The sequence below is a fragment of the Callorhinchus milii genome, unplaced genomic scaffold, assembly GCF_018977255.1.
Source record: "Callorhinchus milii isolate IMCB2004 unplaced genomic scaffold, IMCB_Cmil_1.0 Scaffold3, whole genome shotgun sequence".
NCBI classification, from domain to species: domain Eukaryota; kingdom Metazoa; phylum Chordata; class Chondrichthyes; order Chimaeriformes; family Callorhinchidae; genus Callorhinchus; species Callorhinchus milii.
The window spans coordinates 21,172,153-21,244,241 of record NW_024704744.1 but is presented as its reverse complement, the minus strand read 5'-3'; the positions used below and the strand labels follow the sequence as shown (position 1 = coordinate 21,244,241).

General features: G+C 40.2%; 2 protein-coding genes across 2 annotated transcripts; one reads left to right on the top strand and one right to left on the bottom strand.

Moving 5' to 3' along the window:
• Window positions 1-34,987: 34,987 nt before the first annotated feature.
• kcns3a (potassium voltage-gated channel, delayed-rectifier, subfamily S, member 3a) lies at window positions 34,988-43,137 on the bottom strand. The gene is given in 3 exon segments (XM_007900402.2): window positions 34,988-35,681; window positions 35,683-36,926; window positions 43,020-43,137. Coding segments are annotated over 2 exon segments (1,485 nt in total). The 5' UTR covers window positions 36,865-36,926; window positions 43,020-43,137; the 3' UTR covers window positions 34,988-35,378.
• Window positions 43,138-47,924: 4,787 nt separating this feature from the next.
• LOC103183151 lies at window positions 47,925-68,726 on the top strand. Its single transcript, XM_042332797.1, has 17 exons — window positions 47,925-48,020; window positions 48,809-48,902; window positions 54,939-55,066; window positions 57,266-57,412; window positions 58,628-58,699; window positions 58,782-58,949; window positions 59,035-59,131; window positions 62,624-62,847; window positions 62,968-63,121; window positions 63,203-63,411; window positions 64,707-64,824; window positions 64,900-65,105; window positions 65,182-65,299; window positions 65,391-65,557; window positions 65,694-65,791; window positions 65,880-65,998; window positions 68,472-68,726. The coding sequence occupies exons 1-17, from the start codon at window positions 47,925-47,927 to the stop codon at window positions 68,672-68,674; spliced, it is 2,418 nt and encodes an 805-aa protein (XP_042188731.1). The 3' UTR covers window positions 68,675-68,726.
• The last annotated feature ends 3,363 nt before the right edge of the window (window positions 68,727-72,089 follow it).

Here is a 72,089-nt window from a genome sequence, read left to right as displayed (position 1 = left end):
GTCCCAGTTAGATGAGCAGCGGGAAGCTTGCCAAAGTTTGCAATAATGAAAACCTGTAACTCAGCCCTCTTTTAGCCAAGGTCAGATAACCAAGGCTGCACTAGGTAGAGCAAGGTCTAGAATTGACTGGATGAATGCACCCAAAAAAAAAAGCCAAGCCACACACATGTTTGTAACTGACTCAAATAGGATACCTCAGAAGAGTGGAGAAAATCTTATGCTGCACATACCAATTGAATGCCCTCTTAACAGATTTAATTGAGTGTAATACCCCCAGATCATGATCAGGCTTTTCCAGTTTATAATAATAATAATAATCATAATAATAATCCTTGCATTTGATACAGCACTTTTCACGTCTTCAAGACGTCTCAGAGCGGTTCACAGAATAGACTGTAATATGAATTGACTGTATATTTGTGGGCGAAATGCGGCAGCCAATTGCACACAGCAGTGTCCCACAAACAGTCGTGGTTTAAAGTGACCAATTTATTATTGTTTTATTTTCTTGAGGGATTATTATCAGGCATGTGGAGTAAGGAAACTTGCCCAAGGTTTCACCCTGCTGGGAATCGAACCCAGGTCTCTCGCTTGCAAAGTGAGTACTCTAACCACTGAGCTACAGAACTCCACAGTTTACACTGAAAGTTCACATTTCTAAAGAGAAGACAAGAATAGTTAATGGCAAAAAGCCCAGATCTAATTAACTACATATAATCAAAACCCTTCCACAAAGTGGGCAGTACTAAACCCACTCACTTCCCTATATCTCATCACGCTAATAGAGCAAATATATTCACACTGGATAAAAGACAGGTAGGGGAATCCAGAGCAAGGGGGCATAATCGTAAAATTAGCACTAGGACATTTTTCCGTGCAGAGAGTAGAGGAAAGATGAAACTCTCTCCTTCAAAAGGCTGTAGATAATAATAATAATAATAAGAAGAAGAAGAAGAAGAAGAAGAATAGTAATAATAATAATAATCCTTGCATTTGGTATAGCGCTTTTCACATCTTCTAGAAGTCTCAAAGCTCTTCACAGAATATGCTGTAAAGTGAATTGACTGTATATTTTTGAGCGAAAAGTGGCAGCCAATTGCTGGATCCATTCAAATTTTCAAGACTGAGATGGATAGATTTTTGTTAGGTAAGGATATCGAGGGATATGGGGGAAAGGTGGGTAATTGGAGTTGAGGTACAGATTACATGACCTAATAGAATGGCAGAACAGGCTCGAAGGGCTGAATGACCTACTCCTGTTTCTATATTGCTATGTTTAAACCCACGTGAGCAAATCTACTCCAACAGTTACTTTGGAGGCTGTAACTGTATCATAGTCTAACAATTCCTCCTATCTTTATTTAATATCCACTTTCTGTAGTTCTTTAAAAAAAAGAGCTTTCAAGTAAAAGAAATTGGGAGTGGGTGGGGGAGGTCAGCTGGGTATCTGACACATAGGGAATTTCATCACCATGCGTAAGAGTATCCATACCAACCTGAGAATTCCTTGCATCCCACCTACACATGGAAATTCCAGAGATAGATTGTTGGAATGGAATGTGCACTCTATCCTGGAGGGACACATCCTGCTTACCTAATTCTGGAAAGTATTAGGCACAGGTTGCCAGGAGCTGGGGTATTGCTGGAGTCTAACCAGCTAAAACCATTGGTTATTTTGCCAGCATTTTAGCCACTGGCAAAATAACCAGCATTGTCTGGCAAGCTTTTCCGCTACTTGTCCAGCTAGGACCACCGTACCTGTTAGGTTTTTCGCTTGCAGGGTTAACAGCAGCTGAGTGGGATTATTCCCTGACCCCAATGACTGGTCTGCTCTTCCAATTCCTGATAATGAGCCAGTCATCAGAAATACTGCAGACCTACCTGGCTCAGAAACCGGACTAACAAGACCATCACTAACAAGTGAGCTTGGCACCCATATTTCATTGCCAAATATGTTACTCTGGAGCCAGATCAGCTCCAAAGAGCTCCTTGCTTACCTCCCACCCCCCCGGTTTAAATCATAAATTAATTAAAAATGTTTTCAGAAACACAATCTTGAATCTTAAGGCAAAATGAACTTACAGGCTAAGACTACCTGGAATTTCAGGACTCAGAGAAGGAAGCAATAGTAATGGAGTCAATACCTTCTCAGCTTGGATATGCTTATCAATAAACTACAAAGTCTTACTCATGCACTCTGTGGCTGAATTTTATCAATTGAACATTGATTCTGTGCTGTCATGTTGCAGTGACCAGAACTGTATGCAGCATTGTAGGTGTGACATGACCAGAGCATGATCCAACCTGAGAATGATGTCTGGAGATCTAAACTCATGTGATTTAGCAATATAGCACAGCATCGTATTTGTCTTGTTTTGACACAGTGAGTCATGCGCCAACTGACACCCCTGGATCTCTAATTGTTGTTTATAGATCATTCCTCTAACACAAGGAATCATCCTCATTGCTCTACTTTGCACTGTCTCCAGAGGCCCCCTATATTGTGGTGAAAAAACATGGATGCAGTACTTTAGGTGCGGCCTATCTGGAGCACTATATAGTTTGAGTATGAAATATGGAGCTTGAGTATGACTTTGAACCATAAGGATAGGGAGTCTGATGCAACCTCATATTTCTTTTATATGTGATTTTCGAATGCACACATGATAATGGCTGTGAGATTGGGAGCGCTGATCCTGAATAAATGTCTGTTACAAGCATCAAGTGGCAGGTTGGTTACAGATATTCATTTCTTGAGAATTGTAATGAATTCATAGTGAATTGTAAAGTAACTGCCTATCTGAAAGAGCAGGTGAATTGTTCCCCATGGGTTTCACATCACGTAATTTGTTCTGTGAATAAGCTGATAAATCAATAGACACCTGGATAATTCAAGAACTATTTACAATACAATGCAATTACAAAAATTTACATTTACAGAATATAGTGTTTCATGTCATGTCAGGAAGACAACCCGAGGCACTGAACGGTACAGAGTTTTCACCTGAGCTGGGGTGGTGGGGCTTGTGGATGAGGAGGCTGACACATCTGTTGGATGACTGGACCTTAGAGAAAATATGCTGTTATATTGTAATGCACGCAGACTGCTGAAGGGAGGACAGATATTGGATGCACATGGAGACAGACTTTATTTACAGATCAAACACGTTATTAATACAGAGAAAATGAATCAGACTTTCTCTAAGCAACCCTGAGCCTGCTATGCAAATAGCTCTCAGACCTATTCTATTTTCCTCATTCCTGGACTCCTAGAGATAAGCGAATCCCCCAAGCTTTGAGTCACAGTTTATACATGGCACCTCTCAGATGCATTCCCAAATCTCCTCTGGAGTGACCTCATGGCTCACTCAGTCACCACATTGCTGGTCAATCTGTCACGATACCTTGTACATCCCAGCACCTTGGGACATCCTCCCAACGTGAAAGGCACTATGCAAATGTAATTTTGTATTGTATTTATACATCACCTTTTGCAAGGGATGAACATCCCAAATCACTTCATGAAAACAATGAAATTTACTGAGCAAGGTATTTGCAAATGTTGACCAAAGAAACAATCAAAGGGATATACAGTATATGTATATATATATTTTGAAGAAGGTCTTTAACATGGAGAGAGAAGTCAAAAAGTAAAAGAATTTTGGCAGAGTTCCTAAAGTGTTGGTGATATCAAGGGAGTGAGGAACAAGGAAACCAGAGGAGGGCATGAGCAAAGAATGGGGCTGGAAGAAATAATAAAGAGATCTGAAGGTCAGGGTGAGGTTACTGAAGTCAATTCACTGGGTTACTGAAAGCCAGCAGAGCCCAGCAATCATGGGGATGTGTGGAGAGAATACTGGCTTCAGAGTATTAGACAAATTGAAGCTTGTGGAGGATGCAACTAGGGAGGTCATCAGGAGAAATTTTGCCCTGCCTGAACATTGCAGTTCACCATTGTTAGAAGTTATTCCTGTATCCATTCTTAATTCAAGCTCTCATAAATCAAAGGACACCTTGTAGAGTTGAGAAAGCTGAAACATATGTGTTAATAAATACATTTCTCCTTCAGCTATTGAATTATCCAACTGGTGTAGGTATGGATTGTACTTTTTGAGTTCTGAAAAGGTTATTTAAGACAAAATTATTCAGGAAAGTTCCTTTAATTTGGAACCAGTTAAATGATCATCGATCAACTGCTGACAACATATTATTGTGCTGTCGCAGTGATTTTAGTTGTGTGAAATATCAATGTTTTTAACCTTGCTGGAAAGTAAAAAGGTTCATTGTTGAAATAAAAAAAAGTGCAGAATTAGACAGAACATGTTCTAAATGTGTAGCAAGTCAATTAACATCTGCAAGAGAAAAGCAGTATTTCCTATAAGCAATAATTCTAATTATTCTTGCATTTAATATCACTGCTGTAATTTTGAAATGCCTCAAAACACTTCACAAGAAATTTCTTTAAAGTGTAGTAACTGTATTTCTAGGCAAACACAGCAGCCAATTTGGATACAACAACAACAAAATTACATTTATAGAGCGCCTTTCACGTCGGGAGGACGTCCCAAAGCGCTGAATAGTCAGTTATTGGGGTCCAAGCATGGGGGAGGGGTAGTGTAGGGGTGAGGGAAGGTAGAGAGGTGGGAGGGAGACCAAAGGCACAGTCGAAGAGAAGGGTCTTGAGATCGGCCTTGAAGGAGGCAAGGGAGGAAGCGAGGCGAAGGGACCGTGGGATGGAGTTCCAGAGTGTGGGGGCAGAGAGGCTGAAATCCCGGCCACCGATGGTAGGGCGGGTCGGACGGGAGACATGGAGCAGGTCGGAGCCCGATGAACGGAGGGAGCAGGCAGGTTGGTAGGGAGTCAGCAGGTCAGAGAGGTAGGAGGGGGCAAGTCCATGGATGGCCTTAAAGGTGAGGACGAGGATATTGAACTCGATCCTCTGGGGATGGGAAGCCAGTGGAGTCGGTGAGGGTGGAATTGATGGGGTCGCACAGCCTGTTGCGTGAGAGTACACAAGCTGCAGAGTTATGGATGATCTGCAGCTTGTGAAGGGAAGAGTTGGGAAGGCCGATGAGGAGGGAGTTCCCGTAATCAAGCCTTGAGTTGCCAAATGAGTTTGTGAGGGTTTCGACACCCTGAGGGGCGAGGCAGTGGCGGAATCTGGTAATGTTGCGGAGGTGGTGGTAGGCAGTGCTGGTCATGGCGCGGATACAGATAATATCCCGCAAACAAGTGAAGGTCAATTTATGCGGATGATATTTTGCCAGGATTCTGGGGAAAATGCTTTCCTCTTTGAATAGTGTCACAGAATTTTTAATGTCCACCTGAACAAGCACATGGGCTTGGGTTTAAAGAGTCATGTGTCATACAGCCCTTCCCAGCATTAAATTGGAGTGCCAGCCTAGAGAATGAGCTCAAAGTCCCAACATGACGGAAAAGGGAATTGAGGGTTATGGGAGATGGGATTAGGATGGGTGGAGGCTCATGTGGAGTATAAACACCAGCACAGACTAGTTAGGCCAAATATAATACTTATTAGCTCGTATCACTAAAACAGTTGGCACATTTACCAACCAGCAGAGAATTGCCATCCACTGTTCTGTCCCAGTTGCTGTAACATTACGTGAACAGAAGAGGGTTGCATACAAGTCAAGAACAGAAAACATGAAAGAATATTATTCCACCACTAACACTGACTCCTCATATTTTATGTGATAATAATAATTCTTGAATTTGTTATAGCGCCTTTCACGTTGGGAAGAAATCCGAAAACATTTCACAGAATATACTATTAAAGTGCAGTCACTGTGTGTTTCGTGGGCAAAGCTCAGATTTTATATAGCTAAATTTCACCATTTTAAATCTTACCACCACTCTGGGCTGAATCTTCCAGGTGTTAGTGAGTTTCCATCTGACACCCACCTGGTACTAAATTGGATTTTGGATGTAAATCTGTTTTGTTTTGATTTTCTGCCAGTTCAAATTCTTCAGCCTTCGGGGAGGAATTTCTTTCAGATTATTACATAAATATGTATTATTTGGGTGGAATATGTCAGCAGTGATGAAAATTGTCAATTTAGGCAATTGTTAGAGGGTAAAATCAATCAACTTTAGAAATCAAGCTCTCCACTTTCTGCCACATAAAGAGATTGCATGTACTTAGACTGTTGAAAACCCACACCACATATAAAACAGAAGGGAAAACATTTTGTCTTGAAATTGAATGCGACATTAGCATTATATGTGGAAAAATGTTACCAGGGTTTAGATTTACCTTATTTATGTGGCATTTTAAGTGTGTGAAAATCTGCAAATTCTTTCAAGAAACTACAGATAACCGACTTCAAAGTTGGGACTGAATTGCTAAATTCTGGGTACTCTGAAAAACCACATGCATAGAGTAAATCTAGACCCAGGTGGAGTTTCAACCCAATAATCTGCAGAACAGCTTTCTTTTATTATAAATGATAGCAGTAAACCAGTAACTTAATGAGGTGCAAAATGAAATATTTCAAAACTATAATTATCACAATGACTCGGTGATGAAACGTTACATTTCCACCCATTGAGTGCTTAAATTTTTTAACTTGTCACAATTATATAAAGCAAGCTCTGAATATTTAATGATAAATAGCCCAAATGGGATCAGCTTTTGATTTCTGACAAACAATAGTTTATTTTTGGCTGCTATACATGTAGAGTTGGTGGATCTGAGATCACTAAAATGAACTAACATTAAGAACGTAGAAACAATAATAATAATAAATAATAGCTCCTTGACAACACAAAAACTTGCCTCTATACAATGCCCTTCATGCAGGATAGCATCTCACAATGGTGGTGTTGGATGCAGGGCAAGGAATAAGGGAAGATGGCCAGAGGTGTGGTCAAAGAAATAGGTCTTAAAGTGGGATTTAAAAATAAAGTGGGTGGTGGAGGGATTGAGGCAAGGAATTCCAAAGTTTGGGGCATAGTGGGACATAGCAACTGAAGGTAGCACAGAGGTGCTAACGCAGCAGGAGTGTGTTAGCTGAAATGTCTGTTCAGGAGCTGGAAGGGGTGTGGGAAGGAAAAGGACGGATGAAAAATATTGAATATTCTGGGGCGCAATCCATTGTCTAAGTTATTGTGACCATTCAATCCACTTCAGAATAAATTTTTCTAAAGCATTTTAGGCGGCTGAGTTATTTCGATGTGATGAACCACTATATTAAATGCAAGAGTTGTTTATTTATTCCAGTTTATCACCCACTTTTTACGAATTAGTCATTAAACTCAGCTCCTATTTGTCTTGTGATTCATTTGTTGTCAGATCTATCATTCATATCTTTTGCAAATTTTCCAGCTGCAATGTTAATTCCATTTTCCAGAGTATATCATCCATTTTCCAGTGTACTTTTGCACAGTGTTCTGGGGTATAAATTCCACGGCTGTCTCATTTGCATTTTGGTGACAAAGCACTGCTGGCATTGGCAGCTTCTGCATTCCCAGTATCAATATCATTACAGTATCAATTTGGATCTGGCAGTGAAGACTCTGGTGATCACTTATACTTTTGGAAAACTTCTCTTTGCTTATGGCCTATCTTGTGCTCTATTGATTACTGACTTGTGAAATTGCTGCTACCAAAGGATATCAGGAACATCATATGCATTAAATACCTTCCAGCTCAGGAAATCCCAGAGACTCTTCTGCACTTTCTATTTGAAAAACTGCAATTGCAAAAGCACCAAAGCATAGGGCCATTGTGCAAACAAATGTTGATGTGAAAAAGTGATATTGTATGGGGTGATGGAGTGAGTGGGGGGAATCTTTGGAAGCAACAGGCTTGATGAGGAAATGGCATTTCCTTGTTTCAGAGAAGTAGCAAGATCAGGCAGGACTGGCAGAGAGATCAAATAAACCTGAGAGTGGGATTGGTAGATTTTACACATATATTATTCTATTCCTGTTGTATTGAATGTCAGGCTACAGTTCCTTGCAACCTATTGGAATCTAAAGTTTGGAAGCTGGAATCCGGATATTAGTTCTCAATTGAAGGACATAGCCATGATGTTGAAGTCAGTTCACATAAGAATAAGAACATTCCTTGCATTTGATATTGCGCCTTATCATGTATTTAAGACAACTCAAAGCACTTCACAGGATATACTGTAAAGTGAATTGACTATATTTTGTGGGTGAAACGTGGCAGCCAATTGTGCACAACAGTATCCCAAAAAACAGTTGTGAATTAAGTGACCACATTATTATTTTTTTGAATAGATTATTACCCCAGGAAAAGTGATCCGCCAACCAACTAACAAACAGTAAACAGAGGCATGTGGAGTAAGGAAACCTGGCTAACGTTTTTCCCTGCCCGGGAATCAAACTCAGGTCCTCTCACATGCGAGCACAGTGCTCTAGCCAATACATTCCAGGACTCCACAAAGGTACCCTCTTGGGGATTTGGAGCTTATCGTCTGGTCCGACCCTCCAGTGCACTACATTGCCAGATGCGTCATCTTTTATGATAAATTAAACTGAAGCCCTGTTCACCTGTTCTCAGGTGCATGTTAAAGATTTACGTCACAATTTGAAAAGCAAAGGGAGTTTCTCACTGTGTCCTGGCCAACAATCCTCAAAATAAATGAATCATTCATTTCATGACTGTTTGCGTGACACTGCATTCACAAACTGGCTGTGGCATTTGGCTACAGTCACAACGCATGAGAGTACATGTAAAGCACTTTGAGACAACAACAACAACTTACATTTATATAGAGCCCTTCACACAGGGTAGCATCTGGGGCGCTTAAGACATTTTGACGTGATAATACCCTATATTAAATCCAAGCTTTATTTTAATTTGATAGATTGCAGTACTTTTTGCTGTAATCCACCAACATCAGAAAACATTGAAGATCATCCCAATAGCACACCAAAGGTGACACTTTCCTCTAGTAACACTGAAGATCAGAGGGGGCATTTGAGAAGACATACCAGGGTAAGTACGGGGTAAAACTAATTTGAACAGTTGTGCGCAAATGTACAATTAATTTTAAGAAATAAACCACACATTTTGTGCACGGAACACTTCACTGACTCTCGCATGGACAGAACTGAATAAGTATTTGAAGGCGAACATTTTAAAAGGATAAAGAGAAAGGAAGGAGAATTGGGATTATAATATAGTAGTGAAAACATGCCATTTTATAACATATTTAATGTGATATTTATTTTGTGTGCTGTAATTCTGCGACTGAGCTATTTTTACTTGGGTGATGACCTAGCTCTGTCTTTGAGTCATGAACATTTTGAGTTCAAGACCCACATCAGGACTTTGAACTCAAATGGTCTAAGATGACACTTCAATGTTTTGTTGGAGATTTGTTGTTCAGATAAGATATTAAAACAGGGTCCTCTCATCAGCTTGTACAGGTGGACATTTAAAGATCTCATTTACTCTTCGAAAAGGGAAAGGAGTTTCTATCACTATCCTGAACCACAATCCTCCAAGTAAATCGATCTTTTACCTCCTGGCTGTTTGTGAGAAATTGATGTGTGCAAATTAGCTGTAGACTTTGCCAACAAATAGAAACTCTTAACAGTAATTACTTTTAGCAATTACAGTTCGTGTTAATTAATAGTAACACTTAACAGTAATTAGTGTGAAGCGCTTCGAAACGTCCTCCTGACATGAAAGATGTTATATCAAATGCAAGGATTATTATTTTCATTCAATATTCAACCTCTGTGGAGGCAATTAGGATCTGTTATCAGAAACACTGCCATCCATATTTGCAACAAAAACAATCATTACACCTAACAATAATTACCCGTGCAGCACTTTGAGCTATTTCAAAATGACAAAGTGCAATAAAAATGCAATTTATTTTCTTTATGTACAAGACTGAGAGGTTGCTGCAACTCTAAGTGTTCTGAATCATGCTTTTAATCGATTCTTTTTGCAAATGTTGAAGTTTATTCGTATGCTGCTCTCACAATTAAAGTTTATTCTTCTGAAGCAGTCCTGGCAGAGTAATAAACTCACTTGGAATAAATGTTAAATAGTTCTTTATTAAATACCCTCTCATTTCAGAGACATTTATTATTGGCTTTGCTACTTTTGAAAAGCTTCAATATTTTCTTGACCGAGTTAAAGACTACACACAACCAGTATATGACACTAAGACATGAAGGCTAGAAAAGTCAAGTGTTATTTTTCCTCACAAGAGAGGTTCCAATGAAGAAGGCTCTTTGGCCCATTTGATTTCATCATTTCCAAGACTCTTGTGACCATGTGATGAGATCAAATCAGCCGAAGGGCTTTCTTGATTGAAACTTCTCTTGTAAATTATTCAACCATAGACCGAAAAAGGTGATACTTTCCTTTTCTAGGTTACCTGCCATAAATGTGTTGGTGGTTCAATCCTTTTAGGTAATCTCAGATTAAAATCTCATGTGAGGATTAAACCATCACTCCATTCCTTGCAATACTTGAGTCACAATTGCCTAGAAGACGCTGTGGATCTATTTAAACATTTTTTTATTGTGTTTATGGTGACGTATACTCTATAGCCAATTTTGACTTGAGCTTTAGTAGGGCCATTAGCAATGAAATCGCTTCAAATTGGTACACCGATGATTAGCCTAAATCTATTGTTAAAATTCACAGATTATGGAGTCCTATAGCATATTGGTTAGAGCACTTGTCTCGCAAGCGAAAGGACCCAAAGTTGATTCCCAAGCAGGGCAAAACTTTAGGCAAGTTTCCTTACTCCACACGCCTCTGTTTACCTAACAGTAAATAGGAACCCCGTTGTTAGTTGATTGGCGATTGCTTTCTGAGGGTAATAATTCCTTAAAAAAACAATTATTTAGTCACTCAATCCACGACTGTTTGTGGGACACAGCTGTGCGCAGTTGAATGAACGGGGTACTTTGAGGACCGGGATCTAAGCAGGTCAGAGAGATAGGGAGGTACCAGGGCGTGAAGTGATTTCAATATGCATATGAGGATCTTGATATCCGTTCTACAATAGGGAGCCAGTGGAGCCTGGCGAGGACGGGGTGCGGGCTAAGTATTCTGGAGACTAAAGCCTCAGATGCAACTAGGATACACAACGCATACATAGGACGATATTACTACTAATAAAATGAATTGTAAGATCTGATACTCAGCAGTTAAGCAGGGTTATGAAATTACTTTAATTTTTTAAACCTCACCTATATATATATTCCACTGTGGGATCATCACAGTTAAGTCTAATTCTAAAATGATGTTCACATTTATGCACTTTACACCAGCATCTGTGGACAGCAATTGAAGTAGGAAGCGCGGACTGTATTTCTCTTGATGGACCCTGGTACTCATATTCTTCACGATGTGACTGCAAAATGTTTTATGTTTCATTTTCACTTGTTACTGCCAAAACAAATAAAAGTCTGACGCATTAACAAAGTTCAAGTGGTTCATTCTTGTGGAGAAACTTCTCAAGTGAAAAAACTATTATTAAAAGAAACAGAGGGGAGGTGAGGAGAAATTTTTTCACACAGCAAGTTGTTTGGATCTGGAAAACATTGCCTGAAAGGGTGGTGGAAGCCGATTCAATAATAACTTTTAAGAGAGAAGTAGATAATTATTTGGGGAGGACAAGTTTGCAGGGCTATGAGAGAGCAGGGGAGTGGGATTGAATTGAATAGTTCTTTTCAAAGAGCTGGTACAGACACGATGGGCCAAATGGCCTCCTTCTGTTCTGTATAATTCTATGATTCTGTGGGATCTAATGGTTAGTTGGAGGTTTTTATTTTTGTCATCTTATTTTATTTAAACAAAAACATTATTGACTCTTAGAAACACGCCTCTGAGCAGGTCCACCTCTTATGAAGCACTTTTTCTGCATCCTGACCCACTTATTTGTTCTTTTTTGCCATCTTCATTTATTTTCTTTCAATGACATGATTGCAACACTGATTTTTAAAGGTCAAGTGCCTCATTAGCGTATAATTTGCATGTTGAGGATGTTTAATTGTATATTCCTTGTGACTGGATCACACAAACTGCCACTGACAGCAAAATTGCCTATATCTCTGCTCTGTGAACTAACAAAGAGCCATTAGATCGACTTAACACCAAATTATTGTTGCCACAAAACAGGGAGAAAATCTGTCCGACTCTTTTTTTCTTGGTGGGGGGGATGTGCCAGGGAGCTAAAGGATGCAATTTGATATAATGGACAATATTTGAGATATCAGCCTGGCTTAGTTGATACCATTCTCACCTCTGAGTCAGAATGTTGTGGGTTCCAGCCCCACATTGGGCCTTTGAACTCACACTTTAGGCTGACACTCCAATCCAGTACTGCAGGGAGTGCTGCAATATCAGAAGTGCCATCCTTCAGATGAGATATTAAACAGAGGACCGGTCTGTGTCTGCTCAGGTGGACATTAAAGATCCCATGTTAATATTCAAAAAGAGAAGGAAGTTTCTCTTGGTGTCCAACCACCAACATAAAATTGGTTATTCACTTCATGGCTGTTTGTGGGGCATGTGCGCAAAATGGTTACAAAAGTCTTCTTGTACCTTACCGCACTCTTCTGTACTTATAACGACCCACAGTAGCAACAGTTTGTTTGGGGAGTATCTTTTGTGTATTTTAATGAATAACTGGCAGTGTACATTTCAATTAATATGCTCTTTTACTGCTACTATATGCACCACTGAGCTGATTCACCTTACAATATTGCTAGCAAAGCAGTTTCCTTTTCTTCAAGCAGTCGGTAATAAAATGATACGCTGAATGTGAAAATACTCTCATGTTTATTATCAAAATGGTGTTTTCAACTATTTCACAGCTTGGTAGCTGGGCCACATTATTCACTGGTTCATGAAATAACAAACACTGGGGTTGAAATTCCAGGGAGGAAACATAAATAATGTTGGCATATATTATCACAATTTTTAATGAAGAATATTGTACAGGGAACAATTCCAGATTATTAGGAGGGTGAGAAAAGAAGTAAGCTGGAGAGTTAATCGTAAGGCAACTTTCAAAAGACACCTCAACTACCCCTGTGCCCCAGAAACTGGCACAGGGAGAGAGGCTTCTAAAGCCTTATTGTCAGAAATATTGAACCCCTCTATCCATAGTCACTTTAGGATGTCACAGGAATACTTAGTTAAGGAAATAAAGCATCGCTGGCCATTTTCTCCTTTCCCCTGCAGCATGAGTCATTCTGTGTGCTCTATACCATGATGTCCACATACTGAAGAACAAACAAGAATCTTCCACCTCTCCCAATCTCGGAATGAGGAAGACAAGTTAAGGTTAGTAAAATATGAGAAACGTTTATAGTGTGATCACATCTCAAAACATAGCAGGATGCTTTGTCTCCACCCTATTCAGATTACATGCAGTCAGCTACTTCCAAACATTAAACTTTCATCTCGCTATTATGATAAGTTAAAGACATGAACACACTGCAATATAATAAACAGTCAGCATTTACACATGCTTTACTCATATTATTACATTATTCATTAAAATTCAAAACTTTTTTTTAACTTCAATGCAACCAACTTTTGTTACTTTCAATGTCAACTATTTATTATTGTAATAATAATAATAAACCTTGCATTTGATATAGCGCTTTTCACATCTCCTCGACGTCTCAAAGCGCTTCACAGAATATGCTGTAAAGTGAATTGACTGTATATTTGTGGGCGAAACGCGGCAGCCAATTGCGTACAGCAATGTTCCGCAAACAATCGTGGATTGAAGTGACCAATTGATTATTGTTTTGTTTTGGAGGGATTATTATCAGGCGTGTGGAGTAAGGAAACTTGCCCAAGGTTTCGCCCTGTCTGGAATTGAACCCAGGTGTCTCGCTTGCAAGGCGAGTGCTCTCAAGTCACAAGAGAAACAAAAATTGCATAAAGAACTCATATGAGTAGAAATATTGCAAGATTTCAACATACCAAAGTGTAACAATCAATTTCCATTAATGAATTTTCTTGTGTTCATTTAAATACTAATTCATGGCCATCTCTCAATATCATGTAACAAATGTGAGTTGGAAGGCTGGTAGGTCCAAGTCCGACTTTCAGTGGTTTAAAAAAATATCACCTCTACTTTCATCAATGTCATCTGGTGCTTTATTCAGGTGTATCAGCCTAGTTCAGTTGGAAGCATTCTTGCCTCTGAATCAAAGGTTGTGGTTTCAAGCCCCATGTCGGAACTTGAACTCATATACTTTGACCTGATACTCTAATGCAGTGCTGGAGGTGTGATACACTGTTGGAGGTGCCATTCTTCAGATGAGACTGAGGTCCTGTCTACTGTTCAGGTGAACATTAAAGATCCCACAGCAGTATTCGAAAACAGAAGGAAGTTTCTCCAGATGTCTTGGCCAACCATCACCCAAATAAAACTGGTCATTTGTTTCATGATGGTTTGTGAGACATCACTGTGTGTAATTCAACTGCCATACTCACCTACAAATATAGAGTGATTCACAGTAAATCTTGTGAAGTGCTCTCAGATATCCTCCGGATGTGAAAGATGCTATACTAAATAAGGATTATTATCTGTAGTAATATTCATCATTATAATCAATTACCTCAATTACCTATGCTGAGGAATGGAATTCAAAACTAATAATTCAAAAGCAAGCAAAATTTAGGGAAGCAGAGACGTCCATGAAAATCTAGAAGTGTATGTAAACTAACAAATGGTCATGAAAAGAATTCATACAAGAAATAAGATGTTTCAAAAATTGAAACATACCAAAATATACCAGCATGTGACAGAAGCAAAGGCCTGAAGGGCATACATGGTTGACTTATAGAGTGAACACAAGTAGATAAGAGGCTTTCAAGTCCAGGTATTTTGCTAAGTCAGGCATTCACATGTTTGACATATAGAGTTATAAAGACCGTTAAAGTTATAGAGACCGTTTACATTATATCTATCGAAGTTTTCATTTAATTTTGAATTAAAGTAGTTACCTATGTAGCCATCTACAACTCAGCATCAGAAGGATACCTTGAGAGCTTCTTCTTACTGGATATATCTGTTTGACTCTCTTCTTACTGGGAACATGTCTTTGACTGTGCTTTGGGGTATCTCCTCCCTGGTCAATGATCTCCCAAGTGGAACTGGTTGCTCCCTCCATGGCTGTTTGTGGAACATTGCTATGTGTAGCTGGCTGCCATGTTCCACCCACAAAGTACCTAGTTGATCCGCTGTGCAGTGTGTCCTATGAAGATCTTTGAGACATCTCAATGATGTTATAAGGTGCTGCATCAAATGCAAGGATTATATATGCAAAGTTACTTGTCAACTCTTTATGGTTCATTGCTCTGATTTCTTCTTTGTACTTCTAATAATGCTCTGACATATTCCATTGCTCCCTTGGCAATTGATTCAAACCATGTCCATTGTAGTGACTCCTTTGAAGAAGAGCATCTGGCCATACTAGTTTCTATGTCGAGATGTCTGCTCCAGTAGAGAATGGCATGGAATACTAGAGGGACTACACTGACCATCTGCCTTGTGAAGGTTGTGGTGCTTGTAGGATCTACAAAAAATAAAGTGTGTTCCTGGAAAGTGGGCATTTACAAGACAAAATCTTTAAAAAGCCCAAAAGGTACTGAATGAAGGTTGCACATTTATTGGAATCCTATCAATACTAGCTGGTGTTTAAGAAAACTTCTCCAGCTATGCTTTATATCACAGGTTTGAATCCTCATATGGGATAGTAGCTTCTTTCCCAAAGAACTAAAGGCCAACTACAGGAGCAGATAAGAAGTCACAACTGGGTTTTCAGTAGTTGCAGACAGATGAATTTATAGTTATGAACCACATTGAGTATTTGAAGTAATTTCTTTCCAAGTTTCATCCACAAAATATACAGTCAATTAACTTTACAGTATATTCTGTGAAGTGCTTTGAGATTTCTCAAAGACGTGATGAGGTGCTATATCAAATGTTAGGATTATTATTATTAAAAGATGGCATGTACGTCATACATAATCTTTTGTCTATGCTTATGGTTAAGCTACAAGCTTATAAACAATGGTGTTAAAGTTGGTTGGAAGCACGGAAATAAGTGAGGAAAATAATAGTAATAATATCCTTGCATTTGATTTAGTGCTTTTCACATCTTCAAGACATAATGTTCAGCCATTGCCAGTCATTTATTATGGTCTGATAATTAATGGTATTACAAGAATGATTTGCTTATTTTGATCCATCTTCTTTCTTAATAACCATAAACCATTGCTTCATATTCATCTTTAATTGGTTAAAGATGGTTTCAATGTTTATTTTGCTCACCCAAACAAGAGAGCGATTGCTGAAAATTGTCTTGATTACAACATCATTTTAAAAATCTATATGTCCTCCCGACGTAAAAGGCTCTATCTAAATGTAAATAGTATTGTGTCTGAGCAAAGGTCAAATATATTGCTTGATATGCAGCTGATTCCATGAAAGGTACAGAACATCATGATTCATTGATGATTCAGGTAGCAAAGCTCTCCAAAGAGCAGTATTTTGGTGGTTAGCAGAGAAGCGTACAGAGGAAAAATTAACAAAACAATGAGCAGAGGAATAGCAAATCATTGGGTGACGCATACAAATTACTAAATATGATTCAAGAAGGAAGTAGTCAGGCATATGAAAGAGAGGGGCTTGAAGGGATATAGGATAAGGACTGACGGTAGGACTGAAGCGATCTCCTTGCTCTGTGAGTTGTTGCAGATTCAATGGGCCAAAATCGCCTTCTTCCGCTCTGTAGATTTCTATGTTTCTATATTTTAGATTTTAAACTTGAGAAAGAAAGCCTTCTCTTCCAATTCAGGCAGCATTGGGTGAAGCATACAAATTATGCAAGTGCACATCAATGTTTTTTGACATCCGGGCATCATTTTAATTCATATCTATACACTGTCTGTTACTAATTCCATCCCCATTCTTTGTTCTGTGTTTATTAATCATTTTAAAATCAAACAAGCTGACTATGCAGCAATGAATCAAACCGACATGTACAGGCATTATTTCCCTGTTGTGAATGCCTGAACAACACTTCTGACCAAAGAATACATGTGTGGCTGTTGAAACCAAGGATACAGGTTTCAATTTGAGAGATTCATCAAAGTATTTGTAAATAGTGGATTTTGTCAAAACTGCGTTTGGATGCTGATTGACACTGATCTCCTGCCAAGGACAAGAAATCTCTTTTGGGCACAATCTGGCTTCACAGAAGTAGAAACGGTCCAAGCAGAGTTCTGGCAGGTCAGTCCAGACATATCTGGGTATGAGCAGGATTTGCAATTTATTTATTTGTTTGTGACGATCGCAAACTAAATCTCCCCCAACACCATTTAAAATTGAATTTAAATTCCCCAGATGCTAATAATCTAGAATTGCTGCTTAAAAATTACAACATAATAGTGTGTAAAACATGGAATGTTCTTTATTATGAGGCATGGGTGATCCTTGTCATAGATGGTCGAACTAGGAGGTGATGTTTGTTGTAGCACTGCTACAACTCTATCCACTTGCCACTGGAAGCAGGCCTAGTTAGAAGGAAATTACAAGTCAAATGAACATTATCTTTATCCACAGAAGGCTATAGCAGGAGAACTGAAAAACATTCATTATTGATATTGTAAACACGTAAAGCTAATATTCAACTGACTGGCCAAGAGAAACAGTACAGAAGTTCCACAGCCAAAGCAAACAGAGTTGCTGTGCCTCCTATCCCCGAAAACCAGGAAAGCTATGATCGGGTTATTCAATCTCGAGTATGTGGCACAAGTCAATATGTGCCTGTGTGTGTTCAGTGAAATAATCCTCTGCCACTGAATACAGCAAGTATCTCCCCTTCTATGTGGTGTTATTCACCACCTCTTGACCATCATAGAGTAGTTGGAATATTATCCAAATAATACCTACAATATTAGTTGGAAAATAAGCTATTCGCTGTGATTGTTTATTTTTCCAGCGCCTTGCGATGTCCTCCCGACTCAGAAGGCGCTATATGAATGCAATTTGTTGTTGTTGTTTGTTGTTTTTTCTACAATATTTTCATCTTTCAGTACTTTTGCTTTAATACAATGTTTTTTTTAAAAAAAACAGTGGTTTATAGGAATTCTTTTCTCTCCAGAGGCACGCATACACAATTACACACACACACACTCACAGTATAACTGGTACCAATATAGGTACCAGGGCCAACTGGATTTCAAAAAAGTTCATAAAACCCCAGGCCATGAGAGTTCATTAACCTTGGAAGATGTAGTGTACGTTTGGAGTATGTTGGAAAAGCTAATGACGGAGTCCTCTAATTTAGTAGTTAGAGCACTCGATCTCACAAGCGAGAACGCCTGGGTTCAATTTCCGGACAGGGAGAAATTTTGGGCAAGTCTCCTTACTCCATACGGCTCTGTTTAGCTCGCAGTAAGTAAGAACCCACTTGTTAATCGATTGGCAGATCGCTTTTCCGGGGGAAATAATCCCTTTAAAAAAATAATAATTTAGTTACGACTGTTTGTGGGACACTGCTTTGCGCAATTGACTTCCGTGTTTCACCCACAAAGTATACAACCCATTCATTTTATAGTATATTCTGTGAAGCGCTTTGAGACGTCTCAAAGAAGTGATAAGGCACTATATCAAATGCAAGGATTATTATTATCATAAATAAATAAACAATATGAACTGTGACGCATAATAGAAGAATTAGAAAGTCGAATGATGGGAACAGCTCAGAGTCATTTAAAGGAGAAACTCTAAAAATCCCCCAAAATAACAGAGAGTAATGCAGTACAAAATTGATATTGCATTTGTACTGATAATTTACCACTTAATGCCTTTTCAGAACAAGAGTGCCCAGGCAGGCACTTGCAGCATCAGAGGAGCACTACATACATAAGCATGATGATCATCACTAATACTTGAAGCAAGGGTCCTTCAGACAAGATTTTAAACCAAGTCTGTTTAAATGAATGTTAAAGATCCCGTGACGCCATTCAAAAAGAGAAGAGGGTTTCTCCCAGTGTCCTTACCAACAATGATTATTTACTACATAGCTGTTTGTAGGACTGTGTGTGTAAATGGCTGCCATGTTTGCTTACAAATACACTGAACCACATTTCACAATAAATCCTGTGAAGCACTTTGAGATATTAACAGCTGGTAATGGCTCAGCATAACGTACTCAGTAAAGTTTTTTTTTTGACGGTCGGGTGTCTAACACATGTGGAAACTCATTACCATGCTTAAGAATACCCAAACCAACCTGAGATTTCCATACATCCCACCTACATATGGAAATCCCAGAGATAGATTGTTGGAATGGAATGCACACTCTCAGCTTTAATACCGGTATTTGTGGCTCTTAGATTTGCTCTAGGCATAGATACAAGATGATGTAGAAGTGCCAGACATGTTGCTTTGGAAAGAAATTACAATTGTGAATATTTTCCTTTAACTCAAACATCTGTGGAGTCCTGTAGCTCAGTGGTTAGAGCACTCACCTCGCAAGCGAAAGACCTGGGTTTGATTCCCGGCAGGGCGAGACACTGGGCAAGGCATACCCAGAATTGAGAAAACAACTTCTTCACACTGTGCTTGAATAAAATTCATTAATTTGCTCTTCATAAATACCTTGGTTGTATAAGTCAATATGCTTCAGGCTTCTCATCAACAAGTATGGAATCATTTGACAGCTAATCATTATATTGTCCTTCCAGTATCGATAGCCTTCTCCATGATATGCTAGGCTTGTGGAGTTAGCATGAATATAGCTGAACACCTGCTGGCTGATCAATATTCTGTGTCTGTAAATGTCCACTTTCATCCAGGAAGACTTTTGCACAAAGCAGATTGTGGTTGACACAGCTTCTTTCTCACCTAATTCATCCATGCAATCCATTCCCTACTGAAGTAAACATTTCAACTTATGAAAAGCAACATGGCGTGAGAAATTCCGGCTCTGATTGTCTCTCCAGATTATAATTTTTCTCACCGCTCTTCTGTAGTTCTGATATCATTTGTCATATTTCCCTCCTGTCTGGATTACAAGCATTTTCATAGCTACAGTATTTTCTAACAGGAACTCTATGATTTTCTTTTGCAGGTAATGATCTGTTAAGCCCTGTTGCTGACTCTGAAGATAGGTACATGACTGCATATTCCAGCAGGATTCAACAGCAACAATGGATATGATGAGCCAAGCACTGTACAAATAAATGATTTCTGACTTTAGAAATAGTGGGGTCTATAAGACACTGATTGCTTTCTATGGCTTAATTATAAAGGGAAATCTCATAATAAACAAGTAATGGAAGTATTTGTAGGACTTGGCACATAAATATTCTTATTAATTTCTTCCGTTAGCCGCATTGTTGTGGACAATATCCAATTCTGTTTTTCCTCTTTGCTACATCCATATTACTGACATCATAAATTAATCATGTCCACCGCAGTGCCAAGACTTTTATGGCATGTGCAGTTATATGAATGGATATGTGAACTGCGATCCTTGTGTTCTTCTGGCTTTCTTTCAAAAGGCTGACGACACTTTGGCACCAGAGGGTAGTGCATGAGAGAATGGATGGACATACAACCTACTTAACAGATAGTTAAATGGGACCATTAACTCCTCCATAAAGAGCAGTTTACACCTTGGAAATTTCCCTGCAATCCATCACCATGTGGGATCTACAAAATGGTTTTCTTTGATTCTGCTGGCTACAACAGTGACTGGCATCGTAGGTTAATTTGAGTGTTTTACATATGCCAGCAGGCAAATACCCCTGTGTGAAAAATTGATAGAATAGTTGAGCCAATTTTGCAGTAATTCTTCATGGAATTTCTTAATGAAGAAAAACATTCAATTAAAAAAACAACAAGCATCTTACACATGTCACATCAACTTGAGGGAACCCAGCTCTGAAAATAAATCAAACTGGTCTTGGCTTCACAGACTTCTGGATTTCTTAATTAGGAAATCCCATTAAGAAATATTATAAATTCAGTTACTACTGTAGTAGGTCAAAATTCTGGTTCATAACCGGTCTGGGATAAAGGAGTCTGGACGGTGTTTGCAACAACAACAACAAGAAGTTTACATTAATTTAGAGCCTTTAACCCCTCTTGAGTATTTTTTTGTGTATCAAAGTGTTAAAAGTGCCATATTCCTGTTATAGTAACATAGGAACAAAAGTAAATCATTCAGCCCATTGAGTCTGTTCCGCCATTCTATTGAGATCACGGTTGATCTATACGTCGACTCCAAATACCCGTCTTTGTCCCATATCCCTTGATACCCTGACCTAACAAATATCTAGCCATCTGAGTCTTGAAAATTTGAGTGGATCCAGTATCCACAGCCATTTGGGGGAGAGAGTTCCAGATTTCCACTACCCTTTGTTCAGTGTTCAAGTTTGTAACTCTGGAAGGGTCAAAATCTAATAGCGGGATTATTCAAATGTAAGAATTACAGTCACGTATAGTGATTCTCGAAAGCTGAGGGTTCATTGCACTAACAGTTGATAGGCATATCACAACTGTTTTGAGGCTCATCGTAGTAACTGAATTTTTGTTGCTAACAAGTTGTTCTCTGCTCTTATTTAACCAATTCAAAACATTTGTTATCATTAGAATACCTCACTTGTTCAAAAGCCCATTTTGAATTTATTTTTACCAGCTATTATAATAATAATAAAAATAATCCTTGCATTTGGTGTAGTACCTTTCACATCCGGAGAACTTCACAAATCGCTTCAAGGATATATTGTAAAGTGGATTCTAAGGTAGGTTTCTAAAGGATAGAGGGATTAAGGGATATGGGGATAAGGTAAGCATATGGAGTTAGGTTAGGAGATCAGCCATGATCTTATTGAATGGCGGGGCAGGCTTGAGGGGCCGAATGGCCTACTCCTGCTCCTAATTCCTATGTTCCTCTGATTGACTGTGTTTTGTGGGCAAAATGCGGCAGCCAATTTGTGCACAGCAATGTCCCACAAACAGCCATGGAACAAGTGACCAAATCCTTTTTTTTGGGGGGGGGTATCGTTGCAAGAGAGAAATTCCCTTCTTTTTTTGATTAGTACCATGGGATCTTTAAAGTCTACCTGAAAAGGCAGATGGGACCCCAGTTTAATGTGTCATCCGAAGGATGGCACCTCCAACAATGTAACACTCCCACAGCACTGCATTGGAATGTCAGTTTAGACTATGTGAGTTCAAAACAACCACAACAAGTTACATTTGTCTAGCGCCTTTCACTTTGGGAGGATGTCTCAGGGTGCTGGACAGTCAGGGATTTGGACCCAAGGAGTGGGTTGGGATCAGGATGGGTGGAAGGCAGGAAGTGTAGGGGTAGGAAGGGTGGCCGAATGCACGGTTAAGGAGGAGGGTCTCGAGACTTGCCTTGAAGGAGGTTTGAAAAAGTATTTCTAAGAAAAAAGCTCTCCGTTGCAAAAGTACATGGCAACATCCCAAGAAATGACACTGATGTAAATCACAATGACTCACAAGATCTCATCTCTGATGCAATCTCTTAGAATAATACATGGTTTGATGGAAATAAATGCATTGTTTCCTTGTAATTTGTCAGTGCTAATTTCAGCAGATAGGAAACTCAAGACATTGCCCAATTACGGAATGAATTGTATATGGCCTTGGCAAGGACCTTGACTCACTTTTTACGGTCATCAATGTAGAATTTCCATCATGTCTTGTTGAAGGAATGCTGTGCTAATCAAATATATTGTATCTTTTCCAATTCCAGCATGAAAACAATGAATAGATTTCTTTACTTGGCTTGAAGTCAATTGTCATTAAACTTAAAATGAGCTGAACAGGTAAGACAATAATGGGTTCTGGGTTTTTTTTCTATTTGCTGCTCTTTATATAATTTTTTACTTTTACATTTTAGGCCATCAATTTCCACAATGTCCCTCCAAAACATTAAAATAAGAATCATCACTGTTTCCAATAGCAACACGGTCCTACACAGAGATTTTAAAGTATTATTTAAGCTTTGACACTATTTAGAAATAACTGAAAATGCAATAAAAGAAAACATCAATTATACTTGACTTACCCTTAGCGTGGTCTTCTCATCAATTATTCACCTAAAGGGGCAGCTTTAGGTCAGGACTTCAAATTCATAGTCTAGGATTTCGAATTCATGGCTGACATTCCATAGCAGCGGTAGGGGTGTGCACACGCTGCACTGTTGAAGGTGCCATCCTTTCGATGAAATGTTAATCCGAGCTCCCGTCTACCTGTTAAGATGGACATTAACAATCCCATGGTACTATCGAAGAGGAAGTTTCTCCCGCTGTCCTAGTCAACATTCCCCCAAATAAACTGGTTATTCACTTCATGGCTGTTTGTGGGACATTGCTGTGTGCAAATTGGCTTATGCATTCACCTACAATTACACAGCCACTAGACTGCACATTAAAATCCTGTGAAGAACTGCGAGATGTCTCGATTATGTGAAAATGCAAGGGATTATTATTAACTCTGTGAAAAGATGTTTGGCTTCGGGAAAGGATGAGGGTGCCAACATAAAAATTGATCAGAGCATTTTGTTGAAGATAATGGGGTAGAAACTAGAAATAGCACAACATAGCAAACATGATTTTAAATTGGTCACTAAGTTTCATTAAGACAGGCTGGTTAAATTTATTGTTACATTTACATGCAAAATTTCTCTAATAATAATGATAATCCTTGCGTTTGATATAGCACTTTTCACATCTTCTAGACGTCTAAAAGCACTTCACAGAATATGCTGCAAAGTGAATTGACTGTGAGCGAAACGCAGCAGCCAATTGCGCACAGCAGTGTCCCACAAACAGTCGTGGATTGAAAATGACCAATTTTTTTTTTGTTTTTTTGGAGGGATTATTATTTGGCGTGTGGAGTAAGGAAACTTGCCCAAGGTTTCGCCTGCCTGAAATTGAACCCAGGTGTCTCGCTCGCAAGGCAAGTGCTCTAACCACTGAGCTACAGGACTCTAACCTGTTTGCAGGGGATTTTGGAAATAGTTTGCATGGACAGACACTAGAAATAGTTTCATATTATCATTTACTCTGGGCTGATTTTCTTAATGGAAGAAATTGATGATTTTGAGAGTGACCTAAAAACTGTATCTATACTGTTCTATACTACATTGTAAAACATTGGTTCTGTTACTGGAGGAATCCACAGGACTTGGTATGAAGATATCAGTAGAAGGAACAAAAGGTAAAACACAGAAAAATGTTCAAGTACTAGAGGTTTATGATCAAAACATCTATTCACCTATGGGATGTCCTCCCGACGTGAAAGGCGCTCTATAAATGTAATTTTGTTGTTGTTGTATGTCCTTTAAAACACTTAACATATTTACAAAAGGATCAATTGTACCCACCATCAGTTTGCAAGTATAGTTTTTGTAATCTTTTTTCCATAATCTCCCTCCCTTCGCTTCCTGTCCTCTCTCACCTTTCTCCTCTCTCTCATTCTCTACCCCTCTCTAAGTTATTTATTGAGTTGAGCTCTTGTCTAACCTAGTAAATAAGCTATGGATGCCATCCCTTCTTTCTCCCCCTGTGGTGGCTTAGATAGATAATCTAGATAACACCATCTGCTCACCGCAGCATTTTTTAATACCAAAATTTAAGAACTATCCAATATAAGCATTAATAACATTATCATAGCCAATGAGGACATCTTCAAAGATAAATATTTTGCAGTGTTAAAGTGCTTTGATGATCCAATTTAGGTTTATAAATGTAAAAAGTCATTAATTCAGGTTCTGGAGTGTGAAATTGTGAAATGGTCTACGGAAGAGTGATTAAATTGCAAAACATGGATTTCAGTGTGCAGATCCAGTCTGTGCTAAATGACACTAGTACATTGATAGTGCCAAAGGTAAGCACCCCAACCTGCAGAGGAGGAAATATGAACCTTAGAATATCATGCAGGAGGATTCCAAACAATCTGCACCACTCGAACTTAGGTTCAGGTTTAATATTAGTGCACAATAACACATCAGAACTGATCTAACATCTATAATGGGTTCGGGAAACATTGATAGTGTTCCATCCGTGAGAGTAGAGGCAATAAGGAATAGTCAGCATGAGTTTAAAAGCAGTAGCTTTACAAATTTGACTGCAGTTCTTGGAGATGAGAAATTCGCTTAGCTATTTAGAAAGCATTTAAAAAATGTCAATGCGTTGGGATTTTAAAGGCGATTGAGGATCAGGGAATTGAAGTCAAATTAGCTGAAAGAGATGAAAATGGCTTGTATATATCAAAAACTTATGATAAAATGAAAACGTCCTAATGGAGAAGGCAGTAGCTAATGGTGACTCGTTCTAGGTCACCTACTATACAGAATATTCACAATATTATAGAAGCGAGTACATCTTGTAATATTGAGGTCTAACTTGCAAAATTTGTTCATAATTTGTTCCACGCATTCATCACATCTAGGCTCAACTATGCCAACTCCCTACTTGTTGGTCTTCCCAACTCTTCCCTCCACAAGCTGCAGATCATCAAGAACTCTGCAGCTTGTGTTCTCTCCCACACTAGGCTCCATGGCCCCATCACCCCCAGCCTCACCCAGCTCCACTGGCTCCCCATTCCCCCCCCCCCAGAGTATATTCAAAATCCTGGTCCTCGCCTTCAAAACCCTCCACAGCCTTGCTCCTTCCTACCTCTGTGACCTGCTGACCCCATATCTACCTGTACTCTCCCTCTGCTCAGTAAGCTGTGGCATGCTCCACATTCCCCCGCCTGGCCCGCCCCACCATCGGCGGTCAGGACTTCAGCATTTCTACCCCCACCCTTTGGAACTCCATCCTACATTCCCTTTGCCTTGTTCCTTCCCTTGCCTCCTTCATGGTGCATCTCAAAACTCCTTTTCGACCACGCTTTGAACTCCACTTCACTCCAGCAGGTACCAGAACCTTCTATGATTGACAATCTTGCTTTATGGAGGTCAAAAATTGGATGAGCATCAAAGCAGAGTTCCACAAGGTCACAAGATTGTTCTGGATGAAGAAGATCTGTTCCAGTCATTGATTACTCTACATTAAAGAAAATAAGCTTGTGAAACTATTGTACATGATCTGATTTTATGAACTGTCCTCCTTAATGGGAGGTAATGGGATCGAATTCAAGATCTTCATCCTCACCTACAAGGCCATTCACGGCCTTGCTCCCTCCTACCTCTCCGACCTACTATCCCCCTACTTACCTGCCCATAAGTAGGGGGCTCTGGAACTCTATCCCCCAGTGCCTTTGCCTTGCCTCCTCCCTTTCCTCCTTCAAGGCCGGTCTCAAGACCTTTCTCTTTGACCGTGCCTTCAGCTCCCCTCTCGACTCTCTACCCCCTCCTCGCTTCCTCCCTTCTCTCCCCTCACCCTGACCATTTCCCCCCTGCTCGGGTCCTGACCCAACTGTACAGCGCCTTGGGACGTCCTCCCGACGTGAAAGGCGCTCTATAAATGGAATCTTGTTGTTGTTGTTGTACCCTCCATTCCTCTGGCACCGGTCTGCTCCACATCCCCCGCCCTAACCTCCCTACCATCGGTGGCCGGGCCTTCAGCCTCTCAGCCCCTAGGCTCTGGAACACCATCCCCCAGTGCCTTCGCCTTGCCTCCTCCCTTTCCTCCTTCAAGGCCGGACTCAAGACCTTTCTCTTCGACCGTGCCTTCAGCTCCCCTCTCGACTCTCTACCCCCTCCTCACTCCCTCCTTTCCCTCCCCTCACCCTGACCATTTCCCCCCTGCTCGGGTCTTGACCCAACTGTCCAGCGCCTTGGGACGTCCTCTCGACGTGAAAGGCGCTCTATAAATGAAATCTTGTTGTTGTTGTTGTTGTAAGCAGGAACGTGCACTGTTCCTGCTTACAACAACAACAAGAAACTGAACTGTTGATCACAGCCCAACTAACTTGTCTCATCATTAGTATTTAGATGGGTAGACCAGCCACTGGGGGCAAAGATTCTTCCTACTCAGTTCCTGTTAACCCTGCAAGCCAAAGCCCTCGTGGATAGGATGGTCCTAGCTGGACACAAAGTGGAAAGTTTATCAGACAGTGCTTTCATTGGCAAGCTATGCTGGTTAGCTAGTTAAAATCTAGCAGAATCCTAATGTACACTCTGGGGTCCCCAAGTCTTGGCTGTGCCAACCTAACTGAATACTATCTAAAATTAGGTAAACAAAATGCATCCCTACATGGAGAGTGAGCATTCCATTCCAATATATAGGAATACATTCAGTTTGGATACTCTTAACTCGTAAATATGGTGATGGGTTTTCATCACATGAGTCAGATATCCAGCTGACCAAAAAAAAATGAATTCTGAAAGGAATGGTTATTGGAGTAGACAGGTCATTTAACTCTGACCATCAGCACAAAATTAGAATATGTGAAAGTAAAATGAACAAACCTCAAGCAAGACATGATTGGAAAGAAAACATTTTTCCCCCATTATAGCAGATATGTGAAATAGACATCTAGTAAAAAGCATTTCTTTTTATGTCAATTTATACCTTTAGAAGGAAGCTAATAGATATCTTATGTAATATATGTTCACATAAAACAATATACATTTTACATATGACATAAACTAACTTTGCAGTGCTCCTCTTGTGTAAATGAAAGGCTAAGATTTAATTGGTCTGTATCTTGGGTGTATTTGATAGCTTCTGTATAGCGTTGAATAGACACAAATCCACCTTTCCTCCTCTTGTCATGACCCCACGCATCAAGGTCTGATTGTGGGCATTTTACTGCAGTTGAACATAGACAAAATGGAAGCCATCCTCCTTAGTTTAAATCAACATCTTCTTACTTGTAGTTCTGACTTCTTTAACCTTCCCAGCCTATCCTTCAGACTCACCGAACCTGTTTACAACCTAGGGGTTCAGTTCAATCCCCAGTTGTCCTCCCTGCCCCATATCCAGTCTCTGACGAAGACCCCTTTCCTCCACACCTCCAACACATTGCCTGCCTCCGACTATACCTTGCATCTAAAACTGCTTAAACCTTTATATATAATTTCATCACCTCAATTCTCAATTTCTCCAATGCCCCCCTCCCTGGTCTTCCCAGCACCACCATTCACAAAGTCCTACTGATTTAGAATTCTGCCTCCCATATTCCCACCTGTACTAAACTCCACGTCCCAATTACTCCAGTCCTGCCAGGCTTTTACGGTCCTACCAATCCAGCCTGCTTACACCTCAGTCGTCTACCACCCCACTACTCTTGTGCATGTCCCCAAACCGCTGGGACTCACTCGAACATTGGAAGTCATGCCTTCAGTCACTGCCTCTGGAATTTCCTGCTTCAATCCCTCCATCATTCGTCCTCTTTACCCATTTTCAAATTTCATCTATCTACCAAATTACACTTTCCTCTTCAACCATGACTTCAGTCATCTCTGCGTTCTCCCTGGCTCAGTCTCAAACTCTGCCATTGTTCACACTCCAAATTGCTACCCACGTGAAGGGTGCTAAATAAAAGTTTATTGGTGCCTGTAGAAACAGGGCAGAGCTGTTTATTCCTAGAAGGGAGTTTCTCCAAGTTTCCTGACCACTCATTCCATGGCTGTTTGTGGGACATTGCTGTGTGCAAGCTATCTGCCACATTCGCCTACAAATTACACACTGTCACATCCCTTTACAGTACACTGTATATTCTGTAAAGCTTTCTGAGATTTCTCAATAGCATGCTAAGGCACTGGATCAAATCTAAGGATTATTAGTATAAGTATTCTACCAGCATGGCATGCTCAGTCCTTTAGGTTGCCTATTTCTTCTATTGCCAGGCAGTATTATCTACACTTAACCTTTAATCAGGAGATAAATAGATATTTAGGAAGTAAGTATATTAAAGGATATGGAAAAAAAAGTGGGGAAAAGGATTAAAAGATCTGCCATGATCTAACGGGATTTAGGGATTTTCCATGATCCAATAAAAAGGTGAAACAAGCTTCTGAACCTAAATGGATCTTCCTGTTTCTATGTTCCACGATTTATCTAAGAAAGGAAGCTTCATTGAACCTTACAAATAATAAGTGTAAAAGATAATAAGTTTAATAAGTTGCACTGTCCAATCCGACTGTCATTTTGATCTTCTGGTCTCCTGCTCCTTGTCTTGGCATGTGCATTTTGGCTGCTGCCTTGACTTGGACTCCTAGAAGACCATGTAATATCCTCCCGATGTGAAACACACTTTATAAATTTAATTTGTATTGTATTTTCAAACTCCACAAAATTTGAAGAATTATGGAATACTTTTAGAAATCCTTTGTTCTCACTTTTCTAAATCTCTCTTTATTTTAATAAAAAAATAATTTTTCTCACAACATTGAGTACAGTTATTTAAACTTTCCAGATAGAAACACAGTGTTTTCTGATTTATTCACTTAGCAGCAACTTTAATTTATTTAAAAGCAATGACTAATTCAATAAGTTTGAATTCCGCCACATTGCCGGTCTCCGACAATACCTCACCCCAAAAGCTGCCGAAATCCTTGTCCATGCCTTTGTCATCTCTTGGCTCGACTACTCTAACACCCTCCTCGCCGTTCTCCCCTCCTCCACTATTCACAAAATTCAGCTCATTCAAAACTCTGCCGCCTGCATTCTCATCTGCACCAAACTTCGTACCCCAATTACTCCAGTTTTTGCCAAACTCCACTGGCTCCCTGTCACAGAGCAGATCAACCTCAAGATCCTCATTCCATTCCTTGGCACCCCCTTATCTCTCTAACCTCCTCTCTCCCCACAGCAGTACCCGCTGCCTCCACTCTACTGGGTCCAGCCTCCTCGACATCCCCGAAACCTCCACTATCGACGGCCGTTCCTTCAGCTACTATGCCCCGAAACTTTGGAACTTCCTCTCTCAACCCCTTCAACTTTCCCCCTCCTTCCCCATCTTCAGGTCGCACCTGAAGACCTTCTTTCTGACCACGCCTACGGTCATCTTCCCCCGCCCCTGGCTCGGCCTTGGGCTCTACCATTGTTAAGCACTCTTGAGACACCGCCCAGCATGGAGGGCTCTATATAAGTCCAAGTTGTTGTTGAAGTTGCAACTCAGTAATTTGGGAGTTTCCAACCACAATGTTCTAATAAACCTTCAATCGGGAGAATATCTTAAAGCACTTCACACAATTTTTATATAAAGTGTAGTGAACGTGGCAGATGGCAGACACAGCAATGTCCCACAAATAGTCATGAAGTGAATGATCAATTGTATCTGGGGGATTAAACACAAAGTACTGCAGATTCTGGAAATCTGAAAACAAAAATAGAAGTCGGTGGGAACACTCAGCAGGTCAGGCAGCATCTATGGAGAAAGGAAAGTGAGTCAAAGTTTCAGGGCCACAACCCATCATCAGAACTGGGGCATTTTGGGAGAGAGAGGCTTTTAAGGGCTAACAGAGAGGGGGAAAGCAGGGCAAGAAAGACAAAGGAGAAAATGAGGTAGAGAACAGGGGATGATGGGTTAAAGAGGTGTTAATGATATTAATGAGTGTTCCCAGCAACTTCTGTTTTTGTTATCTGGGGGATTGTTGGGCAGGACTAAGGGAGAAAATTTCTTCTCTTTTTGAATTGTGCTTTGAAGCTTTAATATGCACCTCAACAAACGGGACCTCCCTTTAATGTCTCATCCAAAGGATGGCACCTTTGTCAATGCAGTTCTCCCGAACACTGCAATGGAGTATCAACTTAGACTGTGAGTTCAAAGTGCCAACATGGGGCCCAAACTACAATCTTCTGATTCCGGAGGCAAGAATGCTGCCAACTGAGCCAGGCTTTTTTTTAAGTCAGCTGGGTGTCTGACACATGAAGAAATCCATTACAATGCTTAAGTGTACCTAAACTGAGAGTTCCATGCATCCTACCTATAACTTCTTGTGTATTAGAAAGGAAGTGTCCCACTTACCGCATCTTGACACCTAAATTCTTGGAACTGAGATTTTAGTGAAATCTAATCAGTCGACATCTATCCCTCTAATCCCATTCTCAACCAGATTTGTGACCAAATGCAGTGAACAATTTGATATCAAATTTTAACATTCTGAAATAGTATATTAATAAGAATTCTAGAAATCCTAGGAAACCATAAAGTATATCTTCTCTCAGATTGCGTCCTAAAATATGACCGAAATACTCACTTTAAGGCTTTAATCTTTGAAAGACTTTGGTGCTAAATAAAATCTTTACTCAGTTTGTTCTGATGCTGAGCATTTTGATTGCCTGAGCACATTCTCAAGGTTTCTTTTAGGTAGGCTTTACAAGTTAAATTACAGGATAACATAGATTCCACATTCGTAAAATATGGATTTTTGTATTCTTGCTTTCAATTTTCACACATTTCCAAGAGAAAGTTAAATATGTTTTTCTTTCTATAATAACCTACAGCTCTCCACATATATATTAATTCCCCAGGTTTAACCAGGGTAGAAATCATGTTTTCATTTGTGCAAGGAATTGCAATCCTAGTTTGAATACGTTTTTGATCTGCTTATCTTTAATCCTGCATTTCATTTATTTCCTCCCTCAAGCTGTTTAGCACCTGAAACACCACTTTCAGTAAATTAAGGACAAAGGCCACATACAAATAATATCTGCAGCAATGCATTTGCTCCTATTTTAATGTTCCAGCTAAAGAAGCTTACCTCCTTAAAATACCTTTCTAGAATGCAATTGGGGAATTAAACAGTGTATATTGAGATTAAGAACTATACTATATATGCATATGATAGTGACCTTGGTCTATGACCATGATTCCCATCAATCTAATAACCAGAAGCCAGGGTCACAATGCTGACATTAATGTGGCACGCAAATTTTTGATCTCAATCACCAATATTAAAAATACTTTCAAAACCGATGACATTTAAAATTGTGGTTCTCACAGGTTAAACTCACTTTATATTTCATCTTCATAATGAAAGCATTTAATTTGACTCAGTTCCAACACGATCACTCAGAGAGTACACAGTGGTTTTCCTGTTTCAAATACAAAACAAATTTATACATGTACTGTACAGTCCTACTCACTTATCTCAAACCCGTTTATGTTGACAAAGAAGTGGAGTCCGGGCCCCTTCTTCATACACTGATACTAAAAACTTATTGTCTACAACATCAACAACGAATTACATTTGTGTAGCATTTCATGTCAGGAGAACATCCCAAAGTGCTGGACAGTCAGGTATCCGCACCCAAGCTGGTTGTTGGAATCAGGAGGGGTGGAGGACTGAGGGGTAGGGATAGAAAGATGACCGAAGACACAATAAAGGGTGTTGAAAAAATCATCTAATACTCTGCAGCTCGTGTACTTCGCGCACCATGCTCCGTGACCCCATCACTTCCATTCTCGCCCAACTCCACTGGCTCCCCATCCCCCAGAGAATCGAATTCAAGATCCTCGTCCGCATTTTCAAAGCCATCCATGGCCTTGCCCCCTCCTACCTCTCTGACCTGCTGACTCCCTACGAGCCTGCCTGCTCCCTCCGTTCAGCGGGCTCCAGTCTGCTCCATGTCTCCCACCCGACCTGCCCTATCATTGGTGGCTGAGCTTTCAGCCTCTCTGCCCCCACACTTTGGAACAGATCGTGCCTTCGGTCACCCTCCCACCTCTCTGCCTTCCCTCACCCCTATCCCACCCCTGCCCCATGCTCGGGTGCTGACCCCTGACTGTCCAGCGCCTTGGGACGTCCTCCCGACGTGAAAGGCACTCTATAAATGTAATTTTGTTGTTGTTGTTGAAGAAGGCAAGGGAAGTGGGGGAGGTGAAGAGACTGCGGTATGGAATTCTTGAGGGTGAAGGCAGAGAGGCTGAAGGTCTACCCACCAATTGCGGGCGAGGTGGGAGACATGAAGCAGGCCAGGGCGCGATGAGCTAGGTTGACATCGACAAAATCCAGCACACTTATTTTGATAAATTGTTCAGGTCTCTAACAATATTAAAGGCATTGTTTTATTACCACTTATGTCGACAGTGTACTCTTACATTATTTTTTTTACTTACATGTCTGTTTGTAAATATGTTAAACTTTTTGGACAAAGGGTAACAAAAAACATGTAAATAAATAGGTCAGGAACTTTAAATAAATATGTGACTTTTTTTAAAATAAATCGATGGAATATCATTGTCCGCTTGTGACCATTTCGCCCACAAAATATAGTCAATTCACTTTACAGTATATTTTGTGAAGCGCTTTGAGATGTCTAAAGGACGTGATAAGGCGCTATATCAAATGCAAAGGTTATTATTATATCGACAAACCGCTTATGTCGATAAAACTTGAATGTCAACTCCCTAACATGTCAACATAAATGGGTAGGACTGTATATGTATAAGTTTATTTTATATGTAGAGTCTGCCATCTCGGAACTGGAGCAGCCAAATAAACAATAATAATCCTTGCATTTGGTGTAGTGCCTTATCACGTCTGAGACTTCTCAAAGGGCTTCACAGATTATATTGTAAAGTGAATTGACTATATAGTTTGTGGGCGAAACGCAGCAGCCAATTGCTCACAACAGTGACCCACAAACAGTCTTGGATTGAATGACCAAATTATTATTTGTTCATTTTTTTGAAGGGATTGAACTTTGTGAAGGCAAGAATTAAAGAGAGTTCAATTGACTAACAACCGGGTTCCTACTTACCTAATATTTTGTCCAGCCCGGGAATCAAACCCAGGTCCCCTCGCATGCAAGGTGAGTGCTCTAACTAATACGCTATTGGACTCCATGTAGCATATTGGTTAGAGCACTCGCTTTCAAATAACCCAGTTATTCAGACTTCATCAGCTTTGACTCTGTTGGAACATCCAAGAAAAAGAGAATCCACAGCATGGCTTGCGCGCTTTATATCGAGATACCCAACAGGGAGTGGGATGAATAAAAATGTGATTCACAGTAGAAGTGATGAGTTTTCAGGAAAAATTTAAAAGTACCAAGGGTGGAGTGTTTTTTGAAAAAGGTGCATTGCACAGGGATATGGTGGCTGAAGTCTCTATCTTTGTTTGTTGTTATTGTGATGGTAGAGCAGAGGAAGACAGACAGAAAATTGGAGTCAGGGAGTGGAGAGGGATTACAACAACAAGATTACATTTGTATAGCGCCTTTCACGTCAGGAGGATGTCCCAAGGCATTGGACAGAGTACAGCATTTCAGACCCGAGCTGGGGTCAAGGGGGGAGAAGGGCGGTAGCCAAAGGCATGGTCAAAGAGGAGGGTCTTGAGGCGGGACTTGAAGGAGGCTAAGGAGGGGGCAAGGCAGAGTGACTGGGGGATGGAATTCCAGAGGTTGGGGGCAGAGGGTTGGAAGGCTCTCCCGCCAATGGTGGGTCGGGGGACATGGAGCAGGCCAGAGCCGGCTGAGCGGAGGGAACGGATGGGTTGGTAGGGGGTTAGGAGGTCACAGAGGTAGGGTGGGGCGAGGCCATGGAGGGCTTTGTATGTGAGGACCAGGATCTTGAACTGGATCTTCCAAAGGATAGGGAGCTAATGGAGTCAGGCGAGCGTGGGGGAGATGGGGATTACTGAAGAAGACTGGCCATATAGGGTGGGACAATACTATGAAGTATTAAATCTTGGTATTGATGTACTGAGGATCTTTTTGTTTTGAAGGGATTATTACCCCGGGAAAAGCAATGCGCCAATCGTCTAAAAACCGGGTTCCTACTTACTGCTAGGTGAACAGAGCATGGTGTGGGCTAAGGAAACTTGCCCCAGGTTCTCTCACTTGCAAGGCAAGTGCCTTAACCAATACACTACAGGACTCCATGTTAGGTCAGAGATACTATTTCAGAATATATAAACAGTATAAAGCATGCACTAGGGTAGACGAAACACACAGGTTACACTATTTGGAGATATATTATATATATTAAGAATTTTATTACTTTATATACAGATTTTTTAAAAAAAACAACTGTTGTCCTTTCATGCAGTATCATTCTGCATACAGTTACGAAAACTATATCCAATCTGTACAATTCTTATTTTTTCTTTTCATTTCCCTCAAAAAGCGAGCATATCAATCATTACCATAAAGTCTTTCACGCCTACAATCATTATCATATTTTTGCATTTTACTAACTTTATTATTGCATGGTTATTCACTTTTGAAACAGAAAAAACATAAACATTCATTGTTGCATAAAGTTCTCATTAGTAACTGAATTGACATGCTTCCTTCACTTTAATAATCTATAGTCCTTTAATTAGCTCTTTTGTGTCCAGATGTTTAACCCTGAGAATTTTAAGGTGCAGTAAATAAATAGTATGCAAACTCCATTGGAAAGCAGGGTAACTAGCAAATACATAAGAAACAGCAGATCTGTCTACTTTGCTGTACCGTTCTCAACCGTTGTAGCTGTATAAACTGTTTCAAGGTTTTGGATGCTAGAGGCATCGGTGGTGTACTCACTGGCACTGGAACTAGCAACTGGAGAGATACTGGCTATGAAAGAATGCATCCTTTGGGCATACATGTCCCGAATATTAACATAGGGTAAATCAGAACAATCATCTTTAAGTTCTACATTACAATTGTCAAGATCAGCCATTTTATGTCTTCTATAGTATTTGGAAAATTTATTGAAAATGATAGTTATTGGTAAAGCCACTACTAAAATCCCACATATGAATACAGATGCTGCCTACCAGTTTGCCCAGTAGAGTTACAGGGTATGTGTCCCCATAACCAACTGTGGTCATGCTGATGGTTGCCCACCACCAGCACATAGGAATGCTATGGAGACCCGATTCCTCTTCATCTTTTTCAACAGAATAGGCAAGGACGGAAAATATTGAAATTCCAACTGAAAGGAACAAGAGCAAAAGTCCAACTTCGTGGTAACTGTGCCTGAGCGTGGCTCCCAGGGAGCGCAGCCCCACTGAATGCCTGGCAAGTTTGAGGATACGGAATATCCTCATCAGACGCAGGATCTGGATCACTTTACCCATGTTCTCCAGATCCTCGTTGCCCTCGTCCATTGTCTCTACTGCCAGAGTGATGTAGAAGGGTAGAATCGAGACAAAATCAATAATATTTAATGCATTTTTGAAGAATTTGTCAAGGGATGGTGCAACTAGGAGCCTCACAATAAACTCTGTGGTGAACCAGGTAATGCACAAAATCTCCAGACCTGCCAGCACAGGGTCTACTATCTCCTTATCATTTTCATCGAACCGTTGGAACTCATGCATGCTGTGAACACACATGGCTGCAATGGATGTGAGTACAACAGATAGGGAAGCAACTGCTATAATTTTTGCTGAGAGAGAGTGACCGGGATTTTCTAACCTGACCCACATGGCCCTTCTTATGTTTCCACACCGAGTGTCGTCAAATGTATCCAAATTTTTGACCATGGAAGTCAATTCCTCAAAAGAAGAATCAATGCTTGCCTCTTCACTCCTTTGTTCCCAGTCTTTGTCCACCACATCCTCTTTCCTCTCTTGATACCTGTTGTTGCAACAGGAGTCAATGAATAGTTCATTAATCCCCCAGTATTCAATCTCTTGGCTGAAGGAAAATGCGCACAGCTCTTCCATGACGTGAAGTTTTCCTGTATAATAAAAGTTCAAAACGTATCGGAATAAACAGGGATTCCGATCGAAGTAATATTCTTTGTCCACCACACTGTAGTCATCACAAAGCTCTAAAATAGCCTCTTCCGTGTCGCAGTTCAATAATTTTCCAAGTCTGGTTTGAGGAAACTTTAGGAGGGTACTTTGGTCTACTCTTTGCTTGAATCCTCCCACGTTTATGTTAATAAGATCTTGATCTGCTACAGTCCTTCCAAAGATCTGTCCGTAAACCATGTCGGCGAATCCTTACCACGTTGCCACTTCCATTTAAAATTCCATCTGGGCTCGATTCACTCCTAGAACACATCAGCAATTGTTACTTCACATTGTCCATAGTTAAGAAGTAAAACACACTTTAATACCAATCTGCCTATTTAGAACCAGTCATATAAGTAAACTAGCTGTACCTGTTGTAGCTTTGCTTGCAACCAAAGGATCCAATATGGAATGCAGATTGACATACAAACAGACATTTCATCTTTATCTATAGTCATCTGGGAGGACTCCTTTTGGGAGTTCTCAGGAGGAGGAATTGGCTCTTTAAAAATTTTATTTTGTTGTTGTTGCCGTGGTTTTGCCACAGTTTTGTCTGTGTTCTTTATTTTGGTGGAGTATGCACCATCAAAGGAACCAGTCCGGAACCTTGGCATCTTGTTTGATCCTCAACTATCCTTTCTACCCCACATCCATGCCATGTCTCTCTCTACCATCCCCCATTTCTGCAACATCGCCCGGCTCCACCACTGTCTCACACTGCAGGCCGCCAAGACCCTCATACACGCATTCATAATATCCAGGCTCAACTACGCAAACTCCCTGCTTGTTGGCCTTCCCAACTCCTCCCATCATAGGCTGCAGATCATCCAGAAGTGCAGCCCATGTCCTCTCCCTCCCCAGGCTTCGCAACTCCATCACTCCCATCCGTTGGCTTCCCATCACAGAGGATACGGTTCAAGATCCTGGTCCTCACCTTCAAAGCCTTCCATGGCCCCCCCTATCTCTGCAACCTCCTAAACCCCTACCAACTTTCCCGCTCAGTGGGCTCCAGCCTGCTTCACGTCCTCCGCCTCGCCCTCCCCACCATTGGCAGGCGGGCCTTCTGCCACTCTGCCCCCACCCTCTGGAACTCCATCCCACAGTCACTCAGCCTCACTGCCTCCCTTGCCTTGTTTAAGACCCATCTCAAGACCCTCCTCATCAACCCTAACTTTGGTCACCCTCCTTCCCCTGCTGCTGGATCTTGACCCCCAGCTCAGGTCCGAAACACTGATTATCCAGCGCCTTGGGATGTTCTCCCAACGTGAAAGGTGCTATACAAATGTAATTTGGTTTTTGTTATTTTGTTATTTTGTACCTGCCGCTTGGCTACATACATGCACTGTGATGCACAATGCCACAGCGCCACGGTCAGCCGCCCAGCCACCAGGAGTAACTGTTGTGTGCGAGTACTTACGTTGGTGCTCTGTGACACGCAATGCCACAGCGCCGCTTTGACTCGGTGACCACCAAAAAATACAAAACTGAAAATAACGATAGGAGCTACCCCAAAACAAATATGGCCATGTCACCCCCAGATGCAAGGCCTCTCCGATGAGGTATAAATCATGTGTTTATGTCAATCGGTTATTGAGATCCTTCTTGAAGCACAGACAGACATATATTAGTAGAGAGAGAAGATAGATAAAAGGTAGATTATATTTCATCAAATGCTGAAACAAAGGAATGGATTTTAAGTGCAAAAATAAATTTAAAAAGCACAACATTGCAATGCATAAAATGCAAATAAATGTAAAACAAAATATAATGTAACCTGCGGTCTGATTTTCTGTGACGTAGTAATCTAATGCATTTGCCAGATGTTAAACAGCCAGACTCTGATCAAAGTGAACACATTACACTCCTACCTCTGATTGCTGGAGTTGGCTGGTGTCTTCATGTTACTCACGCTAATAATATAAGTTGTTTGAGACCCTTGGTTTATACTGTCAAATAACTGTTGTGAATATTTAAATACATCTGTACATTGCAGACAGCATTGTTTGAGCTGGGACCATCTCAATGCATGTATATTATCTGTCTTTCTAAAATAAAGTGGAGATAGACGATTTAAATCTAAATAGCAGTTTCCATATAATTTCACCCAGATCTTCTTCATGCACTCTGAATTAGTTACTACCTCTCTGCGCTGCAGAATGTTTTTTGTTGCTCATGTTAGACATTTATTTAGCAGGTTGCTGGGAGCAGGGATTCTTCCCACTCAGCTCCTTTTAACTCTGCAAGCTAAAGCCGTAACAGATACGATGGTCCTATCCTTTCAGCGCTTTGGGACCTCCTTCAGACGTGAAAGGCACTATGCAAATCTAATTTTTCACCAACAAAATATACAGTCAATTCACTTTACAATATATTCTGTGAAGCCCTTTGAAACGTCTCGAAGACTTGATAAGGCACTATATCAAATGCAAGGATTATTATTAATGTGTTGTTCCTAGCTGGACAAGAAGTGGTAGCTTACAAAACAATGCTTTCAGTGGCAAGTTATATTGTTTTAGTGGGTTAAACTCCCACAGTACCCTACGCACACTCGGGAGTCCTCAAGCTTTGGCTCTTGCCAATCTGCACCAGAAACTCCCCAGAATTAGGTAAGCAGGATGACTCACTTCAGTGAGAGAGTGTGCATCCCATTCCAGACACAGGGGAATTTCCAGGTGTAGATGGCATGCATAGGTGGAATGCTCCGTCTGGTTTGGATAATGTTAACTACAGTGATAGGTTTCCACATGTGTCAGACACCTGGTTGACCAAAAAAANTCTATTTAGAGGCAACTTTATGTAAGGATCCCCAAAGCGCTACCTCCATTTCAACATTGTTCACATATAACAATGTTTCATTCTATAAACTAGTTGCAAAACTACAAATATTTCCATACATTTTGTCAGTTTCATTAATATGACTTCACACTTTCCACTTCCTGTTCTATGCTTTGCTTCTGTACATCTATTTCTTAACTTGGGTTAGTTTTTCTCATCATTGTATTAAATAGCACATCAATAAAGGGTTACTTTCTGTTCAGTCATCTGATCCACAAAAAAGCTATTTTTCCCCAAGTGTCTTATGTGTAACAAACCATTTTAACTAATCCATCAACTGAGACAGATGCTACATTATTTGCATCATAATATAACTGTATATAACATTTAAATATTGATGAAAAGAACACTGAACAAATGAAAAACTTATGTTAGACCAGTGTTACACACAGTAGGATATTGTTTTCAGAATTGAAAATCTGGTTAAAAGGCAAAGTTCTTCTCTCGAACAATCAAATATTTGCTAGTTTTCCATAATAATTGGGTATTTTATTTAAATACTTTCTTAAACTTCAGGAAAAAATTATAATCCATACAATCCCCCAAAATTCCTTAAAGGCTTGAATTCCTGAAAAAAAGCATCGACATAATTATATAGTTGTTTCCTTTACAATGGTCATTCAGATTTTGCAGTTTATGTTTTGAGTCAGCAACAACTGGAACTATTTGTGATTCATTAGAAGCATACGATTAGCTGCACACTTTGTCAAATCCCCTTAAGCCAATTACACAATGTTTATTTGTTATTAGAAGTTCAACAGCAAAATCCTACCCAACAAAATATCTTGAATTCTATCTAAACTGTAGTTACACTCATTATATGTGAGGCACAAATTTACAAATTAATCCATCAATCAGAGTAGGAAAGATGTCCCATTCTTCCACAGATTTGAAGCTGCAGCTTCAAAATGAACCTAAAACACATGAGGCATTTAATAATAATACTTGCATTCGATATAGCGCCTTAGCACGTCACTAAGACGTCTCAAAGCGCTTAATAGAATATATCGTAAAGTAAATTGACTGTATTTTGTCAGCGAAACATGGCAGCCAATTGCTAGTATCCCACAAACAGTCGTGGATTGAGTGACCATTTTCTTAAAAATAATTTTAAGTAATTTGTTTAGGTGATCAGTTGATCTCAAATTGCCACTTCACATCCAAGATCTCCAAATGCCTCTAAAACTATGTAGCACATAAAATACTGTATATTACATATGACACTGCCCATATTACATTAATATAGTTAGGTCACAAACTACATTCTTAATATGCTCATGAATTATACCAACAGATGGGTTAGCTTATTTATATAAAGCACCAGTGTCTACCATGATTCCTCTGTGTAATTTGAGGAAGCAAAGTTCCTCATATTAAAAAAATTCACATAAGTTCCCTGTCAGTGAATAAGTGTGAAGCCCTGCAATGCTAGCACAAGTTAATTGTTTTACTGAACAATTTAACATAGAAAACAAACCACAACAGAAAAACAGCCATCAGCTGGCACCTAACCAAAGCGTATAAACAGCCCCAAACATAATGAAAGTCTCTACACCCTCCAAACCCTCTGTAACATTCCTTGGGAGAAAAACACTTTGATTTGAGATCACAGGCGCCCAATGAAACAAGTAGGCGGAAAGCAAACAGATTGCTCCCCTATTTGACAATGTACACACCAGCCTGGTCATGCTTCAGAATAGTTATAAACCAGGATGTTTCTACCACAGGTGAAAATCCTGAATGAGCACTTGGAACAAAGAGAGAAACACCAGTTCAGCACTGACAGGAAAACTGTCACTAAAGTCGTGAATATTGGTCGTTTCTCCCTACACGTTCTCATATAGACATACAACCTCAATTGATATCTCTTTTGAAAACATCTGAAGGCGGAATCTAGAGGCGAGGAGTCCCTGGCATTACGATGGACTGTGTTTTTTTGTATATCCACAAAACACTTTTAGGAAAGTATTATTCGGGGACTTTTAACCAAGTGAACCTGAATCATGCTACCATAGGTAGGAAGGAGAGAAGGAGGAATGCATAGATATAGTTGGCCTATTATTTTATTCAGAGGAAATAAATGTTATAGACTATTGCAAAACACAGCCATGAAAAATAAATCATATTTTATGTTTAGTCTTTGTTTTTGACCCAACAACCATCTGGAATTATTCTCCTCTTTAACAGTACAAGATATCTCACTCTAGGGGCATATCTAATATCAGGGGTCAGTACTTATTTTTGTGTTTAACTTCCTGATCCTTTCCTATTCCCACAACAGAACTATCTAAGCCGCCCGCCCAATAACGTGAATTAGCCAAGAAGATCCTATCTCTCTCGAGAAGCTGCAATGCAAAATCACCTCTGGGAGCAGAGCTCTGCAGTTCAATACATGCACTGGTGTGGCACCCTATGCTCATTTCTTTTCACCTATTAATATTACATTTCAAAGAGAAATTAAAGGCGGTCTCCTGGGCGTGAGTTCGCTTTTGGTAATGCTATATAGGGGGAATGCAAGGTTATACTTTATTTATTGTCACACTTCAGTTGAGTACATGGGTTCCTGAATTCAGAGAATGGCATCATTAATGATGGGCTGATTTGTTGTACGTTCAAACTTTAGTCTGAATTCAAAATCTGGCTCAGTTCAACTCACAGATTGATTGAAAAGACCATGTCGAATGAACACAGCGGCTCTCCTGTCGCTTATAAGAATACTTATCGTGGTAAATGCACTCATAGAAATGATGGAATCGTTCACATCAATTAGCTCAGTCGTCAAAGGCTCTCACAAATATACAGTCAATTCACGTCGAGATGTCGAGAAGATGTGGAAAGCGCTATATCAAATGCAAAGACTATTTATTACTACGAAACCGAAACATTCAATGCAGACTGCAGAATTAAAATAAAAACAGGGAAGAAAGACTTTTAAAAGGGAAAAAAAATGGACAGAAATTACGAACAGAGGTGGGGATGGGGGTGGGGAGGGGGGGGGGGGGGGAGGGGGGGTGGAGAGTGAGTGATGTATACTGAGTGGGGGACAGGGATGGAAATCATTGTGAATGCAATGTGCAATCTGTGCAGTTGATTTAAGTTGTGATCTTCACCAGAAAGACAGCATCAGTGTGAATGCACTCAAAGGCAACACGAAGTGCTTACGGGACGGAGAGCAACACAAAACATCCGAAATAAAGTGTGGAAACACTTAAGTTGGTTTTCAAAGAAAAAAAAACGGATCATTTGGAATAGAGGGGACGTGAATCAACGTGAATGGTGTTTCGTATACGAAGGTCCACACAGTAAATTCCTGACATACTGTTCAAAACCCCCACAGACAATTGCAGCTCAAACTCCATTCAAATGGACAACGAAGTCGAGCAGCTCGAAAAAACAAGAGAAAAACACAACTTTTTAAACCCCCCCTCACCCACCATCACCATCACCATCACCACCACCATCACCATCACCACCATCACCACCACCATCACCACCAAAAAATAATAAACCCTACATACCTTTTGCTGCGAGGGCGCAGTTTCACAGTGAAGCCGCAAATAAAACGAGCAAAGATCTCTGAAGTCCATATGGCTGTGGTCCGGTCGCCTGGAAGTCAAAGCGTTGTAAGTGCTTCGAGGCTGTGATCGCTCACTCACTCACTCACTCACTCTCACTCGCTCACTCGGTGGAGAGGCGCCTCAGGCTCTCGGCTCTCCGCCCGAGTCTCGATGCTTCAGCACTGGGTTGAAACCAGGAGACGGAATTTTAACTGAGCATCTCATACTGTGGACCAGGAGAGACCTCCCTACTCTGTGTGATTGGCCAAGTTCTCCTCTCCCCCCCCTCCTCCTCCTCTCCCCCCCCTCCTCCTCCTCTCCCTCCTCTCTCCTCCCCCCCCCCCCCCCCCCCCCTCCTCCTCCTCTCCCTCCTCCTCCTCTCCCCCCCCCTCCTCCTCCTCCTCCTCCCCTCCTCTCTCCTTCCCCCCCTCCTCCTCTCTCTACCCCCCTCCTCTCTCCTCTCCCCCCCCCTCCTCCTCTCCCTCCTCTCTCCTCTCCCCCCCTCCTCCTCCTCTCCCCCCCCCTCTCCCCCTCCTCTCCCCTCCTCCTCCTCTCCCCCCTCCTCTCTCCCCTCCTCCTCTCTACCCCCTCCTCCTCTCTCCCCCTCCTCCTCTCTACCCCCTCCTCCTCTCTACCCCCTCCTCCTCTCTACCCCCTCCTCCTCTCTAGCCCCTCCTCCTCTCTAGCCCCTCCTCCTCTCTACCCCCTCCTCCTCTCTACCCCTCCTCCTCTCTACCCCCTCCCCCTCTCTACCCCCTCCTCCTCTCCCCCTCCTCCTCTCTACCCCCTCCTCCTCTCTACCCCCTCCTCCTCTCTCCCCCTCCTCCACCTCCCCCCTCCTCCTCTCCCCCCTCCTCCTCTCTACCCCCTCCTCCTCTCTCCCCACTCCTCTCTCCCCCCTCCTCCACCTCCCCCTCCTCCTCCCCCCCTCCTCCTCTCTACCCTCCTCCTCTCTCCCCACTCCTCTCTCCCCCCTCCTCCACCTCCTGCTCCTGAATGGGAAAACGATCTGAAACGAAACGTCTGCCATTCCCTCCCTGAGCTCCAACATCGTGCAGATCACCCAAGTCGCTCACTCTTCTCTATTTTTTTCCCTCTTTGCCACTGGAAACTGGCAGCAAAGACTCGTGAAAGATCGACCAGAATGAATGATGCCACTTAAAATGTTTCAATGCACATCTCTGGTGAACCGATTGGGTCCCTTGGTTGAAGTGGAAGAGTATCACCAACAGACTTGTGTATGAGAGCAAGTAACAGAAATCCACAATCTCTCATGTACTGCTCAGATATCTGAGTGTAAATAGCTAAAATCCTTTGTATTTTTTTTCAGTGATCTTGAATTGAGTAAAATACTCCGATCCTTTAGGTTGCGTATAACGGTATCATTGTTTAGTGTATTGGCAGGAAAATATCCAATTTAATAATAATAATAATAATCCTTGCATTTGATATAGCGCTTTTCACGTCGGGAGGACGTCCCAAAGCGCTTCACAGAACACACTGTAAAGCAAATTAACTATATTTGTGGACGAACGCGGCAGCCAATTGCGCACAGCAATGTCCCACAAACAGTCGTAGATTGAAAATGACCTATTTATTATTGGTTTGGGTTTTGGAGGGATTATTATTTGACATTATTATGGCTAAATGATGTCCTATTGCATAATTCCAATACTAAAGTTTAAAAGCTTGGACTTGTTGTGAGTGGTACACCCTTAGATTAACACCGGTGTCACTTTAAACCGAAACAAAAATATGCATTTGTGCACAGAATGGTAACTCAGTGGGCAAACTATAATTGTTTCACATAGACAGTTCTGTACAGGAATATAAACAGGAAAAAGGAGGGGGGGGAGGCCCAACCCCCCTCTTGTGACAATCTCCCTACTCCACCACCCACAGAATACTTACCCATACATCCTTCCTGTTGCTGGCTGGATGGGGGAAGGAAAAAAAAGAAAGTGGCCAATCTGGGGGAAAACAGAATACTTTGAATGTTTCTCCCTGACTCTCGACTTTTGCTCAAAATAATACGCTACAAGAGGTGGAGTCCTGTAGCACATTGGTTAGAGCATTCGCCTCGCAAGCGATAGGACTTTCAAAAAAAATAATAATTTGATCACTCAATCCACACTGTTTGGATGACACTGTTGTGCGTCAATTCACTTTACAGTATATTCTGTGAAGTGCTTTGACATGTCTCTAAGACGTGATAAGGCGCGATAACAAATGCAAGGATTATTATATATATTACTCTGAAAGAATATCAAGTGAACTCCAGGAGAGGATTGGGCCACCACAAATGTGAGAGATACTATAGGAAAAGCACAGAGTTGACCAGTAACAGAAAGAATGGCCTCAAAATTATACATAAAACACAAGAGTGACAGACTGAAAACGACATGTTTGTATCCTAGGGAGAAAACATTAATGGTTCACTGATGATTAATTTAATACCAAACAAATTCATTGCAAGCAATGAAAGAATAGCATTTATTTTATATGAATTGTGGGATAAAAACTATGAAAACAGTCTACAGGTAATATGTCTTCCATGTAGTGGAGTACACAATATTAACTGTTATGATCCCAACTCTGCCTAGCAGAATATACTGTATGCACATAAACATAACATTTTCAATAAAAACATGTTGAACTCATTTGAAGTTTTAAAAATAATATGCAGTTAGAATTGTTACTCAAAGTACATGCATTCTTGTGATACTGCATTAATACTGAGTCAGTCATAGTGTGAAACCAATCTGACAAAATTGAACATACAATGGTGAGACCTAACAAGGGAAAACAAAATAATCCTGGCATTTGATATAATGCCTTTCACATCGGGAGACTGTCTTAAAGTGCACAGCAAAGTGCCACAATCAGTCAAAGTGAATAATAATTGTATCTGCCTAAGTCCTAAGACACGACAATATGTAAGTTAATTCTAAATGGCCTGGAAATCTGGTAATCAGGGGAACATATGCAATATATCTAATTAAATTTCAAGTCCAAAGCCATTACTTAATATTATCATAATTGTAGTGAATCACGTTGATTTTAAATCTCAAGCTGTTTGTATTTTAGAAGCTTAGGGCTGCTGTGAAAACAAGTCTTTATGAAGAATACAATTTCTATCTATATTATCATACATAAAAGCAGTTTTTGCACAACATCTCCATCAAAACAACAACAAATTACATTTGTATAGGACCTTTCACATCAGGAGGACATCCCAAGGAGCTGGACACTTAGGGACATGGAGCAGGCTGGGGCCTGCTGAGCAGAGGGAGTGGACAGGTCTACATGGAGTTAGCAGATCACAGAGGTAGGGAGGAGCAAGGCCGTGGAGGGCTTTGAAGGCAAGGATGAAGATTTTTTGAACTCTATCCTTTGGGGGAGGGAGCTAGTGGAACCCGGCAAGGCTGGGGGTAAACCCATGGCCCGTTCGAAGAGGAGAGTATTGAGATAGGCCTTGAAGGAGGGAAGAGAGGGAGCGAGGTAAAGGGACTGTGGGATGGAATTCCAAACGGTGGGGGCAGAGTGGCTGAAGGTCCGACCACCGATAGCCTGCAGATTGAAGGGAGAGGATAGGTCGATATGGACTTAGCAGGTCACAGAAGAAGGGAGGAGCAGAGAGGCTGAAGGCCTGCTATGAATTGATATTAAAAAAATCATTCAAATGCTAAGCTGAGATCCTAGTTCTGAACAGTGTGTAATATACGGGACAAAGAATCGCATGGCACTGTAACAAAACTTTTGAGACAATAGTACTGGTGATATGGTGTGAGCAAGTCTTTGGTAGCCACGTTATACCTATTTCCTACAATTATATTTTACAGCCATTCATGTATAATGTATAGGCAGAGAGAATAATGTATCCCCAAGAGTATTTATAAAACAATAGCCTCAGACAAGGGCTCAGAAGATCTCAGAATCTAGGAAATGGCATAAAAAATCTTTCAAATGCTACAATGAGATCCTGGTCTTGAAATCCAATATATTTGTTATTTTTATAGCATATAATGATTTATTGGGTGTTTCCAGTATTGCAGCTATTTTCCACAGCCTTGCTCCTCTCTACCTCTGTGACTCGCTAACCTCATGTCCGCTCCCTCTGCTCGGCAGACTCTGGCCTCCTCCTCGTCCCCCACCCTGGCAGCCCACCATCAGCGGTCGGGCCTTCAGCCTCTCTGCTCCCACCATTTAGGCACCATCCCACAGTCACTTCGCCTCACCCCATCCGTTGCCTCCTTTAAGGCCCGCCACAAGACTTTCCTCTTCGACCATGCCTTCAGTCACCCTCCTACCGCTACCCTTCCTGCCCTCCACCCCTTCTGATTCCAACTCCCAGCTCAGGTACAAATCCTCGACTGTCCAGCACCTTGGGACAACCTCTTGACATAAAAGGAGCTATCTGAATGTAATTTTGTTTGCTTGTTTGTTTGTTTTGATTTGTTTGCCTGTTTATTTGTTATTCCGCAAGTGCTCTGGGACGCTACCCTGCGTGAGGGGGCTATATAAATTCTGTATAAATGTTGTTGTTATTGATTATCTAACAATGTTATATTGGATATCTTAACTAGTGTCCAATATAACATTGGTGTTGGTAATATCCATTGCTGTGGCATTAACGGCTGTGATATATTTGTTGCACATTCGTTGAATGAACAAATGAACAGTTGAACAAAGAAAAAAGAAACAAAGAGCTTGCCAAAATATCTCCAAGTGCTTCACAGTAATTTTTTACAAGGCAATTGCAATCTGTTATTTATTGCACCACCTTGTTTCGAATAGTGTCATGGGATCTTTAATAGCCACCTGAGCAGGCAGGCAGAATCTTGCTTTAATATTCTCGTCTGAAGAATGCCACCTCCAATAATGAAGCACTCCAAGACCTGCCCTGGAGTTTCAGCCTATATTCTGAGCTCGAATCCAGATGTGGATCTTAAATCTGCAATCGTCTGTCCCAAAGTGTGATTCACCTTAAAGATCACATGTATGATAACCAGGCTTACTGACTCACGGAATTAAATGAAAGAGTATCTCCCTTATAGAAGTAAGGATTTCTGTATTGATTGGGACTATTATTCAAGCTGAATTTTTTCTCGCATGTGATTCAATGAAGGAAGCCCGCTCTGTCCTCAGCAGCTTTTAAAAACAGTGAGGGTATAAGTGATCAGGGCACATATTATATGTTTGTCATGCCTTTTCTAGTTAAGTGTGTGCTGCTTTCCACCACAACAGGAAAATATCTGATAATGGATTGTGTTACACTGACTCCTTTCACTCCCCATGACAATTCCATTCAAAGCCGTGCAACTTGGTAGGACACATCCTGCAGCACTGAAAATATGTATTGTCTAACAGAGTACAGATATGTTATACCGTGTGTTATATCTATTACACAATACTTGTATGTAACATTTAATTACACTAGGTATAAAATATGTATTTTCAGAGCAAGCAAATAGTTATTTGTAAGCAAAAGTCCACATTGGAATGGAAATAAGCAGTCATGTATTCCTATTTGATACATAGGCAAAGAGACTTTTTAAATATTAGACAGTATTAATACGGTTAGGTCATTTGGCAACTCTAACGGAGATAGATGTCCCAAGAATTTAGCCTTGGTGATTGCAAGCATCCAATTGTGAAGTTGTGCTACAGATCTCAACAACCTAATGTATGTTTCAATAAACCTGTATCAGCAAGCAAAGACTAATTCTGTATTTGAATTTGCATTCAAGGGAGTTAGTTCCATCATCGCAGCAGAGAACATCAAAGTCACAAGTGTTATGGCTCCCTCTTCAGGTTTTGAAAGAAACCAGAAAAACAAATCCGGTAAATTCTGTAGGCTTATATCATTATGAACTCTGCAAAGCTAAACCCAAACTTTGTTTGTAATTCGAAAAGAACTTCAATTAATCAAATTGAAACCTAATCATTTTGATTGGGACCATTGTTTGACAACTAAATTTAAAATGTCAATAACACAAATTTAAATAATAAACACAAAAAATTAAAGGGACGAAATGAACAGGAAAATATTCCAGTTCATAAATGTTCTAAAATAACTTTTATTTAACAAATTCAATAGCAATGAAATGTTATTTAGGACGATAAAGCCCTAAACAGTACTTATATTCATCAGTCTGTTTGGATTCAGTCCCACCAAAATAACGATAGTAGTTTCTCAGAATCGAACAGTAGAATTTTCATACTTGTGCAGATCTCTGCTAGTTGTCAGCTGAATAGCAGTTCATTTCCAATGTTCACAAGATCACCAAATTGGTTCAAATGAAGAGGCCCTTCGGCCCAACTGATATCATCCACCCACAACACCCACCCAGCCGTCCTTCCATCACAGCATCAAACGTTTTTTTAAATTAATCCAATGTTCTCACCTCAGCTATGTTTCTTGGCAACCTGTTCCAATCCTGAATAATAATAATCCTTGCATTTGATACAGCGTCTTATAAGACCTTATCTTTGAGAAGTCTCAAAGCACTTCACAAAATATACTGTAAAGTGTAGTGACTGTATACTTTGTGGGCGATTCGCAGCAGCCAATTATGCACAGGAGTGTCCCACAAACAATCATGCATGGAGTGACCGAATTATTATTACTTTTTTTTGAAGGGATTACTAACTCGGAAAGCAATCCGCCAATTGACTAACAACCGGGTTCCTACTTACTGTTAGGTAAACAGAGGTATGTGGAGTAAGGAAATAATTTCTTCAAAAAAAATAATTTGGTCACTCAATCTACGACTGTTTGTAGATTGCTGTGCATAATTCCCTGCCACGTTTCGCCCACTGTCCAAAATATATAGTCAATTCACTTTATAGTATATTCTATGAAGCTCTTTGAGACATCTAGAAGCATGATAAGGGCATTATATCAAATGCAATGATTATTATTATAACTTGCCTAAGTTTTCGCCCTGCCCGGAATTGAATCCGGTCCCTCTTTTTAAAATCAATGGAACTGTTTCTTTCTTAATATTAATTTTGCAGTCGCAGTTACAAAGTGTGGTGAGATAAACTCTTTTATGGTGAGATGGTCATACAGTTAAGCTCTCCTAGATGCAACCCTGCGTGAAGGGCACTATATAAATGTCAGTCACTACATAAATGTGCACTACTTCTCTAAAACATAACCATATTGCTATACTGCAGAGATTGTGCCCGTATGCAGTGATATGATCCATCATTGTTAATTTTCAAGACATTAGGGCATGGAAAAAAACATATTTGTGTGTTGTAGCTCTTAAAGAGCTGTTTAGTTTACAACCCAATCAGTTAATCAGCGAGTTATTTTTAGCACATAATGTCATTTGGCAGCACACTATGATACATTCAAATTTACAATATAAATTTATATTTATGTTGCACATTTCATGTCAAGGTGGCTCAAGTGTCACATGAAAAAGTAGTTGTGAATATATGACTACAACAACTTGCAAACATATGACAACAACTTGTATTTATATAGGATAACATCTCAAAGCACTTTACAGTGACAGGGTCAGATGCTGAGCAAGGGAGAGGGGAAAGGGGATGTGATCATTGGTACAATCATCAACAAATAGATGTTACAATGAGATTAATAGTAGGTGGGTAGAGGGGGGCCAGAGGGGTAGGTAGAGGGGATTTCAGACGTAAAGAAGGTAGGAACATAACCACTGATGATGGCTGATGGCTTTTTAAACACCCAAATGAATCTGAACCTTCTGGGGGAGTGTTTTCTACATTCTTGCAGCCCTTTGTTTGAGCAAATATATTCTGATTTCATTTTAAAGTAGCTTAGCTCTAATTTTAAATCTGCAAGACTATGTCCCTAGCAGAGGAAAGAGTAATTCTCTATCTGGCTTGTCAATTCTTTGCTTTATTTTATTCACCTCAATCACCTTCCCCCTCCCTACCCACTACCTCAGAATCAGAGAATATAAACCAAGTTTGCCCAGCCTCTCATCTCAACTAAATTCCTTTATCTCAGGTACTTATCTGGTGATTGTTGACAGCTGCTTCGCATTTGAGAGGTTACATCATGTGGAGTTCACAACGTTCACCTCTGTTGTGTGTTAACTTTTCACGTGTTCTTACAATGACCTAAGTAATGTAATGTCAGCACTCTGCAAAAACTACCAGAGTTCAAAATCCTAACTTTTGTTATGCTTGCGATTAAGGAAATAGATGGTAGAAAATACAGCAGCAAATCTGGATCCTGGTGATTTAACATTTTAAATAACAACATGTTTAAAATGATAATCAAAGGTTAATATATCTTTCATAAGGTTGGGTGTCCAAAACTGAACACAGTACTCCAAATGAGGTCTGACCACAGAACCTTGTAAATTTACAGCTAGAAGGAAAGCACTCAACCTATCAGCCCTGTTCTGACTCTCTGAGAGAGCTATCTATTTAGTGATAGATACAAATGCAGATGTATATCTTTGTTTTTATATTCCAGTTCCCTAGTTATAAAGTCCATTATCACATTAGCCTTTTTGTTTACTCTCTGAACCTGCAATCTAGCTTCTCATGATTTATAATCTTGCACCCTTAATTCTGTTTGTTCATCTACGCAAATGTTTCAAAACTCTGCTCTCACCAATAACAGGCTCTGCAACCCCATCACCCCAGAGCTTACCAGATTCCACTGGCTCCCTATTGCAGAACAGATCAATTTCAAGATCCTCACTCTCACTTTCAAATCTCTTCATGTCCTGCCTCTCTAGCTCTCCAATCTGCTCATTCCCCACTCCATTACTTTTATTCAACTGGCTCAGATCTACTGCACACTCCTAGTCCCCTCCGCTCCACCATTGGAGGCTTTGCTTTCACCACTATGCCCTGAATCTCTGGAACTCCCTGCCTCAATCCCTCCTTCTTGCCCCCTCTTTGCCCATCTTCAAATCAGAACTGAAGACTTTCCTCTTCTAGCCGTGCCTTTGGTCAGATCCCATTCCTTTCCAGGTCAGCTCTGAGACGCTACCTGCGTGAAGGGCACTATGCAAATGTAGTTGTTGTATTCTTCTCATGGTTTTCCACTTGGCATATATTCCCTTCCGCCATTCTTACATCATATTTTATTACATTCAACTCCATCTACCACAGTTCTACCCCATAACTTAGTCTATTTATGGCTGTCTGGAATTTTCTGCTCTGTTCTTCACAATTTACACCTGGATCTGTGTTATTCTCATATCTAGACATATTCCACTCCATTTCTAATTCTAGATCATCATTCATGTAGTGTAAACAGTACCATTCCCTGTAGGGCACCACTTGTCACTGCCCATCAATCAGAGAACATCCCTTTTACCTCAATGAATATCCTATCCATACTTTGAGACTGTTTCTAATTTCATGCAGCTTAATTTTAGCTGGATAAATATTCCTATGCAAAGTTGATCTGATGTTGTTTTATGAGCAACTTATTATTTTATGTCGATACAAGTTATGCAAAATAATGATAAGAGGTCACCAAGATTCAGCAATATGTTTGCTCACACCCAACCTGCTGGTTCAGATCTTCTGCACATTCTCAATCCCTCCATTCCACCATCCACAGACAATTCTCCAACTCTCTGGAACTCCCTGCAGCAATTCTTCTGTTTTGTCACCTTTTTGCCTGTCTTCAGACCACACCTGAAAAATTTCCTCTTCAGCTACGATATGGTCACCTTCCCTTTCTTCCCTGCTCACATCAGACTGTACCATTATTAAGTGCTACGAGTCACTACCCCAGTGAAGGGCAATAGACATTACTGTCTCATATAAGCACAATATGGGATATTCTCCCGGTGTGAAAGGTACAATACAAATGTAATTTTGTATTGTATATAAACGCAAGCTGCTATTTTCATCAAGTGTTTATCTTTGCACACAATGCCTGTAATCTCATACACCTGTATCTCACTGCATCAATCATCATTATCTTCACACATAAAAATAAAAGATCAAATAAATCATTGTAATTACACTAAAATTTAGAGCAGTTTCTGATTGCAACACTGCCCCATCAGTAGCATGTAGTAATGGTAATGGCGCATGCATTAAGATAATAAGGTGCAGCTGCCTGGGAATTGTGGCAAGAGAGACGGGAAAGAACCCTTGAAGTAAAAACAACACTTGCAAGCTGTTTAGAATGCATCAGGCAAGACAGTGGTTCAAGCATTAGGTGGCAGTCTATCGATAACTACAAGGAGTTTTTCTGAGCAGTTAGTTATAATAATAATCCTTGCAGATGTCTTGAAGACCTTATCACATCTTCAAAACATCTCAAAGCACTGCACAGAATATACTGTAAAGTGAATTTACTATATATTTTGTGGGCAAAACTCAATAGCCAATTGCGCACAGCAGTGTCCCACACATAGTAGTGGATTGAGTGGCCAAATTATTATTTTATCTATTATTCTTTTGAAGGGATTATTATCCCTGGAAAAGTGATCCTCCAGTTGACTAACAACCAGGTTCCTACTTATTTCTGGGTAAACAGAGGTGTGTGGAGCAAGGAAACTTGCCTAAGGTTTTGCCCTGCCCGGGAATTGAACCCAGGTCCTTTCACTTAGTGACGGATACTGACCACAATATTCTAATTTAGGACTAATTAATGATGTATCAAAGTTTAGTATTACCTGCTTGGTTTTATATTCTATATCCCTATTTATAAAACCAAATATTGAAGATAACAATAATCCTTGCATTTGATTTGGTACCAAATCACATCATTGAGATGTTTCAAAGTGCTTCACAGAATGTAAAGTTGACTGATTGCTTCATTTTTGGGCAAAAGGTGGCAGCAAAGTCTGCACTCAATCCATAAACAGTCATGGATTGATTGACCAAATTATTTTGTTTGGAGGGATTATTACACCCAGAAAACAATCCGCCAATCAACTAACAAACGGATTCTTCCGTAATGTGAGGTAAACAGAGGCGTATGAAGCAAGGAAACTTGCCTAAAGTTTTCTTCCATCCCGGAATATAATTTAGGATTATATTCATTTTTGGAGAACTCATTCTGAACTAAAAACATTCTGGTTTTTAATCTCTTTCTTAGTCTTATCCGATGAACCGAGAAATGGAAACAGGAGTTCAGAGATTTGAACAGTTTTATGTTCCCACGTTGTATATGTTCAGTTTTAATGCATTCCACCCCTTGGAGGTTCTGTTGTGATCACTCGTGAAACTACTTAACTGCTGATCGATTCAGATTAAAGAGTGCCTTCCGATTGGTTTTTAAATCCTGGTTGAGAATCTACTGAATAGGAGACCCGCTGATCTGGGGGTGTGGCATGTGTCCAGTTTAAGGCACTTAAAAAGCTAGGTGTAGGTTAAATGTTGTGGGGGGGGGGATTTTAATGTTAGGAGGGAGTGATATAACTTGCCAGTTTAGCAAAGTTGCACCAGGGGTTTGTGCAAGATGAGCATAATTTTTGGGTAAGGCTGAGTGTTGGAAGGAATAAATAACTAAATAAATCAGTGTGCGTTTCCAATGCATGCTGGTGTTGTGCTCACTGACTGTCCTCTCTCCCCAGGGTTACTCTGATTCTGATGGGGTTTGTCTCCAGCACATGGATGGAATTACTTTCGCCGCCTCCAGGTTATAGTCTCACTTTATCGGAATCCCTCTCCGTTTTCTTTAAACGTTGCTTTGCTAATGTGCCTCCTCTTCCCCCCCCCCCCCCCCCCCCCGTAACAGGTCTCCTGCAAAGTGGCTGCTATGATCGTCTCTTCTGGATGCGGCTGAATGGCTCTTTCCTACACTTCTGGTCTCTGGGTGTTGCTGGTAAGTCCGTGCAGATGGTACTGGGGACCAGGCTTTTTTGAGTCTCTTCTAATCCAAGGTGTTTTTTTTAAAATTAGATTCAGTCGGAAAAATTTACCCACTTGCGCCCCTTTTTGCAACTGAATGTGGTTACACTATCTCCGAGGATCCATTTGGTAACGTTGATTTACGTGCCTCTGTGATGGCATGTCTAGTGGAGAACCAGGTGAGAGGGCGCTGCCTGCATACTTTATTACACAAATGGAATAATAGTAATAATAATAATCCTTGCATTTGTTATAGTGCCATATTGTGTCTTTGAAATGTCTCAAAGCACTTCAGAATATACTGTAAAGTGAATTGACTATATTTTGTGGGTGAAATAGGTAACTGCTTGTTAACTGGAGCAGTTAACTGGGAGAACATCTGGCTTTAAGATTTATTCTTGTATAAACAACATAAGGTTTATTTCATAGCACAGCTTGTTTGAACATTACTTCGGAATAAACCCTTCAAAAATGTTTTTTTTAAAAAATAACGATTTGGTCATTCAATCCAAGACTGTTTATGGAATAAAACACAAAATACTGCAGTTGCTGGAAATCCCACTGTTTATGGGACACTACTTTGCGCAAATCGCTGTTGCGTTGTGCCCACAAAATAGTCTTTTGTGAAGTGCTTTGAGATGTCTTGAAAAAGTGATAAGGCACTATATCAAATCCAAAGATTATTGTTTATCCCTCGGTTCTAATTACTGCCATGTATCTTGCAATAACATTTGCTGCCTCCTGGTGGGAATAAACTTGGTTCTGACAAACCCCTTAGTGACCCAATCTGCTCTTTGAGTTTATTGAAGATGAGTCCAGAATAATCCTTAAAATGAATGCAAGATTGTTAATGGAACAAAATTCTACATTGACCCCAAAAAGTTGCAGAATTGCTACCTGCTATTGACAAAAAGCCCAACTGTGAAAACTGAAGTTTTTTTAAAAAAAGGAAAGGATTTTACATTTCTAGTGTAGTTATTCAGTGGCTGTTAAATGTTTGAAATTACAATTACTGAGATCCAGTTGCCTCTTACTGTATCTTCAACTAAGATACAATGTTGGCTTCAAAGGTACAGTTAAAAGGTACCATTGTTGGCCCCGCTTTCAGCCACTGCACTCTGGAACACTTCTTCTATCCCTCCACCTTGCCCCCCTCCATCCCCATCTTCAAGTTGTGCCTAAAGACCTTCCTCTTCGACGGTGCCTATGGTCACCTCCCCCTGGCTTGGCATCATGCTGTGTCACTGTTAAGGGCTCTAGGATGCTATCCTGCATGAGGGATGCTATATAAATCCAAGTTGTAGTTGTTGGCTAGCAGTGGAGTTAACCATATTTCTACAGCCAGGGACAAAGAAAACACCAGCTTATTCTGTTAGCTGAAATTTTATATTTGGAACCTGTGAGCAATGGAACCAAAGTCATTTGTATTTTATATTTCAAAGCTCATTTACTTGAGGCAGAGAAGTTGCATTGGTTCAATAACATAGTTATAATAGGCAAGGTTACAACAAACTATTTGCTGTTTTGCTCATATAGCAATGTTCCTGTAATGACTATCAAAATTCATAAGCAATAGACAAACATTTCTTGCTCATTTGAAGGTACAGCCAGTTGTAGCAATAACTCTGAGCTGTGGATGTTGAATCAAAGAACCAAAGTTGAATCCCTAGCAGTTGTGTTACAGCTGTTTTCTTGTATCGTTGCAGTTCTTCTGTTTTTTGTTTTTGTGGGGGGGGTTTCTTTTCAATGTTGCTGGAATCTTGGAATAGTTGAGTTTAAGTGGCTTGAGTTGCAAAACCTCAGGTAGAAGTTCTGCCATTCTGGAGGAGCAGAGAACTTAGTCACTCTCTAACTACCTTGAGCTGAACACTCAGATGATAAATTCTGAATAACAAAGTAAAGCTTATTTTTTTTTAAAATGGAGAATGGTCCATGTGAATCTGCACGTTCTCACCCACCTGATGGTTGTTTTCAGGCTGGTTTAAACAAGCTGGGACCGTCTTTGAATACGGTACTCACAAGCTGATTCTAACCAAAACAATGCAGGATCATTACATCAACAACTAACAAAAGAGGTGCAGCTGTACCAAACGCATTTCTTACTTCTGAACCAATTTAACTCTTCCAGGTTCACAATCTGACATTTTCCATAAATTTCAACTAAAGGTATTAAAAACTACTCTGTAACAAGTCATACTCTGATAAACTCAACAATATGTTATTTTTTTGCTGATTCTGATTAGGCTTATAGTGTCTATAATCATTCCAATGCAGACTTAATGATTGCATAAGCATTTCTAATTAAAATAAAATAGTATTAAGCAATAATGTATTTCTGATTCCAACATTAGCTAAAACATTCAAATTTGTCTTTTTAGGGGGATGAAATGTTTACACTGACGGTCCAAATTCAAATCTCTGCAACCAGTGACATGACTGCGGCTCAAACATATCAACACACCATGAAGTGCTCATATTATCCTTGGATGACCAGGGAAATCCTATGTGAAAAAAATTACATGGAAGTATGTATCAGTACAGAAATGTTTGGCTTACCATGTATGTTCCTCCACCCCTTTGGGAAGGAAAGAAACTTTTCTTCCCGTTGAAGTAGATCATTTGATTCATTTCTCAATTTGAGCATAATTGGACATTGGACTAGTGAGGTGTTGCTGTGGAAACTAAACTTTTTTTGTGTGGGTGAGTGTCTAATGTGTTTGGAAACCATTAGCATGCTTAAGAGTATGCACTTTGAAATGGCCTGCTGAATTGAAAGGTACTCTAAATGCTATTTTTTTTAAAAAAGAGCCTTTTTAAAAAAAATTCAAAATACTCTAAGAGTCACTGCACTTTACAGTAAACATCTTGTAGCAAATGTGACAGACAATTTGTGCACAGCTGTGTCCCACAAAAGCTAATGTGAAAGACCAACTTTACTTGAGGGATTATTGACCAGGACACTGGGAAAAACTCAGTTTAAATGGTGTTGCAAGATCTATTTGACAGACTTCTAGTCAGAGGGACCACTTGTGACATGCCAGCCACACTGATCTAGAGGTCCAACTCCAATCCTGGAGCTTAGAACAATGGAAGCTGTTTGGACACATCACAAGATTGATTTGGATGATGTCCAGGGTTACTTTCTAGGTAAATACTTCCGAGAATCTGCCCTGAATTTGCCTTTTGCAACTCTAAACTGTCTACTGTCTTACTGCATTCTAAAGTATTGTTCTGGGTTTATTTTTTATCCCATTTTCAAATTTGGTACATCTATGAGGTCCCTTCAGGTGTCTTGAGAATGAAGAGTACTCTTTTACACCAAAATCTTGCTGTAAATGGCTTCATATTATGAAGGAAGTTAACTTTGATCACTGGAATGAAATATTTGCTGGATAAACATATCTGGTATTTAATGAAGCCTTTTATTGTGAAAAGGCAAGTTAATTGATTAGGTTGAAAGAATTTACCTTTGATTGAATTCATGTCTCTGTTGCCTTAGATGCAGTATTCACTGCAGATTTTTTTTAATTGTAGCGGTTACTCACAACTTGAAGTGTCCCACTCAGATTAAATGTATGGCATTAATTGGAATTATTTGGTAAATACCAACACTGCTTCAAATTCTTCAGCAACAAACCATTATTGTGTCATTCAATAAGACGTAATCCACTAAGGAGTCATGCTTAAAATGCTCCATTTAGTTCAGGAATAACACTTCACTCTTTTGGGGACTGGTATAGGTGTCTGTACAAAGGATTATACCAGGAATTGAAGATGATTACCATGAAGACTGGATAGCAGCCATTCCATCAGTAAGTTACTTTCCAAACTATTTATTTGTTCACAACTATTGTTCTAGTTCCCCTCAGTGGCACCAATCTATTTGCTTTTTAGGCCCAAGAAGCTGAAAGTGCAATATGGCAAGTTGTATTTCACCTTCTTGAAGGAATGAAAACCATGATGGTGAATGAGACAACTGAGCTTGGCTATAGAATTGACACAACTGTAGCTCGACTTGTATTGAGAGCTCCATACAACACAACAGAAGTTGAGCTGATGATGGTGAGTACTTTTTTTTAAAAACATTGCAAAATAGCTGTGTACCAAATGGTCTTTGCCATGCAACAACTGTCTCTGATCTGTATAGATCCACGGTGTGTCAGTATCTTCCATCAGATCAACCACCTTCTACAAACAGAAATGGCTGATTTTCTTGATTGATACAGCTGTAGCCTGTCCTGTTGGTAAGTAAACTGATATTGTGAAGTCTTTGCATTTCTTCACCCCACTTTCTCTCCACCCCATTTGCTTCATTTAAACCACTAAGGTGACAAGTTACTTTCTTCTGGTACCATGATGACGCAGTCGCACTACTAAGCCAGGATGCATAATACTCTTAGTTATGCACACATTGTCCCTGATGTGGGTTAGAGTTGACTTCATTCTGACTCTACTGCTTAGCCTTTGAATGCTGCATAATTTGCTAGTTTTTAGTTTTTTTAAAAAAGTGTGTTCAGGCCAAGAACTCGAGACATAATGCATGCAAGGCAGTGACCCCCCCCCCCCCCAGCCCCCAGTTTAATAGTACTTTTGCTATATTATAACCCATGAGTGACTGTTTATCTATAAGCATAGCCAATAGAAAACTGTGGAAATATTTGCCAAAAATTGCAGGGGAATTTGACACAACAATTTACATTTGTATAGTGCCTTTCACATCAAGAGGATGTTCCAAGCAGCTGGAATTCCCAAGGAGAAATTTGACAAATTTTGCGGGGGTTGATTGGTGCTATTGAGAGGCAACTTTTACTGCTAACCTACATTTGTTGTATGTACATGATTGTTTGGGGAAGGCCAGAGGAGAGGCTCTGAACCTGGGAGAGAAGTGAAAAGCAAAGTGAACTGGTGGCTGGGAACATCCTGCTTTCATTCACTTTGTGCCCGGTTTCTAGAGGTGTTAAACCAAACCAAAAGTGGCCCAAAACATATCCCAAAGGCCACCCACAACTTGCGATAACACTGAGCTCTGAGCCAGTGGTGGTGTTGGTTTAGAGAAGGAGTAAAACAGTACAGTAGCTATTTATAGTTACCAAAGTTTAATATGCTCAAAATCATGGGGATCTTGTAGTCCTGTTTCCCATGTGATGGAAGCAGACCACTGCTATTTCTCTCTCTCCTCCACCCCCCCCATTCCCAATGTCAATGATCCTGATTTTTTTTTTAGTACAGGAATTGGCTGGCTTGATATCCTTGCATGTGCAGTCAAACACATTATTAGAGATGGCAGCTCCCATCATTTCCCACCAAACTGAGCAGGTTTCAGTAGAAGAGCACCTGGATCACAGTGATCACAATATCATTAAGTTTAGAATATCTATGGAAAGGGAAAAGGAGCAATCAAATGTGAAAATACTCAATTGGAAGAGGGCTAATCTCAGCGAGTTAAAAAGGGACCTAGCCAAGGGGGACTGGAAAGAAAGATTAGCAGGTAAAACAGCTAATGAGCCTTCAAGGAGAAGATAGTTTGGAGATAGAACAAATACATTCCCGCAAAGGGGAAAGTTAGAGCATCCAAACCACCCTGGATGAATAAGGAAATTGAGATTAAAATTAACCAGAAAAAGGAGGCTTATGATAAATGTCAAGTCCAAAATACAGAAGATAATAAAATAGTCCAGAGGAGACTAAAGAGGAAATCTTTTTGTGGAGGCAGAGGGCATGGCTGATGTATTGAATGAGTACTTTTTTTGTGAAGACAGATGCAGAGAATGCAGCCAATGCCACAATATCGTAAGAGGGTAGAGAAATTGAATAAAATAATTTGAGAGGAGGTACTATTTTGAAAAGAGGGTGAAGGAACAGAGAATCCTGGGGTTTCATATAAATAAATCTTTGAAGGTGGCAGGACAGGTAGATAAAAATGTTAAAGCTGTTAAAAATGCATACAGATACTAGGCTTTATAAATAGGGGCATAGAATACAAAAGTCAGGAAGTTATGATAAACCTTTATAAAACACTGGTTAGGCCTCAGGTAGAGTACTGTGTTCAGTTCTGGGCACCACACTTTAGGAAGGATGTCAATGCATTGGAGAAGGTGCAAAGGAGATTTACCAGGATGGTACCAGGAATGAGGGACTTCTTTAAGAGAAAAGTATATAATTATTTGGGGAGGATGAGCTTGCAGGGCTAAGAGAAGAGAGCAGTGTAAAGGGATTGATTTGGATTGCTCTTTTCAAAGAGATGGCACAGACATGATGAGCCAAATTGCCTCCTGTGCTGTATAATTCTATGATTCTCAAGGGCGACCAGCATGGCTGTCCAAGCTCCCACCCACCTACCTGACACCTATTGGCCCCTTCAACTCTCTACCTGGACCACCATTGGGTGATGGCAATACCAATGAAGTTAGGCCGCCTGCCATTGGGTGGAAGTGCCATCCTCAATTGCTGTTGGTCAAGAGCGCGCCAATCAACCAGCCAACAACCCCTGTAGCAGTGAATGGCCTGGCTCGGTCAACTCACCAGTTTTTGTGGAGAGTGTCGGGTTTTGTAGATTCCATGGGAAAATTGTGGCCGCACTTTTCTTTTGGCTCAGCCTATAAGCAGTTGTCTTAAATAGTAAATGCCACCCATGGTCCTGGATACAAGTGTTTGCTCAGATAACCTTTGCAGCATGAGTTTTCTTATTGACCTCCACAAAACGATGATGCCGAGTCTCTTTACTAAGCTTTAAGCAACCCCATATCTTCTAATGTACTGAATCTCTGAAGATTTATTTGACAGAAATCTAGGTTGCATTTGAATACAGTGTAGTGACATGGATACAGTTAGTTTATATCAATCTTACTGTAAAATATTACAATTGATGCTCATTTACTAGATTGTAAATTTAATAGGTTGTTTGCAAACAATCATTAGATGAGAACATAAAATAGTAGTTGTATTTATTACAACCGCGACCTTGGTGAATGCTAAAGGATTAATTCCTGGAATGATAAATGGCTTGGAGATCCTTTGAATATCTAAGTTATCAATTTAGTCATTCCAAAAGTAAATCTAAACCATCTTGTATCATATTCCTGGTTCAGATTTAATGTTGAGTCATTTGTACAAATAGGCCTGCCAGTTAACTAATCTTTATTGCTGTCTGACAAGCTTTCCCACTGCTTGACCAGTTAGGAACACCGCACACAATAGGGCTTTGGCTTGCAGAGTTACCAGGAGCTGAGTGGGATGACTCCCTGCTGCCAGTGACTGGTCTGCCCTTCCAAGTCCTGCTGATGAGCCAGACTGGCTGTGCTATCATCAGTGCTTCACAGAATATACTGTAATAAAAACAGAAGTCATTCGAAACACACAGCAGATCACGCAGCATCTATGAGAGAGAAAAGTGAGTTAACATTTCAGGTCAAAACTGAGAGATGTTGGAAGGGAGCAGATTATAAGGATGAGCAGAGAAGGGGGCAGGGAAAGAAAGACAAAGAAAAATGTTAGGTGGAGGACAGGAGATAATGAGATCAGAGGTGTTGATGGTGCAAGACAAAAGAAGGCAATAGTGGGAAATACTGTAAAGTGAATTAACTGTATATTTGTGGGCAAAGGTTCACGAGTCTAAATCTGCAGTTCATCTTGTATTGAGCAGGATTACTTTTGCAACACTACTACTATAAACTTATTGTCTATCTTAATGTGTTGGAAGAATGTTAACCAATGTAAACTACTTATCTTTTTGTTAGATGGCACCACCTTCACACAGAATGCAATTACTTGGACAATTCCAAGAGCAATTCCTCCACTGAGTCTTGAAATTGAAAAGTTCTTTGACAATAGTATCATTCTAGGAGTCAACAATACAATTCTGGATCAAACCACAATAACCAAGAGACACTATACACTAGAGTATAATGATACAAATATTGTTGCTACCATTCCTGTTGGAGCAGAGGGTGGATATTACAAGGTTTGTAATTGTCCTTAACAATGGTTTGTAATTAGAAGATGTGCAATTCTATTCCTGTATCTTCAACTAATTGTATCTACCTTCTGTTAAAACTTTTTAAACTGCATAATATGGTTTCAGAGCTATGTATCTGAAGGACAGTATGGTATCAAATATTACATAGATCTGATGATGCAACATCAGTGGAAGGACGACACCTGGGAACTGACCAAATACACAGTGATTCATCCAGTTGTTACTCCCTTCATGCCTCAACCACTCATTGTGATCAATAGTAAGTAATGAGATAAAATCAGCACTTTGTTGGGAAAAGAATTGCTGGAAAGATTGTTTTCATATCAAATCTTTCTTTCAGACACCATTCCAGAAACACGAGTCTTCAATGTTACACTTGGATATTTTCTTCAAGATGTAGACCTCATAACTGTAACTATAGGCATGAAAATAGTTACAGTGGATCAAGTAGACAAAATAGGATTCAAAATTTATGAAATTGCATTACCTAACAATACTAAAGCCTACATATTGGAAGTTCCCTTTGATAACATACATATACAGCAAAAGGTAAGTTCTTAACATTGCCATGACTACATGGGCTTCGAATGGTCATATTGCCACATACCTCAAATGAAGAATTTTCTTGGGTCTGGTTCAAATTACAAATTGGTCTCTAATACCTAATTATACTATTGTGCTCTGGAACGCTACCCTGCATGAGGGGTGCTATATAAATCCAAGTTGTTGTTGGAGTACATAATTAATGGGAACAATATTAAAATTAGGAACAAGAGTAGACAATTTAGTGCCTCAAGCCTGTTCCACCATTCTATTAGATGATGGCTAATCTGTACCTCAACTCCATTTACCCATCGCTTCTTCAAATCCCTTAATGAGACTTACCTAATGTCTATTTCAGAAATTCTACAGGAATAACTTGTAATGTTTGATACAATCATTTAAGGACTGCCTTCTAGCTAATAACAATTCAGGAAGTTCTGCATTAAATGTTCCAAACATTCAGATTAGTCAATACAAAAGTTTTATGGAAGCCTCTCCCATATTTCTTTCTTATTTATCCCCCACCACCCACCCCCCCAAAAAAAAAACCGGTGAGGCTTCCAGCATACCTGCTCCCACTCTCTGGAACTCCATCCCAGAGCCCCTTTGATTCATCCCTTCCCTCACCTCCAAGGTTCACCTCAAGACCTTCCTCTTTGCATTTCAGTCACCTTCCTCAACCCCATTGGCCACCAACTTGGCCCAGAACTGTCCAGCACCTCGGGACATTCTATTACAATTTGTATTGCAGAAATAGACCTTGGATCACATCACACCAAGGTATTTGGAATTATCATTTTACCAAGTATTACTTATAACTTGGGATCAGTTTGGAATTAAACCCTTGCTATGTTCCCTACCTACAAGCTTTTTAAGACAAACATTTGGGAGAGCCAGAATCTGGGGTATATGGGTCTTTGTCATAAAATATATGACTTAAATTCATCTGGAAAGAAAGGAGACTGTCTTGAACGTTTACTGCAAAATGTTAACAATAATATCCAGTTAAACAACTTGCAGAGCTGATCACTCCTTCCCAATGCAAGAGGAAGATGACTTTTTCCTTTTCACTATTGCTATTGGAACATTCTGCATCCCTGTTATGTTTGTTGGACTTCTGGTAACTGGCCTTTGCAGATATTGCAGATATGTCAAACTTGGTTTCTCAGTGAGTGCTTGCATCTCAAATGAGCATTTTGGAATGTTATCTTAATGTGATCCTGCAAATTGATTAGAATATCCAACCTGTAATACAATTTTGATCTTATTTGGTTGTACCACTTTCAATGTGTTTCTTTCAGCATGTACATTCTGACACTAGACAGTATATCATTGATGTAATCTACACTTTGACTGTCCTGCCAGAAAATGATACTTTTATCAAGCATATCCAAATAATCCATGAAGTGCAAGATATTGGTGAGTAATGAAATTCTGAAGAACAGAGTGAATTGTCATGTAGGAAACTAAGCATATTTATTTTTTTCTCTCCAGTGATTCCCAAGGCTGTTGCATCCTGTGATGCAAAGAATCTGTATTTGCTGGTTAACTATGGAAACTTGAAGGCATACTGGCTTCCATTTATTGGCAATACACTTATAACACCAAAATTTGCAGATGAAAACAGCTATGCATTGATAGATAATGGTACACACATCCTGTTTGGTATCCCACACACTGCAGCAGGTGTAATAACCGAGGTATGTAATATAGATGACTGGTGTTTAATCAGTATTTTGTTTTTACACTTGATCTTCAGTTTTATTTTTTCTGCAGGAATTGAATCTCTATAGCTTTAAAGCTCGGTTCAACTTGACTTTGAAGTCCAAAAATACTCCGGGTATTGAAATCAACTTTTTTGTGTCCTGCAAATTTCCTACCGTAGAATTTATAGGTAACTATGAATCTTAACTAGCTGTACTTCAATGGTCACCAAGACTGATCTGGATTCCACTTGTGATTTTTTTTTCCCCCCCCTCTTCCAGTGTGCTTTCCAAATGGAACTATGGCAGTGGTGGCTGTGGTAGAGACGGTACCTGATTTAGACCCTGGTAAGATGGTGCTGAAAGATGGAAAATGTCACCCACAAGAGTTTGATCAGGATAAAGCATTCTTCCGATTTAATGTTGATAGTTGTGGCACTACTCACATGGTGAGTCAAGAATGTTGTTTTGGAGGTTATAGTCAATATTGCTTATATATTAAATGTTTCAAATTTCCACATGTGCTGGCAGCGTAAATAAAATATCTAGCTTTACTGGAACTTTTATTTATCCATTCCTCTTTAGATTAAAGGAAACTACTTGATTTATGAGAATGAAGTTTCATATCCAAGAGAATTGATACCCGTTGATTCCCCAGTGATAACCAGAGACCCTGAATACCGGTGGGTGTCTTGAATAGATATTTCCCCCTGTTGGTGCCTTAAACTGATCTCTACATTTTGAGCCAATGATTTTTTTACTTTCTTGCAGGTTGACTGTCTCTTGTCATTATCAAATAAATGAGACCCTGGTTGTTGGGTTTGCCAGAGACTATAAGAAAAGTTTGATTGTTTCTGCTCCTGCAGCAACTGACTGGTATATTGTGAGAGGTAACTGTGCAATATTAAATTGATCGTATTGCATCCAATTGAACTAAAGAATTTGGAGTGGACACTCCATTTGAAGGGAAAGTAAATTGTCCAGTTGGCATGAACTGGCTCTATGCTGTACTTGACAACGATGTGAATCAAGTCAACCCTCTCAGTTCTGAGCAAGGCATTGCTGATGATCAACTCTGTCTGGCTTTACAGCAGAACTTGAAGGAGCAGACTGGGGCTGAGGTTCTTCCCAATTGCCTCCTGTTAACCCAAAACCCTAATGCCTACGTTGCTCCTAGATTGTCAACAATAGAAGCTTGCCAGACAGTCCTCTCATTGGCAAACCATAGGGTCTTCGCTAGCTAAACTCCAGCAGTATCCTAACACATTCTAGGGTCTCCAAGCCTCCTAACCTTTTCCCAGTAGAGTTCAGAACTAGTATTTTTTTTTAAGAAGTAGGTAAGCAGATTATCCCTCCAGGAGGTGTGCATTCCAGACATATGGAGGGGTGGTCAATGCACATGAGTACTCCTCCATGATGATGGGTTTTTTCATGTTATACACCTAGTTGACTAAAGGTAATTAATTTGCTGTAGCCCTTAATCAGTCTCTCAAGCACTTCTCAGGATTTACTAGAAAATGTGCAGTGACTATTGGTAGGCAGATTGCAACAGCAACTTGTGTACACCAATGTCCCTGTTTGTTTTTCTTTCCCCACCCTGATCTTGCCTCCATGAGGTGAATGACCAACTGGAGGATTGTTGCCTGATGAACTCCCTTTAAGATCATGGATAGATTAGTTGATTAGGCAGAGAAATGGCAAATGAAAACCTGAATGCAGATAAGAACAAGTATATTCTGGGTGAAAAAATATTAAAAGAAGCAGAAGATCAAAGGGACTGGGATGGGGATTAATGTGTGTAATGGGATCTTAAATTTTATAAACTGGGTATAGAATATAAAACCAATGAGATGATGCTAAACTTGTATAAATCGTTAGTTTGATCAGTTAGAATATTTCTAGTGTGACACCAGGGATGCGTGATATGGCCTCTGGAGGAACTGGGACTTTTCTGCTGGAATAAAGGTTGAGGGGTGACCTGATAGAGGTCTTCAAAATTGAGACATTTGGATAGATAATATAGGAAGAAACTATTTCCTCCAAATCAGTAATTAGAGGGCATCAATTTAATATGGTAAACTAGCAAATGGAAAGATTAGGAATTTTCACGCTAAACAATTGGGATATAGAGTGCCCTGCCAGGAGCACTGGTTGAGGTAGAATCTATATTAACAATTAAGAGGGAACAAGACAAATACTTTATGAATCAGCTACAGGGAGCATGGGACTAAAAGGATTTCACGCCTTTGTCACCTCAAGGCTGGACTATGGGAACTCTCTCCTCGCCGGCCTTCCCGCCACCTCCCTCCACAAGCTGCAGGTCATTCAGAACTCTGCAGCTCGTGTACTGTCCCGCACCAGGCTTCGGGACCACATCACTCCCACCCTCGCTCGCCTCCACTGGTTCCCCATCCCCCAGAGGATTGATTTCAAGATCCTCATCCTCACCTACAAGGCCATTCACGGCCTTGCTCCCTCCTACCTCTCCAACCTACTATCCCCCTACCTACCTGCCCGTACCCTCCGTTCCTCTGGCTCCGGTCTGCTCCACGTCCCCCGCCCAACGCCCTACTATCGGTGGTCGGGCCTTCAGCCTCTCAGCCCGAGGCTCTGGAACTCCATCCCCCAGTGCCTTCGCCTTGCTTCCTCCCTTTCCTCCTTCAAGGCCGGTCTCAAAACCTTTCTCTTTGACCGTGCCTTCAGCTCCCCTCTCGACTCTCTTCCTCCTCCTCGCTCCCTCCCTTCCCTCCCCTCACCCTGACCATTTCCCCCTCCTCTCTCCCTCCCTTCCCTCCCCTCACCCTGACCATTTCCCCCCTGCTCGGGTCATGACCCAACTGTGCAGTGCCTTGGGACGTCCTCCTGACGTGAAAGGCGCTCTATAAATGGAATCTTGTTGTTGTTGTTGTTGTTGATTGCTTGAGGGAGCCAGCATATCGGTGGATGGCCGCTTCTGCTGTAAATTTCTATGGTTTCAAATCGTGCCATGTAATATTTAAATGACCATTAGCATGTCTGCCTAGACTAAGTTCAGAAGTTCCAGTATAGGGCTTGAACCCACAACTTTGCTTCTGGTGTGTGCATACAATCTGCTGAGCCAGAGTAATTGCTGCATTGATCTTATGGAGAAGTCTTTGACTGACTAAACTAGTACTGTACATGGGCATTTTAGTCTAAACTTTGAGGCAAAGTGCTTTATGACTTATTGCAATCTGATTAATCCAGTGGCACTTTATAGGACGCAAGCAGCCAAGATGGACTTTGAACCTACATTCAAGAATTTATAAAAGTAAGTTGAACCTTCATTTCAGAACTTTGATACTTGTCCGTTTCAAAATTGTTTCATCTAGTTTTTCTTTTCAGACGCTTCTTATCTGGACTTCTACAGAGAAGATGAATACCCAGTTGTGAAATACTGGACTGATTCACTATATTTTGAAGTTGAACTAAGTGACCAAGGCCCCCAAACTGAATTATTATTAGATCGCTGCTGGATAACTGAATCTCCTGATCATCATAGCTTACCGGAGAGGATTATAATTCAGAATGGGCAAGTATTGAAATGAGTGGATCTTGCTACCTATTTATTCTTAGAACTAAACATTACCTTTCCATATTCTCTCAACAGTTGTGGAACTAAGGAAGAAATGTTCATGACTGTCTTTCATCCAGTATCCAACAACAATGAAATGAGCCAATATCCTCACCACTTGAAAAGATTTGAAGTTGAATTAAAAATGCCAACCATTAACCAAACTAACTTGCCTAAAAAAGTAAGTGGCTAAGGTTGGTGTATGTATGTCTGAATGTTGTGAGTTTATGGTGGTTTATTGAATGATTGATTTTTTGCAGGTGTATTTCCACTGCAGCACAGTGATGTGTAATACTAAACAACAAGTGGCTAATTCATTCTGCAATGGACAGTGTACACCAGGAACAATTGGTAATTATTTTTCATTTTTTGTGTGTGGTTATGAGTGGACTTTCCTTCTCTTCAATTAATGCTGATATTTTTATAGGCAAGAAGACTGGATCAGATCTCTTTCAAAGCTATGTACCTCTAGGTGAAGTGTGGATTCTTTCTGGTGAAACTACTGAAAAATTTAAGGGCATTAAGCACAGTGAGTATTGAATCAAGCTGTGCATAGTTGTGGACATCTAAATGTATAATTGGCCATTTCAGCAAGTGCGTTAACCTATCCATTCCAAATTGTCCTTCAACAAATGTGTTGTTAATTGACAACAGTTTAGTGAGACTTTAGCCCATTACAAACCTCACATTTTGTATGGCTAACTTCATTTGACTTTATACCCTTTCAGCACTTAATATTAGTGAACCCTTAACTAAACTTTAAATTCCATGGCTCAAACTTGCACAATCAGCTCTAAGAAACTATACTAAAATGCCTGCACTAGCCATCTCAACAGGAGGTAACAAATTAGTTGAACCAATTAACAAGATGGAAAAAATAAATTGTTTTTTGAAAACTTTTTTTTCAGGTGAAGAAGTGCAGGTGTATTGGCCATGGTTGCTGGGAAGTTGTGTAATGTTAATCTTGGTTGCAGCTGTAATAATGCTTCAAAGAATACAAGTGTCCCATTAAAAGGAAATAAAATGAGCATTATCTGAACCAGTTTGTGTAGTTAATAATTGTTAGACTGCTAATCAAGCATACCTACAATTGAACCTCAAAAAAGTTTGAAAACCATATTGGCAGTTACCTCATGCAGACTTGAAAGTGGACCATCTCTTCCATCTTAGAGAGAGAGCTCTATCAGTGTATTGATTGGACATGACTTAATATTCTCAGGATCCTGACTATTATTCAAGCATTACTAGTGTTTCTTAATTTCATAAGAACATAAGAAATGCTAGACAAAAAAGACCAAGGTCCATATAGTTTGCCTTCACCTTCCTGGTGGTCACATGCACATATGTCCCGAACTACCCATGTACTACATCCCATAATGTTATTTCGTTTTTTTAAAAAAACTAATCTGTTTGAAGGAATCAACACTTCCTGCTTCAACTGTCTCCCTGTTCCATGGATTTACTATTTGCTCTCTGAAATTCTCGAGCAAGAATACCAGAATATCTGGTAAGGCTGGTATAAAAGGCACATTGTTCCAGGATTCATTGAGACTTGCTTGAATTTTTAGTGGGCCTGTCTTTCCATAGAAGCCACTGATTCTCTACCATTTAGAGTAGAGTCCTGTAGCATATTGGTTAGAGCTCTTGCCTCACAAGTGAGGACATGAGTTAGATTCCTGGATAGGCAAGTTTCCTTACTCCACAGGCCCCTGTTTACCTAGTAGTAAGTAAGAACCCAGTTGTTAGTTGACTGATATTGCTTTCTGGGGTTAATAACCCCTTCAAAAAATTAAACAATAATTTGGTCACTCAATCCACAACAATTTGTGGAACACTGCTGTGCGCAATTGACTGCCACGTTTCACTCACCATATATAGTCCATTCACTTTATAGTATATTTTAAAGCATTTGGGATGTCTCAATGTGATAAGGTGTTGTATCAAATGTTGTGATTATTTGAGGCTTCTGTCGTCTCGCTCAGGGGTTCCCAAACTTTCTGGGGTCAAGGCCTCCCAGGATATTAGGTATCCTGAGGACCTCTTTATTTTACTTCCTAAGCCAGGATACCCTCACACCTTCCACTAAAGGATACCCTGAAATATCTTGCACTAGAACCAGGGGAACATATCTCTTGTTGCTGCTCAAGCTGTCATAGGTATGAATATTTTAGTGGTTGTGTTTCCAGTTATGAACATTGTTGCAAAGCAAATTCTTTCTTGATTATCCTGGTTCAAGTGTCTCCTACACTTTGGTTATGCATTAGCCCCTGAAGGCTCGCTCAGCCACTGATGATGATGAGGAGAGACCAGAGGATGTGCAGCAAACCCAAATAGTCTGCTAACCTGCATGAAGCATGCTACATAATCGCAATCTGTTGTTGAATTAGCTGAGCAGACAAGTGTGAGAGGAGAATATCGGGGAGATACTGAAGTGTTTGCACCATAATCCTTACGTTTGCTATAGTGCAAAGATGAATTATTCTTGGGTGCAAAAGCGAAGTGCTGAATATCTGGACAGTAAAGTAAGTTAAATTTATAAACCTGGCAAACTAAATAGTTCAATGTGACAAAGGTAACTTGCATTACAATGTACTCATTCTAAGATTATTTCTATAGACTACACCTGAGAACATTACAGATCACTAATAACAAAAGCTGTTTGTGCTCAACAGGTTTCTACAGGGCATTTTTTTAACAATAAAGTGGCGAGGAAAATTCTCACTAGTCCCTAGGGATTCCCCAGCAGTAATTTTCATCATAATAATTGATGTTACTTTAACACAAAGACCATCCCTTTTTTCTACAATTTTTTTATTAAAACGTTCAGTCTGACATTAGGACCGAGGAGGATTTTGAAGTCAGGTTCTTGCCAGTTGTGTTCCATTCTATAAAAGTCAATCCATGTGGTATTATTATTAATAACACTAATTCTGATCAGCACGTTCAGCTGGGGAGCTGCAACTTAAATATTATGAATAATAATTTGGTCACTCAATCCTTGACTGTTTGTGGGAGACAGATGTGTGCAATTGGCTGCTGTGCTTCACCCACAAAAAAAGTCTATTCACTTTACAGTAAATTCACTTTGCAGTCTTTCCTGTGAAGCACTTTGAGACGTCTCAAAGATGCGATATCAAATACAAGGATTATTAATGGAGATTATGTTGGCAGTTGCCGAGCAGTTGCAATTGAGGCAGTTTTTACAGAATTTTAGGCAAATTTCACTATTTGATAAATAATAATCATACAATGTCTTTAATTATCAGATTCCTGCTTTCATAATATTTTAATCATTCAAGGCTTAATAAACAAATGCACGAATCAATGCTTCATCTGTGGAAATCTGTTTTTAACGTTTCTGGATGTGGGATAAAAGTGCCCGTTTGAGT

Excerpts from the sequence above, each read along its gene's own strand:
- LOC103183151 (XM_042332797.1), top strand. The coding sequence starts at position 47,925 with ATGCCACCTCCAATAATGAAGCACTCCAAGACCTGCCCTGGAGTTTCA. Across the intron at positions 63,412-64,706 it reads ACATACATATACAGCAAAAG|CATGTACATTCTGACACTAG; the intron begins GTAAGTTCTTAA and ends TGTTTCTTTCAG. Across the intron at positions 65,792-65,879 it reads ACCAGAGACCCTGAATACCG|GTTGACTGTCTCTTGTCATT; the intron begins GTGGGTGTCTTG and ends ACTTTCTTGCAG.